This window comes from Centruroides vittatus, unplaced genomic scaffold (assembly GCF_030686945.1).
Source record: "Centruroides vittatus isolate TY-2023 unplaced genomic scaffold, ASM3068694v2 contig_223, whole genome shotgun sequence".
Taxonomy (NCBI): domain Eukaryota; kingdom Metazoa; phylum Arthropoda; class Arachnida; order Scorpiones; family Buthidae; genus Centruroides; species Centruroides vittatus.
The window spans coordinates 28,763-96,718 of NW_027121388.1; the positions used below are offsets into that span (position 1 = coordinate 28,763).

General features: G+C 32.6%; 4 protein-coding genes and 2 long non-coding RNA genes across 6 annotated transcripts; 3 read left to right on the forward strand and 3 right to left on the reverse strand.

Moving 5' to 3' along the window:
- Positions 1–9,572: 9,572 nt before the first annotated feature.
- LOC136970979 (uncharacterized) lies at positions 9,573–10,635 on the reverse strand. The gene is made up of 4 exons (XM_067265465.1): positions 10,087–10,635; positions 9,950–10,018; positions 9,802–9,891; positions 9,573–9,708 (listed from the first exon to the last, which is right to left on the reverse strand). The coding sequence occupies exons 1-4, from the start codon at positions 10,624–10,626 to the stop codon at positions 9,595–9,597; spliced, it is 813 nt and encodes a 270-aa protein (XP_067121566.1). The 5' UTR covers positions 10,627–10,635; the 3' UTR covers positions 9,573–9,594.
- Positions 10,636–16,355: 5,720 nt separating this feature from the next.
- On the forward strand, positions 16,356–17,551 carry LOC136970981 (uncharacterized). Its single transcript, XR_010880081.1, has 3 exons — positions 16,356–16,441; positions 17,145–17,289; positions 17,352–17,551. It is a non-coding gene; the product is annotated as an uncharacterized lncRNA (long non-coding RNA).
- Positions 17,552–17,554: 3 nt separating this feature from the next.
- Positions 17,555–18,180, forward strand: LOC136970980 (uncharacterized). The gene is made up of 3 exons (XR_010880080.1): positions 17,555–17,588; positions 17,651–17,846; positions 17,911–18,180. It is a non-coding gene; the product is annotated as an uncharacterized lncRNA (long non-coding RNA).
- A 5,026-nt stretch (positions 18,181–23,206) lies between these two features.
- LOC136970993 (disintegrin and metalloproteinase domain-containing protein 10-like) lies at positions 23,207–33,457 on the reverse strand. The gene is made up of 4 exons (XM_067265479.1): positions 33,438–33,457; positions 28,756–29,269; positions 24,894–25,548; positions 23,207–23,704 (listed from the first exon to the last, which is right to left on the reverse strand). Exons 3-4 carry the CDS (start codon positions 25,300–25,302, stop codon positions 23,295–23,297), a joined length of 819 nt encoding a protein of 272 aa, XP_067121580.1. The 5' UTR covers positions 25,303–25,548; positions 28,756–29,269; positions 33,438–33,457; the 3' UTR covers positions 23,207–23,294.
- On the reverse strand, positions 31,485–32,084 carry LOC136970982 (uncharacterized). The gene is made up of 4 exons (XM_067265467.1): positions 31,990–32,084; positions 31,853–31,921; positions 31,705–31,794; positions 31,485–31,612 (listed from the first exon to the last, which is right to left on the reverse strand). The coding sequence occupies exons 1-4, from the start codon at positions 32,050–32,052 to the stop codon at positions 31,499–31,501; spliced, it is 336 nt and encodes a 111-aa protein (XP_067121568.1). The 5' UTR covers positions 32,053–32,084; the 3' UTR covers positions 31,485–31,498.
- Positions 33,458–44,697: 11,240 nt separating the features above from the next.
- Positions 44,698–48,855, forward strand: LOC136970963 (uncharacterized). Its single transcript, XM_067265449.1, has one exon. The coding sequence runs from the start codon at positions 44,698–44,700 to the stop codon at positions 48,853–48,855; it is 4,158 nt and encodes a 1,385-aa protein (XP_067121550.1).
- The last annotated feature ends 19,101 nt before the right edge of the window (positions 48,856–67,956 follow it).

The following is a 67,956-nucleotide window of genomic DNA, read 5'->3' on the forward strand; positions in this document are numbered from 1 at the left end:
TGTTTTTAAATTATTACAAATACTAATACTAGATCGTATATTATCTACAGATTAAATATATATCACAATAACTTACGATATTTCCCAACTTTGTGACAAAAAATAATTCCAGCTTTTCAAATCCAGCCCTCTACTAACGTAGCTTACGAGATGAGAAAGGCTATCGCATTTCGATAATGCGCCGGGGACAAAACGGTTTCTCGCGGTGGCCGGCAGGGGCGCTGCTACACCCCTAATGCCTGAGCGTTGCAACGGGTAGCTTTTTAGTTCCTCGTATATATTAATGCTCCCATATGTTTATTCTGATTTATACGAGAGAAAATGTGCAACGGGATTACGTACTAAATGCATTTGCAATCCACTCGTTTATGGAGAATACAAATGAAAGGAAATATTACTCCCTTAAGAAAGTTACTTTATGAAACAATATCGTACCTGTCATCTGATGCTCCCGTTTTTTTATACTTAATCTTTGTAAAGTCTTGTCTACAAGGACTATATTAATTATGTAGTATATAGTCCTTAGTTGCTAGGAGCGTGTTCTGAATCACGTGACGTAACGCAATCGGTGTAAATATACCATGGTTGGAAAGTGAATAGGGGCGTGGTACTTTGTTGTCTGTTTTATTATTGCTGAATTAAAAAAAATATAAGTGAAACAAAAGGCATAGAGTTAATTTATTATAAACAAATGGATTTTTATTTTATATTTATATTTTTTTTTTATAAATTTATAAAAATTTTCAAGTGTCTTACATTTGATTTTAAATAGAAAAAAATCTTATTGCATGATGTAATAATTGATTTCAGTTACATGTCATATCACATAAAAGCTTTGTAGAAAAATAAGAGTAACTATGAATTTCTTCAGTAGTGAAATAATCTAAAAAAATTTCTCATTAATTAAAAATCAATAATTTAAGAAATCATATCTCAGGATTTAGAGTGCATGAAAAAAAAGAATAATTACTAATAAACAATAATTTTATAAATATTTCTGGAAGAGATTTTCACAAATAATTTTATCAGTAGACTTTTAGTAAATTCTCATAACATACCATGTAAGTGCATAAAAGATAAACATGTAGACTATATCATATATATATTCATTAGATGCAGTCTGAGTTAATAAATGTGTAAACTTTTTACTCACATTATAAAGTTTTAAAGCCAATAAAACAATTGGGTAGTTTCTACACTCGCATAACCTTTCTGCTCAGTGGCTTATTATGTAATGTCTTTACTGGCTGGAGTTTCTCGCTCATAGCTTTCCCAAAATTATCAAATAGAGGATTTACATATTTCTCTAAAATAACTCTAACAAAGTCTGATGAGTCACAATTCTTGCAGCAAAGTAAATTTTGAAAATGTGGAATTAATATTCTCACAATATCTTTTCTTATACCTTTCTGTTTTAAACATACATTCTTCAGTGCTTCAAAAACAAAATCAGAAATAATGTCTAAAACTCTCACTAGTTCAAAGCTAGGGTATTTTAAACCACCACGGTCTTGATGAAAAATTAGCCTCAAAACTGGAGAACAGCTTTTCGGTCTTGAAAGTTTTTGCAGACAGTCAAAGCAGCTTGTCGATTCCTCTGCCACTTTCACAATGTATCCTGCAATCATAGCCACTGCTGCATTTTTCATTGTGGGTTGAACACCTGAAGGAAAAAATAAAAATAAAATTCTATAAAATTGAAGACTTCTGTAGGAAACTGAAGTGTACAATACTTTTCACTTAGTTCTAAAGATGTGTCATTTACACAAGCAGATTTCATGTAATTAAAAGATAAAAAATAAACAGTAGCTTCCAAATGTTTATAGTTAAAACAAGGTAAAATAAGAAAAGGAATGGTACTAACCTTGTGGGTTATAAAACCTGGACAGAATTTTCATTACTTTGTCAGGCAATGCAATGTTGTTTTCTGAGCAAGAGCTATAAGCAATTTCTTTTGCTGGCAATGAAATTAGAGCTGTTGTGGTTGACAGTGGTGGTTCTCTTGCTTCCACATTAGCACTAATGGAAGCTTTAATCAAACCTGTTTTAAGTGTTGCTTCTATACCAAATATACTGGATCGTACATCCATCATGTCATTGTAGCCACCTAACTGGCGTACATGGCTGAATAGTGCCTCTATGTCATCACTTGAAAAGTTCCTGGAAAGGACATAATGGAAACCTTCCTGAAGAAGGTGGCGCACACAGAGGACAGTGGACACGGTTGTGAACCGCAGAGCGTGATATGTTTCATCACTAAATCTTTTTTCTTTCTCCAGTGAGGATTGAATTTGTTCAATATAGTGAAGAAAATCGTTTTGGAGCCACTGCAGTCTTTCATCATCTAAGGAATAGAAAGGACACTTGTTTTGATTTCTAGAATAGATGTACTGAGTTTGATTACAAATATCATGAAGTTCAAACCACTTCCTCATGATCTTCATGAAGTTAATCGTTTCCTGTAATCCTGCTTTATGAACCACGTTCTCAGGAGAAATATCAACCATCGTTTCCAGGGCGGCAATCAATTCAATTGAAAAAATTTGAACTGCTCGTAAAACGTTCATTTTTTCAAAGCTGGTTGGAAATAAATGTTTCCTAGTTAAGAATCGAACAGGTTTAATTAGTCCTGGTAATGTCTTCTGGTAGTCATACAAACGTTTGAGATGGTTTGCTGATATTTCATTGTCATTTACACTGAAGGTCTTGGTCAGAAATTGTGACCTCACATTCTTTATTACATGACACTGATCAAATGCCAGGAAGAGTTTACGGGTTTTGTCATTCGGATGGCTGATACATGGCCCGCATTCATCACCACTCAAAAGTTGGAACATCAAAGTGTTAACTGAATAGTTGTCAGTGACCACGCGCTGGACTATAAATCCTTCCTCTTCTACTGCTGTGATAACCTTAAGAGTTAAATTTTTAAGGTCAAATGCAGTTATGTTTGAAGTAAAGTAAAAGGCTACAGGTATCCGATAACGTGTTGTTAGGCCACGGAAAAGGAAGCACAGCAATTTATTTGCTAATTTGTCTTCAAGTCCTATCAGATTCATGTCTATATTTGGTTGGCCTAAAAATACATCCAATTTTCTATCATAAATTAATTTAGGTTTTATAGCCATCTCGTCAATGATAAGGGACCCCAACTTTTCAGAATCGGTCTTTAATCCTTTGAATTCTGCTGCAAGTCGACATTTAATCAGTGAAGTAACACCAATTTCTCCACTGGCATAACCAATGTATCTTTTCAAGGTTGCTGGATGAGGGATATGCAAAATACCAATTTGTCTCAAATACTTGTAGGCCTTGGAGGATTTCCTTTGCAGTAATGCACAAATCTTTACAGTGGTCTCTTCATAGTGCCCCTTTTTCTTACCATAACTGTTAACTTGTTCAATTAAAAAATTAGCTTTTAATGAATGCTTGAATGTAGCTTCAGATACAATTTCCTGAAATTTCTTTTCCAGAGGAGTTTTCCTTAATCTTTCTTTTAATAAACATTTTTGTGCTTCTACAGTTGATTTGAGCTTTGAAATTTGTTTTGTAAGCCTTGAACATTTCCTTTTTAAATTTCTCAGTGTAGTACTTGTTCTTTTACTTAGGAATGAGCAAACAGGAATGTGAACTTGAACACCAATGCTGGCTGTTCTGTTTTCATTTGCATCTTCATCCTTTTCATCACCATCCTCTTCCTGATCAATATTATTTTCCACACTAGTTAAATAACCAGTTGTAGACTGTGTACATCTCTTTTTAGGCAATTTTCTGGGTTCAGGCTTCTTTCTTTTTAATCTTTCTGGATACTCCTCAAAAACTGATGGCACAGAGCCAGGTAGAAGCCTTTTTCGTGTTGTGCTAACACTGTAATTTGTGGGGAGAAAATGTCGACTACAAACTCTAGATCTTTCGGAAGGAATCCAATAACTACCTTTTTTCTCACCCTCCCTTTTTATACTTAAGAGCCACTGTGTTTTCAACTGTGCTTCAGAGGGGAACTCATGGAAAGTAATACCTTTCATACGTCCACTGCTTTTACACAATGGCACGCAGCAATAAACCATGTTGTAAAAAGGATCGAAGTTTCTTTTACAATAAAAGAAATAATGCGGTATAAAAAATAACTATATGCTACGTTATTTCAAATTTTGATTTGACATATATACAGGTATGTCAGTCGAGAAAATAAATTACATTGTAAATTTAAAACATATCTATAAATTTGACAAATAATTAAAATTACAAATTTAGGTAATATACAAGTTTGACAAATCTACAGTTTCAACGAAAATTGACCAAGTTACAGAATGAGTGATCTAGTAAACAAGATCTGTAAAAATAGCAATATTTACAATTAAGATTATATAGTGATTGATATACAAAATAAGCAGATATACAGATGAGACATTTAAATTATTACAATATTAACACAATGATTTGTTTATATTTACAGGTAATCACTAAGAATACAGTAAATAATGGTTAATTTAATCGTGACAGATACACACTTTAGCCAGAGAATACTGCCTTAGCTAGTATACGTCTGTCTCGGAATAGGGGTGTTAAGACGCCACCTAGCGACAAAATTTAGCAACACTAAACGACCCTCTTTTCGAAGCGAAAAGTTGAGAATGCGATAGCCTTTCTCATCTCGTAAGCTACGATATTACTTACGGATTTCAATGTTAAAAGCAACAGGTTTACACAACTTAGTTCAGGGTACAAACTCTATGACAAAGGGTGCTAGTATAATTTTTTTTAAATAATTCGATTTTATCATTACTTTACATTAAATTCTAACAAATTAAATTTTATTAATGGAAGGAGACGATTTTTAATCTCTACAATAGTTATTTCACAAAATGAAGTGTACAATAGAGGGCGCTAGTGTGTATATAGAAAAAATAATTATTTTTGATAAAAATTTTTTAAATTTCTCATCAGAAGAGGTGTTTGTTCACAGATAAGTTAATAAAAAAATTAAAATGTATAATAACAATTTTTAAATTATGGGACTTAGAAGTCCCGTCAGGCTTTTCACCACATTAGGACTTACAAGTCCTTTTTTGTTTAATATAAAGAACTTTTTTAAGAGAAATTGACAGATTAAATTCATAATTACGTATTTGATAATTTTTACAATATAATAACGTTAAAATAATAAAATGAACTGCAATTTGACTTCAGAGTGTAATCCTCTTTATTTTTATAACCCAGTTTGTATCATTCATTTACATTAAAATCTATATTAATTTAATTTTATACCCCAGTTTGCATCGAATCTATACTACTTACATTGACACTGTTCTCAGTCTTGTCTCGGCAATAAAATTATTCTGAATGGTCCTACAAGCATGTTCCTATATTTTCGGACCTCTATTTATGTAAATATATGTGTAACGTACAGTTCGTGTGTCTGCAAACATTCATCTTTTTAGGGATCCGTATTGTCAATAGTTCAGAGCTTCGTCTGTCTTGGTGAAACATTTAAATAGTATTTGCTTTATAGTTTCAGTAACTTTTTATTAATAATAACATTTAATATTAGTTAAAATCATATTGATGCTTTAATTAAGTTAAAGTTACAAATGAAACGAACCAAAATTTCGAATAAAATGCTTTTAAAAATGAGATGGGAATTCGAAGTTTTTATAAGAGAAACTGCTTATTATATTTACTAATGACGATATCAGTCGTAAAATTTTATGAAGATTAGTTCTTTACGAAACATTTGAGTGCTAAATGTTAATCATTTTCAACATTATTTATTTTAGTGTAGCCTAATAGTTAAATTGGAAACATTTAGTTCAACTCTACACTAGCAGTCGGAAAGACAGTACTGCGAAAAAGTAGCGGAAATATTATTGGACAATGTAATGTTGATTATTGTTATAATTAATCAGTTTTTACGTAAATACATTTCTTATTTTTTAAAAAAACTTTTAATGAATTTACGTATTAGTAAGCAGGGAAAAGCCTGGAAGAAAAAGTCTACCCTGTATAGCTAATTATGTTCTTATGGATGTGCGAAAACATCAAATTTTTATTTGTATTTAGTGTAATTTTTTAAATATATTTCATTCTGAATTTTTAGAAATTTTTCAAAAACATTTCTTATTTGTTTAAATTCACTTGTAATGCCGATAAATATATCCGTTAATTTCTGCCTAACTAATTTCACTTAATGAGTTGACATTAGTAAGAGTCTCAAAGCGGTAATAAATGTATCATAAAATATATATAACAAGATTCAATTTATTTCTCTATGCTCACTTTTATTTTTCTAATAGAAATATTAGATTCTGGTGGTAGCCCTTACTACACAGGGGCCACCACCAGAATGCTGTCTTATCGATTTGCTGAACATCAACATTCTCTGGCGGTGAAAACGTATGATACCGAATTGTCCAAGATGTCTTACCGTATCGCCACATCCCGCCTTGGAACCGCTCTGTATTACTGAGGAGCAGCAGTGAAAAGAGCCTAGTGGAGTCACTCTTTATTTGTTTTCAAATCTCTAAGCACACGCGCGTACACACTGCGTGATATTTTTCAAAATGTTTTTAATTTTTAAATTTCTAAGTTTTGTGTTCCATTCGTTCCTGTACTTTAAATTTGTTCTGAAAAAGCATTCCAATTGAGTTATTGCCTGAAGACGACAATTGTAGGAATGTCGAAAGTTCTTTAACGCCATTTTGTGTCGATTTATTCTTCTGTTTTAAATATAAGATTAATACTGTATTCTAACGAGAATTATTTATTCTGACATTGTCAAAATGCCGGGCTGCACTTTTTAATCTTATGTTTTTAATTTATTTAATTTTAAATATATGTTCTTCGCCTGAAATTAATATCGGTTGCCTCTGTATATTATACTTTTCCTGTCAGCAGTGGAGTCCGGCCGGCCATCTATTTAACATTTTTCGGAAGAAACATTTGAATTAAAACAACGTGACATTCAATTTACATATAAAGTTGATATATAGTTAATACAGGACGCCTGCCTCTGTCGTTGACCTGACTAATGTTACACATATAAATAATCATAATTTAGCTTTTAATTAATATTGATTTTTATCTCACATCTGCATAAAAATTTCATGTTACAATTGAGTAAATGTTATGTAATTCGGCAATCAAATTGGTGAGTTATGTTTAATTGAAATTAAATTAGGCTAAAACAATTCAAGTCATTTTCAGAAATATGCCAGAAACTTATTGATTTTCGTTATTGACGAACAATAAATGCGTAAATGTTATTGCATATTCTATTTATATAGTATAATATTTTATAATATTATACAAATCCTGTATAATTGGTAATCCTGTTATCTTAGATATTTCGATATATAGAATATTTTAATTGTTAATTCGTTTCTGTAATCCAGACAAACACTTTGGTAGACGTATCTCACAGCAATTACTAATTAGCAAAATTATTTTTTATTTACAATTGAACTACATATGCATTTCGGGTTGGTATAATGTACTCCAACCCCTCCTCAGTGCTAGCTCAAATAAAACAAAGAAACTCTAAATAAGAACATGACAATGATATACCATAGAAAGTACAGCAAAAATAAAAACACTTACTTTTCACCATTATGTAAATTACAAAATTATGAAAATTAATAAATTCCAAAATATTTTTTTTAAAAACCCTACAAGTACTACAAGTGAAATTCACTTTTTTAATTCCGATTTCGACAGAGTTTAAAAACAGAGAAAGACCAGTAAATAACTTTCACTATTTCTTACTTTATTCTATCCATAAATATATCGCTTGTCAGCCTCTTCAGTGATCCACTGAAGAGGCTGACAAGCGAAATTTATTTAAATTTTCTTTTATAAATATCTTTTTCAAAATGCAAAGCTTTTATATTATTACGGTTAATTTTACAATTTAGCTATTTGTATGGTGGAACCATTGGGAATTACTGTACTTCAATCTGATGGCCGTTTCATGTTCTTTTACTCTAACTTCTAACATCCGCTTTGTTTCACCTATGTACGGTACATATAAGGATTCTGACAATAACACTCCAATCTGTATAAAACACCAGTTTTTTTAGGCAATCTATATTGTTATTACCAATCTTATTAAGAAATCTATAAATATTGTGTAAAATTTTATTGGTCAAAGATAAGCCAAGCAAATGTTGTAATTTTTAAGGCTACTACTACAATAATCAAAAATATCTTTAATATATAGAAATGTTTTATGTTTTTTTTCATTTTTGAACTTCGTATTATATCTGTTCTTTAAGTAACGTATAGAAGAATAGTTACACTATGCCTACGAATCTGAATTAGTTTTTATGTTTGAAGAAAAAACTACTTACTTTATATCTTGGACACTTTCTTATGAAATTGAAATATCCAAAATAAAAAATCTTAATTGTATGTATATAATAATATATTTTATTTAATATAAATTGATATGTATAAATGTTCAAAATATTGCTTTAATATACATAACTGTATAAACAAGTAGGCATTAACTTATACCTGTTCTTTTTGCTCCTGTCTTTAATGTCTTCTCTAACAAAAAACATTAGCTGCTTTAATATTTCTATCAGAACAATACCAAGAAGGTATTGAGTCTGTTCAAAATAAATAAATAAATATATATATAATATATATTTACAAAACATAAATGTCTATCAAATTGCAATCATATTATTATTATAGTATGGATTTACGGAATTTTAAAATAAGGCAACGAATAATATGAAGACTTTACTAAAGAAAAGTGTCTAAAGAGACGATTTTATTCGGAATGCCGTTTCTCTAATAACTCTATGTGGCCAGCTTATTGGTGATGTGCGAATTCTCGACCAGATTACAAACCTTTTAATCATTTGATAAATATCGCTATAGAGATCTGAACTATCTCTTTCAGCAAAAGTTGTTACTGTGTGTTTAACACGTACAACTTCTGCCAAGAAACTACACCATATTTTTGTGTTTTTTCGTAATATCGTAAGTTTTTGTTATATTCTGTTCCTATATTTTTACATGTATAAACACATTTCAGGAATTATCGTTTAATATCTGATTTATTCGAAAACACTGTCGATTTAAATCGTCTTATAAAAATCGTCATAAACACGTTCGTAAAGAATCTCTAATAATTCATAATGTGAATATTTTTGTCTTATTATTATCGTGTTATCGTTTTATGTTTTTACTGATGTTATTTTTATTTTTATGTATTTTCTTTTACGTAGTCCTATACCAGTAGTAAAGAAGTAAATCTTACTTTATATACTTGACATTTTTAACTGTAATTAATTGTGATAAATCAATAAATAAATAATATGCACTATATTAAAAGTAAGGCAAGTGTTTGCATTGCCACTTCCACTGCCTCACTGAAAAAAATCAATTTAAAAGCGTAGTTGTAAAATTAAATACTTAAAAACATATTACATGTATAACTAAGAATTAATTATAAAAAAATGATTCAAGCATTTGCAAACTATAATGCTTTATCTATACTCATCCATAGATTACATTTAATAAACATAATAATTGCAGAAAGACATTTTCATTTAAAGTACACAATTCTACAGATGTTTTTTTTGTTTTCTAATTCGTTTTTGTGAAATTAATTTCGTAAAACTGTGAACAGTTTTTTTCTTCATTCGAAATGCTTTTCAGCTTTTTAAAACCAGAGAAAACTGAATGTAACGTTTTTGCCATCTGAAAATTAAATTTAACTCAATTTATTTTTAATACAAACACAAAATTTGTAAACAATGACAAAACCGCAATTAATTAAGAAAATAATACAACCTTCAGGGGAATTCTCTTATCAATAATCAAAAATCTGCCTATTGAGAGACAGAGAGAGACTTTTCCAAATCTTTTCATGAAGTTCAAAATCTGAAATTATTGTCAATATCAGAAAAATATTTGTTTAAATGTCGTGTAAATCACATACCTTTAGCTTCCGATTCTCTCCAATGTCACATCCTGCAAATTGTCTGATATCTTGAAACGTATTTTCCATCTACAAGAGAAAAAGCAATTATAAACGATCAAAAGCATATGTCAATTGTGCACATAGAGTGTAATTACCGTAAATGCTAAAGAGCACAGCAGACAGCCAGCAATTATGCAAATACAAGTGAATAGGATCATCAATAGAAGTATTAATAATTTAATGAAATAATGAAGTTCTAAAAACAAAAATGCATAATATAAAAAACTTGTCAACCAAACGATTCCAAAGTAAAGAAATCCAAATACAAAATTATTTTTAGAATTAAACTGTTGAATGAAAATCCAAAGTTCTTCATGATGCATCATTAATTCGTTTAGCTTTTCTCGTAAATTATAATCGATTTCTTTTACTAAAAGCAGCTCTGTCGACAATTGCTCAAATTCTTTATACGAGATTAGCACTAACAATGCCGCTAATAATAAGGTATATCCGATTCCGCCAATAAGAAAACCTGCATTTAAGGTGGCGAATGTACTACAGAAGAGAGCTTCTCCATGAAATTTCTTCTTTTTTTCTATGTAAGGGTAGACAAAGACAGTGGTCGCAATTTGATACAAATCAATGGCTACTATTATAACCAAGGAAACGAGCAGAGTAACATGTTGTAATAACATGTTATTTTCGTTAATCATTTTTACTCGGAAGTATTTATTCCTTAATGGCATTTTTCAAATTCAATTTGTTGCATTTGATGAATTTGAAAACAATACAATAAACGATAAATAAAACAGAAAGTACTATTTTAAATAACATGGAATTTATTTCGAAAGCGTCATACCAACCAATGCATATCGCATATTCATTGATTACTGGGATTACTTGCCACGTCAGAATAATTGTATATACCCGTAAAGACAGTTCGATGAATCGAATATAGATATTCTTCAATTTTCTATTTTTGAAATTGTCTCTGTGCATTTGAGCATTTACAGTTACAAGTTTCAAATGCATCCACCCCAAATATGAGAGCGGTTGTCCAACAAGGGCTGATGAAACAGCTCAGACAAATCTCTTGTAAATTCGAACTCATGCTCAGTCTGTATTCGTGTCTCTGTTTTACAGAACAAAATGAAACTGATCTTAGAAACACTGGTTACGTAAACTCATTATCTCTGAAAATTTTTAGTGTCATTAATAATAATAATGGTGTATTCTAATTAAAACTTGAATGCGATAGTGAATAAAATAAATTAATTGGATATTGATTATGCATTTCCTTTATAAAGTTAACAATATTTCAACATACCATGGCAAACATAATTAGTTAAAACAACACAAAATCGTATCTTAAGTAGCTTTTAAGTACTTTTACATCAGGGTAAGTTATTTTGTTTACATTCTGAAATATGATTCAAAACTTTTGATGAGTATTTCTAAAGAATCTGCCATTTCAATGATATTTTAATGCATTGATTGGTATATCATATAACGAATATTTTGTCTTTACAAATTGTAAATTCCTTAGTAATTGATGATTTGTTAGCCGAGTCAACTAATTACGCGCTAGTATGCTCATGTTATTGGAGATTATATTAACATCAATCAAACGATAAAATTTTAGAAGTGCTATTGTATATATTTTGTAATCTTAGACATATAATGCATCATGTTCGCTATTGCACATTCATTATAAAATAATTTATTTTGATAAAGATATACTTATTCTACACTGATTGCAGATAAAATAAGAAATGTCTTTAAAAGTACAACTAACACGTGTACCTGCATTACAGACAGTTAAATTTGCACATTAGAGTCTGAATATGTAAAAACACATGAGCTGTTCCAATCTCCTCAAATACAAACATTTCTAAACAGGCAGAAGCGAAGGAAAGTGAATGCATCATGCAGTCGATAATGTTAAGTCTCAACTTCCTAACAAAAGAAAAGAATAATGTTATTTTGTAGCAAGAAAAAAATCAACACAAGAAAAAACAAAAAAAATAGAAACGAGTCTTATGTTAGTAGAGTTGTGTGCAAGAAAAAAATAAAGGAAAGAACAGATTGAAGCAAGAATTATGTTAAAAGTTATGAAATAAATCGCAATGGTTAGTACAGCAGTAAAAATCCACGTACATAATAAAACAAAATCAGAAATAAGCGAAGTTTTTCACTAATTTCTAATTACGAATTAAGAACCTTCGAAGATCAAGTATTACTAATAGAAAATGACATAATAAAACCTTCTGAAGTGTTTTTAATAATGTTTTTAAAGATAAATTCGATTGGATAATCCAACAAACACACTTGTACAATTTAACACATAAGAATTCCTGAAGGACTTTTATGGAAAAAGACGGTTTTCTTTAAATGTAACATGACATAAACTACACATGTTCAGTCTATTTGTCAGCCGCGAACTCACGACCCGTGTTCAATAGTTTTACATACTTGGTAAATATCAATGACGAAAGTAGAAATAGAACGAAAAAATGTATAATAAACAGATAATATAAAACAGTAGATTAAGAACGAAATCAGATATGACATAGTACTAGTAGAAGTACAGTACAGTACATTGGACAATATCTCATTTATTTATTCTTATCATAATTACGTAGAGTCTGAAGTGAATGTCGAAACACAACCCTTCAAAAAACAATAATAATTACAGCATGACATAACTAGTAAATACAGTTAAGAATGCATTGGTTTCTGTTTAAGCTGTAAACATATCCATTATACGAGTTTTTCGTTATTATTTATGTTCGCGATAATAACCACGAAGAAAAGAAGCTTAATATTTAACTGATAATTCAATGTATATGAACAGCATAAATATCGTGTCACGAGTAATTGTAATACGCTACCCGTGCGAATCACGGATTTGTTTCACTACCCAAGCTGCATAAACTTGCTTTCACTGCCGTGATCGCTGATAACAAGACCCAACGTCGTGATGAGACTGAGTGCCATTTATCTAGGCACAGCGCATTTTTGGATGTTAAAAATTCAAATAATTTTTGTTCTTTGTTCGGTCAGGAATCTGTTTCAAAATTTCTTTATAGTTCTGGACCTCCTCATACTTTATTTAATATCTTCCTCATATAAAAACATGGCGTGACAGTAAACTAAACGTGTATTAAATACTGTACATCGTTATAACGATATTATGAATCTAAGTAATTTCTAAACTTTTAGCATGTACGTTCATTTGCTGCCAGTTTAATTGCTGCGGAACTAATAGTTTTGGTTGCTGCCAGTTTAATTTCCATGAGTAACCCTTAAATACAGGACGGTTTTTCGAATTTTATGGAATGTAAGTTTTACCGAATGGCGGTTTCCTTGAAGAAGTTCTTTGCATTTTGTAGACGTTGCTACAAAACACAAAGAAAAAATATCAAAACTTTACACATTTTTCCATACAAACTTTGAAAATTTAAAAACACAAATGTTGCGAATGATACAATAAAGCGAAATGAACATTAAAACGTTTGGAGAACGAATTTCTGTCATACAAACGTAGATTCAGTAGAATTTCTCTTATTTTCCAACAGGACAACTAATATATCACAAGATACGAACAAGTGGTTTAAATAATAAACAGAATGGCCAGTTCGTTCTTCTGATTGCCCTATAGAAAACATTTAAGAGATTTTGGTTGGCCGGATTTATGACCAACTTCGTCCGTATGCCGACGTTAAACACTTAAAACAAGCAATTGTCACTGCGTGAATTCTCGCTTTAGAACATCGACCATAAAAAACCTTGTTGATAGTATGCCAAATCGCATTTTCGATGTTATTAGTAAAGGAAGTGCGCAAATAAATCATGGAATTAAACTATATTGTGGTATTTAATGCTTTTTGCATTAATTTACAAGTCCATTCTCTACTTTTATGGTGCTTAAAATCAATTTTTTTCACAATTTCTGCTGTTCGCTGCGATATAGGAAACTATGAGTTACGACAAATTGTGTTTTCATAAATTCGAAACAATAGAAGAAAGGTAGCTTCATCATATGTGTAATTCCTAACTTTCGTATAGTGAATTTGCAGAAGTTCTATACTTTTGTGGAGCAACTTAAGAAGCCGATCGAAGATAGAGAGGGATTTCTGTTTCCCGCTTTATTAAAACCCGCGCAGGGCGATTATTTTATTTTATTTTTTTTTTGTGTTCGGTAATGAAGTTCGGTATGAGATTAATCAAAATTTTGTGGCGCTAATGTGCATTTTCATACGACCAGGTGTGCGAGTTAGGAAGAACTCGAACTTGACAAGTAATGTTGGTCACTTGTGGAGTAAGATTCTTTTCAACTCTTGGTGGAACTCTGAAGCAGTCATCTCCACGTGGTGAGTTCCGGGTTTGACGTTCGTCTGGAAATCATGAACGGCAGGCGAAGAGCTGCTTGTTCCATTTTTATCCATTCGGCCGCTGTTGCGCAGCTTTCTTATGCCTTTGACGTTGGAAACCTGAAGTGTACTGGTGTTTCGTTGAAAAAGTAGAGTACAAAATCAAATTTAAATTTATTATAAACTGCTGATGAGTAATTTACGATTCTTTCTCCGGTGATTCATTAATTCTAAAACTGAGATATTTTTTCTAAATACATTGTATTATATTAACTCCGGCATTTTCACGGGGTAGATACTGACCCTTTAGGGGTCGATGAAAGTTTGCGGGGATTACTAAGACTTTGCAAATATTTAAAATTTACACTTTATCTTACTCTTAAATAAATGTCTTTTTATAATTATATATAATATAATATTGTATAATATATACAGTACATAACATTGAATGGGTCAACAAAAAAGTACATTTTTTAAAATGGGACAGTGCACGAAAAAGATTATTAAACCTTATATTAATTGGTTTAACTTTTCATTTTTATTGCCTTCTAGGCAACTTGAACCTAATCTTTCACCTTACTTTGTCGGCTTCTTTTGTATATAACACGGTAAAGCATTGGAATCGTATCAACGTTGACCTTCCGAGATTCTTGCCAATTTCGACTATTTCAACTTAGGAAAGTCGAAAAGATGTTCTTACAATTAGTTGCGTAATTTTCCCGCTGTGTTATGCAATGTTAATTTAAAAACAACATTTGTGTTTCGTGCCATCTTTTATGAGATTTTGTTGTGAAAACAATGTTTTTATATTATTAATTATTATAAGATGACAAAAACCTTAATAGGATAGTGATTGGTTTTATAAAAATAATCGTAAATGCTAATAACGCGTAATCGCTGTTTTGCATATTGTATGTGTGTCCGGTTTGCAATCTGTCTAATCCCTCAGTCATCCTCCCGAACAAGTAGGCTCACGATCACTCGCGATCATTAATGGAAAAAATTCAACTTGCGGGTAGCGGAAAATTTAGCAGGAATTACGTATTTATAGTGAAAATTTCGCAACTTTTTTTCAGTAATTTATTCCATAAACATAGATATTATATGTACATTTTACCAATTTATTTGAAAAGTTTTATTGCAGACCATTGAGATTCATTTAAAACTCGACATTCCTTTCAATTCGTTGTCCTAATACGTATTCGAGTAACCAAAAAGAATAGATTTTTAGACATGGGCAGTAACAAGTATGCGACACCGGTTAAAACTCAATGTTTTTATTTTGTGTTACTTAATCAAAATGATTTTTATTATACAGTGTAAAACGTTATAATTATTTACGTCTTAGGGAGTACGCCATCAAAAAAGTTTCCAGATCAAATTGCACTAACCTATTGAATGCTTCCATATTTCATAAATGTCACATGAAAAATAGGTTGTAAACATTGTTCTAGCTTTTTAAAATATTGTTTTATACTTTTGTAATTGGAGCAACCTTAATTTTAAAGTGGGGATAAGTTTTATAAAAAAAAAAACAAATTGAAAATGCTATTAACTGGAAAGATATATGCGGATGCATGTGGCATGCGAGTGAAGATGTTGGCCACTATTTCATTTAATATCTCAGGATATATTAAAGATGATTACACGAAATTTGGTAAGGTAAATTGATTATGAGGAGCATTGATAATGATAAAGATCGAGGAGTTGAGGAAATAGTGGGCGATCTCGAAAGTGATCTGACTTAACGAATGTTTAGACGAAGAATAAAATGAAAAATCAAGCTTTTACATTTCACTGACTTAAATTTACAAACAATCTCACAACGACGTAATGTATTTTCTTGTTTAGTTCAATTTTATTGTCACATAATATTGCTGATGGCTTTTAAGTATGCCGGTAAATAATAATAAGAAAAACGATGGCATTTCGAAAAGAAGATATTCTTGAGGAGGCAAGTAATTAAAAACTAACATTTTTCATTCTTATATTAATAACTATTTTATATTTAAAAAATGAAACTGTACAGGATGAACAAGTAATTCAAATTACTGAAGAAACCATTAGAAGCAATTCGAAAGATCAAAGAAAACGTACTCAAAATTTTGAAAAGGAGCAATTAACTGAAGGCCGCAATGTAAGCATTGATAAAAATTTCATGGAGATCATAACCTAAATTTTACAACATATATTAGATTTTCGCTAATTCGAACTAACGGGTCCCTACTGTGCAGGGTTATCGAATGTTTTTGTATTATTACAAAATTCGGTACAAAATCTGTGATATAAATGTTGCAGACATTGCTGTACACTTTATTGCCAGGGCACACTCCTGTATGCTTCAGATATCATTTATCTGTTTAAAGAACATACAGTGCATGAGTATACTACTTTAACAATTAATAGCTGGATGACCGTCAATGTTAACATTGTACACCCATACTATAGATGAGAAAGTGCGGTATCGAATTCGGATAGTCGAAAAATCCTAGGAATTTTTTAGGAGTGGTTTACTTCCGATATATCAGTCCCCCGTCCTTCATCAGCTATTTATCTATTTATGGGAATGGCCAAAATCATGTACAAGAGGAGAATGTCTTAGTGCCCATAGAAAGGAAAATAATAAAAATAAAAACTATTTTTTGTAATTGAGAGTCATGTGCCTCACCAATGAGCAATGATTAAAGCCTTAATGCTATCCATAGTTTGCTGATGTTTCATATATGCAGTAAAATTTCATAAAAATTTAAAAAGTGCATTTATTTTCTAATTCACCTTACATTTTAATTATAATTAATAATAAATTAATAAAAATATAATGCAAATAATCACTTATTAAGGAGGAAGTAGTTGAAAAAGAAACTACATTTCAGAAACCCGAAGCAATTACTTCAATTAAAAACGATGCTGAATTTTCTGAAAAAGCTAAACACAAAAAGACGAACGGAAAAAAGAAGCGAGAGTTTCATAATATAATTCTTTTAGGTAAATTAAAAAATTGGTGGATAAATGTATCTTTATAAAAGAATTTAATTCATTAACGCCAGGATGTCAGGAATCGCTTCTTCCTCAAGATCTAAAACAGCAAATCGAATCAGATAAAATGTTCGAAGTTATGAAAGCTGTAAATAAAATTATGTTTAAGATTGGTATGTTTAATAACAAAGAATGCATTACAAATTATATCTACAGCCTTAAATAATAATTTCATTATCGTTTCATTTCAGTGTCGTACTTAACAATTGTGGCATTCATCGTAATTCCATTCTTGATGGTTTCATTCGGTATGCAAATTCAGTGTATGAGATCATAGTTTTGTTTACACCCATTTCTGCGGTTGTTTCAGGTGTAACGTACTTAACAGCAATGTCCAGCTCAGAATAACGTGCCAATATTTTTGATAATTGGGGGTATGGGAATTTTCGTCGAGACCATACTCTTTGCCACTATTCGATTTGTAGAAAATTTTAAAAACAGAAAGACATATTTGGAGATTCCTCTTATAACACTATTGATATTTCTGTTGTCTTGGTTTATATTAGGTAAAATTATTAAATACAATACTTAATTTTGCTTTTATCGTTTCTAAGTCAATAATTATTTCAGGTTGCGTGTGGGTGTACGAAATGTATCCACCCGTTTACGACGATAAATACGATCAGCAATATTGCAACAAGAAACTTTATCTATTTACATTTTGGATGATTAATTCGGTGTTTATTTCGGCGATTGTTTACATCGGTTTAGTTTGCTTTGTCACTACTATTTTAATAATATTTCTTCATAAAAAAGAAATTATTTCATAGTTTGCTACCGATTTTCCCCATTTTGTCTCTAACCACTTAGAACTATGTTTAAAATTTATAATATTCTTCAATTAAACACATTATTTTGAATGATTAGTAAAATTTTTTTGTTGACATTAAAACGACTTTTATTAAAGTTCTATTTGCATACTAATTTAAGAAGTCAAAGAATTGCTTTGAACGGTTAGTGTGAACAATGTTAAACCGATGGTTCTTCATCTGAATACAATAAAAATTTTGAGGTAAGATACGTCTTTATCTCTTAAACAAATGTTTAACTAATTTACTTAAGCGTTGAAGAACACATTGTACAAATTTTAGAGATGTGGACAGCATAAACACGCGGTCTTAACATTATAATTTTAATGGAGCCAGAAGCCAGTTACTCGTAGAAGTTACTTTCTGGAAGCACTTCCTAGGCATATCATTAAACCTATTTAAACCTAAGGACCGAGTAAAATTGTCCGAAAAATATTCTACGGATCCCTAGTAAATATCGGTTTTTAAAAAAGTTTATGTGGGTATTATCTATTTTTGGGACATACTGTATTGGTACGATTAATCTATATTCTATAAATAAGACTGTTTGTTTATTTGTTCGCTATCACTCCTAAACCGTTTGACTGAATTGCTACGAAATTCAACAGTTACGTTCAGCTATTTTTCCAAAATTAGATAATGACTCAATCCCATCCCAAAATTTTAATTGGATTTTTTTATATCGATAAACATCTGTTTATATCGGATTTGATGGGTTACATGTAGCGCCATCTATTGGCAAAATTTTTTAAAAATAATAAACTGACTATAATTCCTATGAAAAAAAGATAATATATTAAGAAAAACAAATATTACAGTATACTCACTTACTTACTGCAACATAAAAGTAATAATATAACACGTCTTCTTTTTGAGGAGGTTAGATGCTTATTACATGGCTTTTGCTCCGGTGGACAGCAGCGGCCTTAATGAATGCGAGGCCCAGGCGGCAGATCTTTGTGAGGCTCTTGTCCTTTGTGCAAAGTATGTGAATTGAAAATAAATATTTCTGATGATTGACGAGAAATGCAAAAGTTATAAATAAATAAATTTAGAGTATTAAAACTTTATATTAGAAGATTTATAAAAGTTAACAGTCATAAAGACGACAAATTAGTAATGATAAAATTCAAAAAAAATGCTGGTTCTTTTTCTGTAAGTATGGATGTTAGTGCCTGTGCGGGAGGGCACCATTTTGTTTACCCTGTTTGAAGCTTAATAACTCCTGTGCTTTTCGTCGAAGATATCTAAAATTTTGCAGAGAGGTTTCTGTATTAGGGAAATTGATGCTATTAAATTTTGGCTATTAAATATCGAGGGGTTGGGGAGAATGACAGAGTCATGTGTCATATTGAGTAAGATTAGAGTTTGCGAAGTCCCAGACAGACTTCGAATCCCTGATTAAACGTACAAAACACTTTATTTATTTAAAAACCATTTTGTTATAAAAAAATTTACGAAATAGATCTGTCCGTTATAGCTCGAAATAAGCAATACGGTCGACCCCGTGAGGTCACGAGTTTTCGCGAACTAACGGGTTAAAATGTTCAGAATATCAATGGGAATGTTTCAGTTTTAACTCAGACGCTTGTAGACATGACAAAATATAGAAATAAACGAGAAAATGTAGTATTCTTTTATACGAAAACCAATTGGAAGATTGAGAAAGAAATTCTTAACTAAACAAATTTAGAGTTTTGAGAGAAATCCTTTAAACTCTGCCTTCTTCTTATCAGCAAATTTTACACGTTAATGACGATTTTACTTGTTATTGACATTTACAACTTTTTATAAAACTCATCGTAGTCTGAAAATTAAGTTTTTTGTCATCTTATAATAATTAAAAACATAAAAATTTTTAAAAAATAAAATATCATAAGAGATGGCGCCACTAAAATTTTAAATGCAGGGAAAGTTAGTCAACTCGTTGCTACAGTTTTTATAACTGGCAGACAAAAATTTCACCTTGTTCAAAGAAAATTAGCAACTGGAACGAAATAAATTAATTCTGTATTAAAAAAATTTGGATTTAGTAACCAATAAATTTTTCATTTTAATTAATTAATTTAAATATCAAATTTTTTATTAAATTTTGAAGAATTATCTTAATAATTATGTTGGTAAAATCAAAGATTGTGGCCTTAACTCTCGGAGGCACACGATTTTAAAGAAAAAAAAACCCTATGTTTAACAGAACTTTTTTAATATAAAAATATGAAAAAAATACATAAAATTTCAATTATATAACATAAAAGATTACTCAAAGAAAGTAACTTCAACTTTTCGAGGTGGGTTATAATATATCCCGCTATGCATAAAGAGTTAAGCAAACAGTTTTATGGGACAGTTTTTAACCAGCCTAATTTTAAAAAGTTAGTCTGTCACATTAAGAAATTGTCGACAGTTCTGATATATTTATCTCATAATAATCTCACACAAATTCTTTATAGGATTTATGTCCGGACCTAATGCAATCTAATCCAAAATTAGAAATTATTTTTAATTTTTTGGCAAATACTCTCGATGATTGAGAAACGTTAACTAAAACATTATGCTGTTGAAATATGTAATTACTCGTACAAATTTTGGTGGCACATGGCAGTAAATGAATTTGTAGCATATTCTGATAGTCAACAGAGTTCAACCTGCTACTTAATTCTGCATAAGGGTTTTTACCATTTAATTCAATGCCATCTGAAACCATTAATGATCTTCCATCTGGAATTCTTTTGCAGCAGTAGTTTTCTTTTGTAGATCGTGCCAACAAAATTTAAACCTACCCGGCTGTCTTAATCAATCTTTTGTCACTGAAAATAACTTTGGTACATCTTTGTTCCAAGTTATGGTATTTTTGGCCCATGTTATCCTATCCTCTTTGTCCTATCCTATTTGTCGTTTGTCGATCTTCTCTTCGTTTTTTTGAGTTTTTATTTTCCAGATTACAATAAGATGCGATGAACAGTTGATTTTAATATAAAAATTTTTTTTTTGCCTTACAGAGTATTGGTTTCTCGGTACCTTGTATGCTTTTGTTGTCGAACAGTACTTTTGTTTATCGTTCAGAATTTGATTTTCTTGTCGAGATTTCTTTCCGTTGCCAAAATTGTAATCTCCGAACTATTTTAGTTTGGGAAATGTCTTCAAGCGTCTATTTTGATTATTTCATAGTCATTTAAGTCACATTTGTTTAGTTTTAGTAATTTATAACTTCAGAAGTGTTTAGCGTTGGACACATGGAATACGTGTTAATGCAAAAGGAACACACATCTCTGAATAAATTTTGTACAAAATAATAGCTGTTTTTAGAAGCCTCCTTTTAATATGAACTATGTGCAGGTAGAATGGACTACAGTGGATATCACCAACTGTGGTTCACATTACCTTCACTTTGAAGTTTTTTGACATTGCTGCTTTTTATACCGAAACTAATGTATAATATACTAATAAAAATGCTCCTGTAATATCATTGGATATTCATCGTTTTTGCACCTTGCATTACGACGTTGATTCAATTTCAGCAGTTTGGACACGCAGCTAATATGGACAACATGGTGGTCCATATTAGCTGCGTGTACTCTACATCGAAAGTACAAAATGTTTTAATATATTTCATTTTCTGACTCTGTCTCTGGTCGAGTTCCGGTTTAGCAAGTTTACAATTTGTGTATAAACTGACTTAAACCAAAGTTTAGTTAACATTAAAGAATAAAACTTCCTGAGTAATCCGGGCAAGCAACCTCAGAATTTGTTAGGAATGATCTGTCCAGAATATGCTAGGCCCCTCTCTCCTCACCCAGTCGTCCCATTGTGGACAACAAAACCTACAATTAGTAAGATAAAATGGCCTTTTTAGTGTCTATAGCGCGGTAAGAGTTTAAGAAAAAACTCAATTTATAAATTTATTTTTTAATTGTTCCTTTTAAATTGCTTTCGACACTCTCCTTCAGAAATACTGTTTAACTAAGCTAGATATTTATAGAAATCATTTAATTTTATAAATCAGATTATAGTAAAATCTCGAATATAAATTATATACAGTAGAAACTTGGTACTCTGGCCGTTCGATTATCCGACACTAGTCGACATTCGAATATTAGCAGCACTGTACACAAATCGTAGATAAGCTTTTCATTAGTTTAAAGGCTAGTTTCCACTAAATTTGAACAAATTTTCACTAACCGTAAAATGATATAAATCCCGAACATAAGCCAAACTTGAAGGTCTGTTAAACTCTTTGTCTTAGGTTGCACGAAAAAACTAGTATTTTTAATCTAATAATATATAAATTAACGGATAAGCAAGCCTATAGCGTAATCCATTTCAAATGAAAAGGATTATGTCATTGGCTTGATTAGCTTAGCTCTATTAAAACCACTTTATACAATGAGTTCTTTGACTTGATAGAATGATTTCTAATTAAAGAATGTAAAAATGCCTATTTTCGTAATAATAAATCAAAAATTAATTAAGTTTTACTGGCGTTATTTTAGATTCAGTTTTCTCTGTTTTTTTATTAATACAGTATTTCTATACCTGGTAATAAATATAATACGAACTTACAACAACATTGATCTTCAAATGGCGGCCATTTCTTCGAAAACGTTTCTTCTTGAAATGCATACAAAATGACCAAATCAACAAACATTTCTTATGTTTTCGTCAGCAGCCGTTATGCATTTAACAATATTTGTATTGATATTAATTGAAAACAATTTAAAATGATTTTAATTTATTAATATTTCACAGATACATTATCATGAAGTTTTCAATTTCTTTTTATTCGAGAATGTATTACTTCCAATCAGGCTTTATTTATTTTTGCTTACGAGTGAAGAATATTGCCCACGCAGTAAACAAAAGATACGACAATGCAAAGACAATATACCAAATTAAATAATTTTTTTTTCTATTTTACAGATTCCATTGCTGCAAAATTAAATTAAATTATTACAGAGAATGTAAATAGATATATTCCATTAAATACTTACCTTACACAATTCCGTATCCTTTATTACGATGTGTGCCTATTTTCTTAATATAGAACTGATTTTCTGAGGGGAAAATTTTTAATTCTTTAGCTGTTTTACATGTACTTGTCTCTGTTTTGCAGCAGATGTGAGATTTTTCTTCGAGCGATAGACATTATCAAGGTTGTAACTCGTAAAGTTCACAAACACTACTGACGCAGTAACCCTTCTGACAAGTTCGCGATGTCCAAAAACAAGGCGTTCCATCAGTTTCTAAAATTCCAAGACAAAATGGTGAAGTTCCATCGCAGACAGTAGTTGCATTAAAGCAGAAAACGTTACTATAACATGGCTTTCCTTCGGTTACTTGAGGAAATTTACAGGACTTGTTGCAGCATTCTGCTGACTGGAATGGACAGTCAATGTTTCTTTCGTGTTTAACAGTGCACTGATTGGGAGAATTTTTAGGAATACAACACTGTTCGTGTTGTGTGCAGTTGTCTGTTGTGTGATCGCAATCACACGCTTCACCTTCTTCAATAATTCCATTTCCACACGACGATAACTTAATTCTTTTCAAGCATTTGGCTACCAATGGAAAATAAAACTAAAATCAATAAAATGTTTATTATAATTAAATTATATCTTTAAACAATATGAAACACTTCTGATCTTTTGAATAATTATTAAACAGAATACAAGTAGCGTGACTATAATTTTGAAAACCTCCACGCAAGACTTGCCGATTCGCTTAACAGACTATGCAAATCGAATTTTTTCAACAATCTTCTGTCACATATAAACACATAAATATAGAAAAATATTACGCCAGTAGAATATCTTCCTTCAGTTACTATTGCCAAAGTTAAATTTTCTGGTAGACTGAATTTCTTAACAACTATACACACTCAAAACACCTTGTAAAATTGCAACCGTAATTATTACTAGATTCACAATCTAGTTTTACAAGGTGTTTTGAGTGTGTATAGCTTTTGCCAAAGATGAAACAATATTACTTTTTTATAATGTGAACTTTTATAAATGTGACTTAAAGTAATTTAAACTTTTAATTTGACAAAATGAAGTTATTTTACTCTGAAAATTTTGATAATACATTCTTTTACTGTTTAGCATCAAGTGATATACTTTCTCGTCATTTTCCAGATTAGAGTTTATTTTAGGTTTCTCTTTTACAGCAAAATTCGTAAATATACCTTGTCCTTAAAATACAGATAAATAGACTGTTTGTATAACCACAAAAAGTATTTTAAAATCAGTTAATTGCAACCTTAGTTTAATTTTAAAAATCATGTAAAATCATTCAATACCTCACTAACTAATAAAATTGAAAATTTTGAGTTTTTTTTACATTACATAAGAATGCCAATCACCAATAGCTAAGTGGATAAATATGTCAAATTAGTAGTTGATTAAAGAGTTAAGGCAATGCAATATAGGGAATCAGCTATAGGGGAGCTCTCTTAGAAGTGGAGATGTTCTACTGGATATTGGCCTCTATTTATTTATTCGACACATGAAAAAAACTAGAAAATTTCACTTAACTATTATTGACAAGGCGCAAACCAGTGACTACGAATGTTCAATGGTTTTATGTTTAATCTACTCGGCTACTGGTAACTTTGTTCTTTATGTTATATTACTTTAGATTAGTGCCAGTCTTAATATACTGACAATTTTCGATGTAATCAAAATAATTGACTAAACTTAAGTTTTATTCTATATACTTACATGTTCAGAATTAAATACGCAGTATTACCTTTTAGTTTAATTGATTTCTGTATTGCTTTTAAACAACAATTTGAAAATCTCGAATTATTTTCGCTTTGAAAAGGAACATCTTCATGCATGATATATTCCTTTGATTCTCCAAGATTGCATTCTTTTAAATCTATAGGATCGTGTTTACAGCCAAACGCATGGCCCAACAAATGGACAAAATTTGCAGCAACTTCAAACCTTGGTATTGTAAAATTTCTTTCTAAATTAGTAATAAATCCTACATTACTACGTATTAAAGTATCATCATCGTCCTCGGAGCAAATTCCTCCTGTTTTGCTCACTCTTCCACTAGAACAGCCCGAATCTTTCCAAAAGTCTCTACGGGTGAAACATATCAACATGCAAGACGTGTGTCTATATTGAGATATATGTTCCAAAAATTCCATTTCGTTATTCGTTCAGTGTTCAGTAGATAACCGGGTTCATCATTACTTCTAAATATGGTAATTTTATGTATATTGAATCCGATGCCATCCGGTTTACCGTCTTGATCAATGTCCGAGTTCAGAAATACATACTGTGCAAACATGGTGTAGAACTGAACTTCTGCAACTGTTCTATTTACGTTAAATTCCATATATTCGAAGTACGTATGATCTTCTAAGATTTCTAATGAACAACTTCTTTCTTGTCTGTGAAAACAACAAAAAATTGTTTATTAATAAGAGTTAAAGTTATAGCTATTACTATTCAAATTATTTCTACGGGAAATTAATTATTATGAGAATAGTTCCTACGGGAAACTAGTACTAATTTAGATGTTACAAACGTAGAAAAACACCCGGAAAGCGTGAAATGGCCAGCCCGTTGGCAAGATGCGAATCAGTGTTCATTGAGTTGTATTCACTCGGCCTCTTAAAACCTAATAATTTGTAACTAATAATAAATGTTTATTGTATATTTGCTCCATTTACAACCAAACTAACAGACGGCCGAATGCAGAGATAAATAAGGTCTCCGGAAGCGCTTTGGGAGACCCGGCATCGAGATAGGACCAGTATCTGTCGAGAAAACTTTTATGGGTTCTCTTTCTCGGATCTGTCACACCTATTACCACCCGGTCCCTGTTGTTATGGAACTGACCGAATCCACGGTAGAAATGGATAAGGCAGTTGCGTAAATAAAAATTTCAATCCCTTAAGAAAGATATGGTATAAAACATCCAATACTTAATTAAGATTAGTCTTTCCACGTTCATAACGGTAAAATTTTTTATTATAAGTATATTTACTAATGAACAAAAAATAACAAACGTTGTATAAATATTTTACAAAAAATTTATAAACAAAATAAAAGTCTTTAAAGACAAAAAACCAATTTCAGCAATTATATTTTAAATTAATCTAATGCTTTCGGCTAGCTGAACCATAAGAATGCCGTTTGTTTATCAGCAGCTTGGAAGCACCTTCTCAATGCAGTGAACAATGATATCAATGACTAAAACAAATATCTGATTTACGCATTTATTTACTTTATTTTTATTTTTAAGTTTATTTATTTAATTATTTTATTTCGTATACTTTGGGCAGTGTTGTACACATTTACTTGTATTCTGAATTTAGCAATTTTGTGTATTTAAATAAATCTTGTTTACAATATAATATTTAAATTTTACAAAATTCTAATCAAAACTGTTCGATCCTGACGATGTCTGCACACACGCGGAATGCGTTAGATGAATTAAAAAAATAATTGTTATAATAGATTTTTTTTGTCTTTAAATATTTACAATAATCCAGTTCAAGTTCAATATATGAGATAAAAAGTCATTGGTTGTAGCAAACAAAGTATCAACTATAAATGTATATATATAATCGAGACGAGTTCATAATAATAATAATAATAATAATCAGTGCAGAACCCAAACTGTTAGGAGTTGAAAGTTGAAATTTGGTACACAGTCAGGGTACCAAATTTAAGTACCAAAGTGTTAAGAAACAATAGAGAACAAGAGGATGCGAGGTGCAAGATTTACGGGCTCTGGAAAAAACAAAAAAATGAGTAATATGTTACAACACATTCGATTTTCAAATTTAAACAGATTAGATCGGTTTTTCTCGACCTTTCTTCATTAGAACAGTCGGTGAATATTGAACAATATTAGAACATTCGAGTTTCAAATTCGGCCTTTCTTTAGAAATACAGTCAAACCTGTTTTTATGCGGGGGATAGGGACCGCATGAAATAAAATGCATAAAAGAAATCGCGCGAAACTTCACGAGTGGCTATAAAAAATAGTTTTCGCAACACAATTTAAAAAATATTTTTTTATGCGGAGAATAGGGACCGCATAAAAAAGTCTCACGTAAAAAATAACTCGAAACCGTACGAAATAACTAGGAATTGCTTTTTTAACTCCTTGGGCCTTTTTCTGCAACACCTAATGGGGAAAAAAATCCTCTAAGAATTTTAATTTTTCTATTAATTAATTATTTTTACTTAAATACGAATCTAACATTAAAAGTTAAAAATAATCGTTAAATAATGATTTTATTTGATAAATATAGCTGCAGGAAGTGTTATTTCATTTAACAAGGCGTGAAATTTCACACCTGCAGTCTAAAGCTGGAGGGGAGCTAACTTACCGCATCTGTTCAAATATAACATAATGTTTATGGTTTTTATGCTATTAAAATAAGAGGGGACCGAAATAAACGTAAGAAAAAAAATTTTACTGAATAAAAAATGAAAAAACCTGCTGATGTCATAGAAAACAACCAATAGAGTTTTTAAAAATTTTACAGGAGTCAATTATGTTCCAATTTGATTGAAATTTTCATATACCGCACAAAAAAATCGCACAAAAACAAATCGCACAGAAAAAGACCGCACAAAAACAGGTTTGACTGTCGTTAGATGAATTAAAAAAATAATTGTTATAATAGATTTTTTTTGTCTTTAAATATTTATAATAATCCAGTTCAAGTTCAATATATGAGTTAAAAAGTCATTGGTTGTAGCAAAAATAGTAACAACGATAAATTAAATTATAAAAATAATATCAAAAATCGCGTAAGATTTACAGCTTGTAGTTTAATTAAAGTATCAGAAAAGAAAACCACTGACTGAGTGAACGTGAAGCGACGTACAGGTACAATTATACGAAGTTCATTCGTTTGTATATTGTAAATCTGAATGTGATAAGTTCTCGGAAGTTTAGTTCTGTTGGACAACCTGGAGCAATCAGAACTGATGAATAATTATTTGTATTTCGTATTCATCTTATATACTTTTATGATGTTAAATTTAAGTCGAATTTACTATTAATGTTGCTTTTTTATTAACATCTTAATGTGTAATAAAACACGTACAATAATCTGCACCGAGAAAATAAGGAACACCTACCGAATTGACGATGAATTCCATCTAAAAATTCCATCTATCCACAAATAATACTAAAATGAGAAAGAATATTGGGTTAAATATAATTCGCGCGAATGATCTCATTAAACAATATATTGTTTAGCATTATATTATTTGGAAAACTGCAATCAGACTACGCTATTTTTTCAAAACTGCAGACTACAGAATTTTCTAGAAAAACAGTAAAACCATTTCACAAACGAAACAGCTTAACAAATTTATTATTAGTATTGTTTGTGTAATATTTTATTATACTACTGTATAGTGTTATCACTTTGCACTAATTGTATATTTAGTACAGCATGTTTGTACTGTTCCATAGTAACAGTGTTTAAGACCTAATCAAGATCCCCTTATTTATACGAATCCTTAGACATCGCTCAGTTAATATAGTTTAGCCAATAGGATAAAGTCTCTCTTAGTGTTCACCGAGGAAATAAACAAATATTAAAATTTATGTAAAATTCCCAACTCACATCACTTTAAAAGAGAAACTTTTATTGCACGAAGCTTTGTCATCTTGCGTAAAGTATTTCTTGCTTTTGGGTGCATGCTTAATCTTATCACAGAAACCTTTGCCATCTTTATACTTGGAGTTATAAATTACTTGTTTCAGGTCATAGAAAATGGTATCGTTTGCTCCTTTAAACTGTTGGTGAAATTTTGCTGGTTCACTAAAGTGAGTCTTCAGTGAAGTTTGATATCTTCCGACGAAATGATTTTCGTATAAATATCCAATCGCATTAGCTTTACTTTTTTTAAATAGCCAATATATAATGTGGCATCTGGTAAGTTCCTTATATAAAGTTTTTTCCTCTTGCTACCTCTGAAGTTATATACCTTCGTTGCAGCAGAAAAAACTGGATTATCTTCGTACAAACATACATGGAATGAAATATCAATTTCATCTAACATTATCTCAAGAGGAATAGCATCTTTCTTACTAACGAAAATTGTGGTTAAGAAGAGATTTTCATCGATTTCATACACCTTGAGACAAAACTAAATGAAAGCTTATTAAAATATATCTTAGAATACATGACATACGAGATGCATTCATTTTCTATAAATTCGAATCAATTACTCTAAACCGTTACATAAAGAATTTCGTATGACGAATCTTAAAATTTAAAATTACTAACCTTTGTAAATAGACATGTTTTTGTTCTGTAATTCGGGTTCGATTTCTCATGTTTTTCTCTTAAATAACAATAGAGATTGGCTACTGTTGATGATTCGAACTATAAATCGCGAATCTATATATATAATCGAGACGAGTTGATAATAATAATAATAATAATAGTAATAATAATCAGCGCACAGCCCAAACGGTCAGGGGTTGAAAGTTGAAATTTAGTACACAGTTAGGGTACGTCACGAGAACGCACGCTAAGAAGGAATTTTTCGAAATACCTTCTCACGGGGGAGAGGGAGGATTAAGGCTTAACACTTTCATCAACAATGAAAGTGTCAAGTAACAATGGAAGTGTCAATTATCAATGGAAGTGTGAAGTGAAAATAAAAGTGTTAAGTAACAATGAAAATGTCAACAATGGAAGTGTTACGTAACAATAAAATTATCAAAGAAAGCGACGTGCAAGACGCAGTTGCAGTTTTTTTCGTTTTTGCGGGAAATCGAACAAATTTTTAGATTGATCTAAAAATTCTGTAATTAATCTGGAAACAGGGGTGACCCAATTCTTGAATTCTGTGAAAAGGGAAAGATTGACTGTAACGTAATAACCTTAATTTTCGCTAAAACAGTTAGGAGTTGAAAGATAAAACTTGGTACACAGTTAAAGTACCAAATTTGAGTACGAAAGTGTTAAGTAACGATGATAGTGTGAAGTAACAATGGAGAAGAAGAGATAGCGACGTGCGAGATTTACGGGCTCTGGGAAAAAAAAAAAAAAAAAATGAGTAATATGTTAAAACACATTCGATTTTCAAATTTAAACGGATTAGTGCGGTTTTTCTCCACCTTTCTCCTTTAGAACGTTCGATGTAATCGAACGAAATAACCAGAACACGTCGTGAAAATCGAACAATATTAGAACATTCGAGTTTCAAATTCGACCTTTCTTTAGAAATACTTAGTTCTTTGATGAAATTACTTTTTTCTTTTGCGACTATAACGTAATTATCTTAATCTTTCGCTATCGTTACTTTTCTCCGAGCAACGCCGGGCCTACCTGCTAGCATATATATATTTATAAAACTTAAGTGTCTATCAGATTGCAATCATATTATTATTATAGTATGAATTTACGGAATTTTAAGATGAGGCAACGAATAATATGGAGACTTTACTTAAAAAAAGTATCTAAAAAGACGACAATTTTCTTATGAGTGACGTTTCTCTAATAACTCTGTGTGGTAGAGCTTATTGGTGATATGCAAATCCTCGACCAGATTTCATGGCTTTTAATTATTTGAGAAATAACACTATAGGGATCTAAACCATCTGTTTCAGCAAGAGTTGTTACTATGTTATACTGCCAAGAAACTACACCATATTTTTGTGTTTTTTCGTAATATCCTAAGTTATTGCTATATTCCGTTCCCATATCTTTACATGTATAAACACATTACAGGAATTATCCTTTAATGTCTGATTGATTCGAAAACAGTGTCGATTTAAATCGTCTTATAAACATCGTTATAAACACGTTCGTAAAGGATCTTTAATAACTCATAATGTGAATATTTTTGTCTTATTATTATCGTGTTATCTTTTTATGTTTTTACTGATGTTATTTGTATTTTTACGTATTTCTTTTACGTAGTCCTATACCGGTAGTAAGGATGAAAATCTTGCATTATATACTTGACATTTTTAACTGTAATTAATTGTGATAAATCAATAAATAAATAATATGCACTATATTAAAAGTAAGGCAAGTGTTTGCATTGGCACTTCCACTGCCTCAATGAAAAAATAAATTTGAAAGCGTACTTTTAAAATTAAATACTTTAAACTATATTACAAGTATAACTAATAATGCATTAAAATAATAATGGCAGTTTTAATACTTTCAATAATGTTTTAAAGTAATAGCGATTTGTTTACCGATATTTTCGAAAAAAAATGATTCAAGCATTTGCAAACTATAATGCTTTATCTATACTCATCCATAGATTACATTTAACAAACATAATAACTGCAGAAAGACATTTTCATTTAAAGTACACAATTCTACAGATGTTTTTTTTTGTTTTCTAATTCGTTTTTGTGAAATTAATTTCATAAAACTGTGAACAGTTTTTTTCTTCATTCGAAATGCTTTTCAGCTTTTTAAAACCAGAGAAAACTGAATGTAACGTTTTTGCCATCTGAAAATTAAATTTAACTCAATTTATTTTCAATACAAACACAAAATTTGTAAACAATGACAAAACCGCAATTAATTAAAAAATAATACAACCTTCAGGGGAATTCTCTTATCAATAATCAAAAATCTGCCTATTGAGAGACAGAGAGAGACTTTTCCAAATCTTTTCATGAAGTTCAAAATCTGAAATTATTGTCAATTTCAGAAAAATATTTGTTTAAATGTCGCGTAAATCACATACCTTTAGCTTCCGATTTTCTCCAATGTCACATCCTGCAAATTGTCTGATATCTTGAAATGTATTCTCCATCTACAAGAGAAAAAGCAATTATAAACGATTAAAAGCATATGTCAATTGTGCACATAGAGTGTAATTACCGTAAATGCTAAAGAGCACAGCAGACAGCCAGCAATTATGCAAATACAAGTGAATAGGATCATCAATAAAAGTATTAATAATTTAATGAAATAATGAAGTTCTAAAAACAAAAATGCATAATATAAAAAACTTGTCGACCAAATGATTCCAAAGTAAACAAATCCAGATAATAAATTATTTTTAGAATTAAACTGTTGAATGAAAATCCAAAGTTCTTCATGATGCATCATTAATTCGTTTAGCTTTTCTCGTAAATTATAATCGATTTCTTTTACTAAAAGCAGCTCTGTCGACAATTGCTCAAATTCTTTATACGAGATTAGCACTAACAATGCCGCTAATAATAAGGTATATCCGATTCCGCCAATAAGAAAACCTGCATTTAAGGTGGCGAATGTACTACAGAAGAGAGCTTCTCCATGAAATTTCTTCTTTTTTTCTATGTAAGGGTAGACAAAGACAGTGGTCGCAATTTGATACAAATCGATGGCTACTATTATAAGCAAGCAAACGAGCAGAGTAACATGTTGTAATAACATGTTATTTTCGTTAATCATTTTTACTCGGAAGTATTTATTTCTTAATGGCATTTTCAAATTCAATTTGTTGCATTTCATGAATTTGAAAGCAATACAATAAACGATAAATGTAACAGAAAGTACTATTTTAAATAACATGGAATTTATTTCGAAAGCGTCATACAAACCAATGCATATCGCATATTCATTGATTACTGGGATTACTTGCCACGTCAGAATAATTGTATGTACCCGTAAAGACAGTTCGATAAATCGAATATAGATATTCTTCAATTTTCTATTTTGAAATTGTCTGTGTGTATTTGAGCATTTACAGTTACAAGTTTCAACTGCATCCACCCCAAATATAAGAGCGGTTGTCCAACAAGGGCTGATGAAACAGCTCAGACAAATCTCTTGTAAATTCGAACTCATGCTCAGTTTTTATTCGCGTCTATGTTTTACAGAACAAAATGAAACTGATCTTCGAAACACTGGTTACGTAAACTCATTATCTCTAAAAATTTTTAAAGCGCCATTAATAATACAAATAAAACTTTAATGCGATCGTGAATAAAGTAAATTAATTAGCTATTAGGTATGCATTTTTTTATGAAGTTAAGAATACATCAACAAACCATTGCAAACATAATTAGTTATAAGAATACAAAATCATGTCTTAAGTGGCTTTTAAGTACTTTTACATCACGGTAAGTTATTATGTTTACATTCTGAAATATTCAAAACATTTTATAAGTATTTCTAAAGAATCTGCCATTTTAATGATATGTTAATGCATTGATCGGTATATCAGATAATGGAAAGTTTGTCTTCACCAATTTTAAATTCCTTACTAATAGATGATTTGTTAGCTGAGTCAACCCATCACGCGCTATATACTCATGTTATACTTCATCGATTTCATAAACCTGCGTTGCGCTAGACAATACTAAATGGAAGTTTTTTAAAATTTATCTTAGAATACATGACATACGAGATGCACTCATTTCTCGATAAATTCGAATGAATTATTGTAAACCGTTACATGAAGAATTTCGAATGACGTATTTTAAAATTTAAAATTACTAACCTGCGTAAAAAGACATGTTTTCGTCTTCTGATTCGGGTTCGATTTCTGATGCTTTTTTCATAAATAAGAATAGAGATTGGCTATTGTGGATGATTCGAACTATAACTCGCGAATAAACTTATAATTCGAGGAAAATATTTCTGAACATAAATGCTAAATAAGAAAATATAAATTACTAACATTGCTATCAGGTAGTACTATCTTATTTATTGAAACTTTGTACTAGAATAGATCATCTGCGTGATCGTTTTAAAACATATTATTACACAAATAACTTTAAATTAAGCATTCGTAATAGGCAAATTTAGAACTATTCATTTTAAATATAGTTTCTATCTGCATGTAAAGACTTTATGTGTTTTTAAAGAAGTTTTTTAATACAACAATGAATAAAAGTTACAGGAAATGCCACGTTACAGTTACGAGACACGTGATAAGTTTGATGTAAAGAAGGTTTTTTTTGTACAGCTGATGATTGGCAGAAGCACACTTGTTGAAAGCTGGAAACTCCTAAATTAACATATTACCAATTCTATACCTTCTATACTTTTCCAGCAGCGTTTATTGAAAACAAACGTTTTCGACCCCGTTTAGAGGTGTGCTTCCGGTTAGAAAACGTATATATTACAAAATTCAATACACGAACTGAGTTCTAATGGCTAAAGTCGTTCTTCTCGCTTATTGGGTTATCCACTAAAAACTTTTAAGCTTTGCATAACGTGTCCTTCTCCTTCAAATTAATGCTTTAACTCTTTCTGGAGGCTTGGAGGATTCCAAACGCTTCCTTCGATCTTAATTTGTTCCATCTATTCAGACGTTTTCATCTATCTAAGTTCATTTTCGAGATTAAGCAAAGACAGCGGACAGACGACAGTGGGAATTTATAGGTCTACAATTTTTTAAATTGCAGCCCAATTAATGTGTTATGGTCATGTAATTCAAGACAAGTAAATATTTCATCTACGTATTATTATATTTTAAATTACAGATAATGTAAAACCCTGCAGCCATTTAAGAAATGTAGAAACAAATGCAAATAAATAAGTAAAATTGTATAAATGTAATTAATATAACGATATTTTTATGAAAATTTAGTTGTAATCTTATTAATAGCTGCTTCTTTTCCATACTTTAATACACTTTGGCATGCTTGTTGCATTCTTAAACATATTTGAGTATATTTCCTTGCATATTACGTAGTTTATTCGTGCATATAAATCCGACGTTTAATAATTATCAATATTTAAAATTCCAGGAATGAAAGAACAGTCTTGTGGTAATTGATAATTTGTTGTTTATGTAATAGAAAATTGATAACAGTCAATTATCTAAGAATGCTCTAATTAACCTATGACTCACAGTGTACTGTACGAAATAATGCATTGTTATCTATTAATTTTTGCTTCCATTAGTTCATTCTGAAGAATTGGCTCACAAATGTAGCAGTGTTGCCACGATATATTTGAAATGTTAAAGCTTAACAAGCAACAGCGAAGGACGTTATTTATATAAGGTTGCTCGGGGACTTTATTTAATATCGTTAGGCCCATATAATTCAAAAAACAAAATAACAATAAGTTTTAGCAGAATAGATTTTAGTTAATACAACTCACGACCTACTTATCTATTTCAGACATTTCGTACTGTTTCGAGTTTTTAAAATGGCTGATGTTCGTAGATACAGAATATGTCTTAGTTGTCTGTTGAGCCTCACATATTCACTGCAATAATCTAGGGGTGAAAGTTTTTCGCCGCATGCTCCTGCCTATAGTTTCATTCCGAATCTAACTTGCTGCAGTAGTTTTTCGTGAGCTTTGTGGAATTTGTATTCTGGGGACATTCTTTCTTAATTTTATTTATGACAATGCTTTTTGTAGCTGAATACATGCCTTGCTTTGGCTGGTATTCATTAGCGGATTATAATATCTTCGTCAGAATCTGCTTTACCATAATATATTTGGCTACGTCACTTTTTCTGTTAATAAACGCGAGAAAGCGAATCCGATTATCATATTAATGACAACCGAATATTTGCGAATTGAAGAACTACATAATTTAATTCACAATATTGCTATCATCATGCTCATAATTCTGTTATGTTTTAGTTGTGGATTATCAATTTTTAATATTAGTAATATCTATCCAGCTTTTGATACGAATAACGAACATGATTCAATGAATCTCTTCTGCATTATAATTCGGCGTTTCAACAAACTTTATTATTGAAGGATTAATTCATGTCTTATTCGTCCTGTCATTTTTATATTTAGTTGTGAAGAAAGGATTTCAAAACATTTCAAATCATTTAATTTCACTAGATAAGAACAATTCAAATTTAAGTTTCAAAATAGAAGAGATAATGTTACAACATGCCGAATTTTGGAGATTCGTCAATCAGATTAACACAAAGTTTAGTCTATTATCTGTAATATTGTGTTTCTCACTTCTAGTAGAAACTAGTCTCTTGTATTATGTATTTATCTTCACTGATTTCAACTTGATAATCAGATTTATTATTTTAGTACTTGTTATTTTAGTTTTAATCGTGTGCCTTTTACTGGATTACGCATTTTCAACACTTACATCCACGGTATTATATTAATTTCTTTCGAAGCCATCGCTAAATTACTTTAATCACGTTTAACTCTTCTTGATATTTTTCAAATGCAGACCTAGTTTTAAGATATTCGAAGATTTTCTGAATGCGATTTGTAGCTTGAACAGAAATTAAAAGTGAGTAACCATTTAAAGTTTTGATTAATAATGCGATGTTTTTAAAAACATTTTCTTCTTTCGGATGCTAAACTTTATGAAGAGATTTGGAAAAATGTTATTATGTATATCAATTAGAGACTACTTCAATGTTTTTCGAAAAAAGTTCCCAGTTAAGGTACTTTTGTAACATTTTTATCTGAAATTTCGTATACAATCGTTATTTTATGTACTTAGAATGATTATTTTAGATGGCCACAGCTCTTTACTCTATATTTTTGTTACTACTATAACTGAGATCGTCAACTACATTTTAAAATCTTTTCTATGGGAAACCGTAACATTATTGTGTTATATTCTCCATAAACCGAATTCGACGTCGTGGTGAGTCTTCTCCGGTTATTAAATAGAAATAATTTGATCAGTCATAACTGGATTTTTTGGATAATCGCTGAAACCTGAAGAATGTCGAATTCGGCTTATAGAGGATATAACACATAAAGCTTGAAAAACTTTTCCATTCAGATGTTTATTGTTAAAACTGACAAAAATTCTTCATAAATGATTTCACTTTATGATCACATTAATTTCAATATTTTTAAAATCTGTAACGTTATTTACTAAAATAAAAGTTTATTTTAACCCTTTATTATTGAGGGTGTTTGTTGTTGTACTATTGTTGTACGATTATTGTACTATTGCTAATGGTGTGTACATAATTTAATTATTTTCGATCGATTTACATTACTGCAGACTCCCGATAAGGAAGATTTCTTAACTCCTAAATTTTTTACTCTATTTCGAATTATTATGGAAATGGATATCAGAAAGTCGATGACCGGTTTTAAGCTTTCGCTCGACATGAAATACGAAAGTTTAACAATATTTCGCGCTTAAACGATATTATTGTTAAACGTGAATTGACCAAACAAATTGCGGATCTAAATTCGTTATTTTTTGAATGTCCATTTTTGTTTTTTAAATTTATCAATGTTACGGGTGAAAATTGTGGTTACCAACTAACTGAGTTATTGGCCAATCATATGTGTGATATTGTATGTCCTTATTTGAAACCAATCATTGATATTTTATTAATTTCGTTATACTAAATTTCAACCTGCATCTTCACAATTTCATGGCTTATAGATAGTATTGAGCTGGCGGTCGAATGACCAAGCGGTTAAGACATCAAGAGGTTCGATTTAGAGAACCAGAAACGAATTCGGGCAGGAGTTTTTTCATTTATTGTATAAATGTTTCTATCCATTTCGCTTTCCTAATTGTCTGGTCGAACCTACGGTTACCTTTACAGTACTCCTAATACACACAGGAGAAACATTAAAAAAACAATTAAAAAATAGTAACTAGGTAATGAGTGCAATGACCATTATTTGTATGTGTGACCGAATTCGAAATTACTTGATAGAATGTTAACGAGTGTTTGACGGAGATGTTTAATTCTCACTTTTCGGATGAAAGAATGATATAAAGTTAAACAGCGATATCGCAAAATAATTTATTTAATTAAGTAATGTTTCCCAGAGACGATTTTAATTTCTTGATGTCAAAAAGATTAAATCGATGTCCATCTCTTTTGCGGTTGAAAGGTGTAGAATTATTACCCGGAGACAAAAATGATCAGATTGGAATGTGATGACAGTATTGTCGATCAATTGAAGTGCGGAATAGGGGAGAGAACCGTTAAAAACTCGAGTCTGAAGAACACGAGGTTCTTTCCCAAAAAACAAGAGGTTCTCGAGGATGATCACCAGATGAGAACTTTTATAAAGTTTAAGTACTTTATAAAAAGTTCTTATCTCGTGATCCGTCTTCTCTAGCCATCAGATTTCCATCAGAAATAATGCTCTTGTCGTTAAAATTTCTTGTGTTGTTTTTTCTGACTGTTGAAAAAACATTTCATATGTTTCCAAGTTCTCTCATAATTTCAAATTAAACCGGACGAATCGAGCTCCGGACCGTCGAGGGACTGAACATCAAGTATGATTAGCGACATTTGGATTTTCTGCGGGTTCTATTTAGATCAATATTAAGATCTGTCTTTCCTAGGAGACTCACTTGATAAGAAGGATTTATTACTTAATCATTACACTTACACCTACATACATTTCCAATCACACTATTCCCAATCTAAAATGCATTTCGGGCTTTACAATGGCCCCTCTTCAGTTAGACATTTTGATAATTTAAACAAAAGTGTATAACAATTTATTAAAATTAGATCAAATATAAAACAGGACAGTTTTTAAAACAAAAATTGTTAAAACATCACTTTTAAGCTTGTTATAATCATAAATTTAATATTCCTCTTTTACATCACTATACCAAATAAACACTTTACTAAATCTAAGTTAATTTATATATATCTTTATATTATAAAATTATCTTACTTATATTGATGTATCATTTGCTTCTACAGCACTGCGGGCATTCAGAGCGCAATTTTCAGAATGTCGTGTGTTTTTCTCCCACATCATACCAGCGTACAATATATGTTTTGTAAAATATTAATGCTCTAAACTTTCTTTAAAATTTTATAGCATAATTCACTTCGTATCACGAATTTTACAACGCTGCATAGAACTAATGATGTATCATAAATATTAACATTATTGTAAATAGAATCTATTAAATAAAGCTTTGATTTTATGTCATTCAAATGTTTATATGATTTAATCAATAAATTTAATTTACCATTAAAGTATATTGAAACTTTCTAAATTATAAAGATAAATCATTACAATCCGCCGCAATGTGATCATTTAAAATTAAACATGTTAAATACCTTAATTGAACTTTCGGAACACTACGTCAATAAGAGGTAATGACTACGGTGGTAATTTTTCTTAGTCCCCATATTACGATGGTCCTCGTGAAGGCTTGGAACATTTTGCATTAGAGTTTGAGGCATTCAAAGAAAACCATACTCTCAACTGGATAAAGAATAATAACACGTTATTCGTTTATGTTTTATTCCGCCATAAAATCACCGGATTTGAACCGAATTATTGTTTTTGTATACTAGACTAGTGTGGCAGAACTGATTATCTTTATTTGAAAAAAAAATTGCCAGGGGGAATTTACATTTACAAAAAATATATTTCTTGATATACTATACATACAAGATGAGTCCATATGAATCTGTTCTTTCACACGCTATTGAGGCAATAACTATTCCTCGGCGGAGTCCAGCTTTCATTGTAGGCTACTCGTTCGTCACTAAATGCAAAAACGTATAGTCTATCAAGAAATATATTTTTTGTAAATGATTATCTTTATTTTTAAAGTTTTCATTTTACTTTTGACAGCTTTTAAAAGTGTCGACCCTTGAGAGATGGCTACTTCTCAATTGCAGTGCGAGTTAATTCTTACGAGAGCCTTTTCGCAAGGATTAACTCGCACTACGATTTGTCTGTTATATCTCCCTTTTTCGTCATCCGTTTTGTAATTGCCTTCATCAAAATCATGATAGACATTAAAAAGGCCCTTTTGACGTTGCAGAATTAAAGGTAAAACGTATGTGTTGGCAGAAAATGAACATTGTGACACAAAAAAAGACAAGAGCAAACTCTCTAGACTATTTTATCGGGAACTTCCCATTATCATTACTGAGTAAGACATACTTTTGCTTCTACTTAATAAACTTCAACATAATGTGGAGATCTAAACAGGATCCGAACGTCTCTTTTAATGTGTTTAAAAAATAATGTAAGTTCCAAGTACGAATATGCGGTCGGTATTCAGTGTTAAGTTACATGTCGAAGATCGACCTTTTTCTCTTCCCGAATTGGTCGAGTTACACATAGAAACAGAAAGGAAACCAATCAGGAAGCGAGAAGAATTAATCAAACCTATCAAAATCGGATACGAACTCTATAAGAGCCCCACCCGTGACCGAGTGGATAAATACACTTAACATCTGTCGTGGGTACGCGTGTTGCCAACAGGATTTTCACGTGGAGTTTTCCGTGTTTTCTTTACGTCAATGCCGCGTAAATGAGAGCCAGTTCTTATAAAAGGCCTTCCGGAAAGTATTATTAACATGAAGAAAACCCGGAGAACTCCACGTGGCCAGCTCGTTGGCCAGCCGCGAATCTGTGTTTAGTGCTTTTATCCACTCGGCCACTGTCAGAAAATGAAATTTGTTAATGAATTTTGATACAGCGCGATTATATCACATTTAAAAACATAAGAATGAAATTAAAGTAACTTTTAAGAGCATATATTTTAAGTTAAATAACTTAAAAATTTCATTATAAATTTCAGCCTGGTATTGTGACGATATCACAATAAATATTTGCTCATTAATTTTGTATTTTCAATTTTTTCAGTTGTTCTATACAATAATTTTAAAATATTAATCCGTGCAATCATATCGAGAAACGGTCTTTTTTGCTTCTATTAAGCATCAATATTTCCTGAATATAATGGCGGAATCATTATCTTTGTCAGTCAATTAACCAAAATGCAGTAATTAAAGTTTCATGTGAAAGCACATCAATTGGAGTGTAGTGGCATCACTCCCTTAATTAGTGGATTGTTAGATAATTGATTTTGATTGATTTACTACTAGCTCGTGAAAATTGCCATAATAAATATTATGAAATAGATGAGATAGTTTATTACCGGCATTTAAGATATCGATAATATGGCAAATTACTAATTTATGATGTCATACTACTAATTCTTGAGAAGCAATTTGAAAAAATTGTAGATCTATTAATTTTCACTGTCGTCTGTCTCTGTATGTTTTCTTAATCTCTAGAAATAAATTACATATATGAAAGGCTATACAGGAGTTAGAAATACTAGGACAGCAAGTCCCGATTAACTATATATAAACTTCCGATTTTCATCGGAAATCACATTATTTCCTGAAAGATGTTAGATGGCCGGCACGACTCTATTATTTAAAAAAAAAGTATGATGTACAGGGGCAAGTCCCTACTAATTTCAGGTGGAGAACATATATTTTAAATTAAATAAATTAAAAATATGATTAGAAATTACAGCCCGTTATTATAACAATGTTACAATAAATAATTGTTCGTTTCATTATTGTGAGAATCTGGGACAGATACTTTATGCTTAATTGATAAGAGTTAAAAATTTGACAAACAGGAAGCATTTTTGTTTGTAGTCGTGAGTCAAAGAGGAACTTTCCATTTAGAAGAAAGTTCCCAAGGAGAGATGTTGACTTTCATATCAACTCGCAGGGCCGATTATCGAATGTTAGCCGCCTGTGTGCTACAGAATGTTCGACGCTCCTTTTAATGCTGATCGCGAGTAAATTCATAACTTAATGCAACCCATTAAAGTCTACCGGTGTGACTTATGACAGTTTCCTGTAGTTGAGAGGAATAAAAAACAATTTTATTGCTCCGTGTTCCAGACGATACATTGGAGAACAGAAGACGTCCGTATGTCACCAGTTCTTTTTAAAAAAATGTTTGTATTTTTTAACTGGATGTATTCTTGTGTTTATAAAGGGCTTTTTGGCGGTCAGTAGCCAAAAAAGAAAGGTCAGTCACCAAGTATGTATCGTCTGGAACAGAACTAATAAATGGTGGTTTCTTTTTCGGGAAGGACTATGTATTCAAATAATTAATTATAATTATCTCCATCGGACGAAAATCTACAAAAATATAATTCATTTTAAATTTATTTATATTATTTATTGTGAGGATGAGAAGTTCTTCTTCATGAGTGATCTGCCAAAAAGGAATGCCTTCCTGGAAGACTTTCTATGGAAAACGCCTTTTGTTTAGGAATTCGACATGTCAAAAAATACAAAATATTCTACTTGGACAGTCCGTTGGAAGAGTGTTATTAATCCACAACAAACTACCAGCATTCTGTGTTTCGCCATTCGGCCATTGGTGGGCTCGAAAATTACGACAAAATCGAATCGTTTTCACGTAATTAATGTTCGGAATCAGAAAGAACTAAAATAGTTCTGTAAAATGGTTTAAAGAAGTATTGTAATTGTAAAGAAGAAAAGATGTTTCTTTAATTCAAAATTACGTCAAGTATACAAGATGGTTATGGCGTCACCCTATCGCTTCCGGTAGAGCCGGCGCATAAATATGTAAACCATGTTGTTCACTGCACGACTGCACCAGTTGTGGTGGTTAACTGCACGAATGGTGCTAAACTGACTTTAAAATACTAACAATAAGAATAAACGTCACGGGAACTGCTACTCATAAAACATTAGAGGGCAAAAACATGAAAATCAGAAGTTTAGTAATAATTTTCTAGTGATGTTTTGATACAACTAGTTTTTATTATATTCATAAATGCACAGGGTGTCCCAAAAGATTCTATACATACAAAGGCGAAATGAGACTTTATTTACAAAACATTAAAATGTTAGCGTTAAGATCTGTGTCAGTGCATTGACTGAGTAAGGCAACGGAACACATAGGTGATCAGCCAATGGGATAACTTCTAGGCAGGACTTCCTGTGTGGAAACTGAATTCTGTTTAGGTGTTAGACATATGGACAAACCAAACCCAGACACAATGCATCGCGGCCAGTCCATTCCTCAGGCACGAATCAATCACCAACTACCAGAGTTCAATAGTTTTATTTATTCGGCCACTGGCAGGTTTGATTTGTGTCACTGTATGGAGACTTTTGGGACACCCTATAGTATTCATAAACGTTATAGTTAAAAACATTTATTTTCTGTAATAATAATACGACATTTAATAATAATTTTAAGGAAATCTGGTCTCCAAATTCGTACATTGGTATGTATGCATCAAATATAACAATGGCGCGCATTATCTATCAACAGGATCATGGCAGTTACATGATTGACAAGTTGTTCTCAAGTAAATTTTGTTTTTATTTATTTATTTTTTATTGCAAGTTTAGTTAGGAAACATTGAACCCAGTAAACCAAGTAAACCAACGACTCTTGAGAAAGGTTAAGATATTTTAATTATTTAAATGTAAAAGTATCGAAAAATAATTATTAAATAAAACGTGCTCAATATCAAAAAATATTTTAAATCCTTTTTTTATCCTACAAATAATAACGATTTCATGGTAATGTGAGATCCACGGTGTAAAGGTCGCCTTTGGCGGCCTGAGTCAAAGAAATCGCCCGACTGAGATAATTGCTCCCACCTGGAGCCGGGGCCATAAACGGCCGGAAGGATCAAAGGTGGAGCGTCCCCACTTAAGGGTCAATGTGTTGGCCACGTGCCGGCCAGCTTGAGAAAACAAGAATAAATAAAGCACGGACGCAAATGTGAGCTACGTCGGCGGGAGATAGGGCGGACGTCTTGGAAGGCTCTAAGAAGGGGAAGGAAGTGATTGGTCGCAGGAGGCAGTGCCAGAATCCCTTAAATTGGAAGGGTGGCAAAAAAGCGAGGAGAAAGGGCGAGGGACCTGGTACGTGGCGGTCTCTAACAACAGGCAGACCTTTGAGGCGGATAGAGAGAGTGTTCTCCTCTTGGAAAGTCCTCTGGAGAAAGGTTGTTGTAGAGACGGACGGCCACGAGGTTAAGCCATCTCCGGAAGAGTGACTCGTGTTCCCAGGCCAGCTAAGTCGACGTGCTGCATCACAGCTTCGATACTGTAGTGTACGTAATGCTATTACATAGTGTATATCTTTGTAAATATTTGTAAATAAACTGTATATAACTAATTATCGAGTGTGGAGGTGTGACTTTCAACGGACCATCAAACGGACAATCTCGAGGCGTAAAGAACGACTCGGGACGGAACATTTGTAAAGATCACGTGACGAGTAAGAAGGATCTTCACTGGCGCAGTCTTCGACAGGATTTTCTTGCAAATCTTCAGGAGATTCTCGCAAGACGACAGGAAAGTACTGAGCCCACATTCGAGATTTGGATACTTACGGAAGGAAGAGTAGCCGGAAATCAAGGCGGAACAGAACTCAACATTGGTAAGTTGTTCTTGATTATTTGTATTCAGAATGCCGGGACGCGGAAGGACTCAAGGGTCAAAAAGGGGTATGCCATGTTCTGAGGATCAGGGAGGTCGGGCTGATCTTAGTCAATCCCAGGAAATGGATACGGAGCCGGAAAGGGAAATTTTGGACTCCGAGGTCGAGGTTACGGACAACCAGAATGAAATAGAGGGGCGTGAGTCTGACGAGTTAGAGAAATTACGCTTGCAGATTAGACTAGCCGAGATAGAAACTAAAAACAAGGAGAATTGAAAGGGATATTAGAAAGAGCGAAAAAGGAAATGGAAATGCGAAATTAGACTAGCCGAAATAGAGTTAGAGAGAGATCGTCTACGAAGTGATTCTAGGACTAGTAATAACTCTGAGCTGGGAGGTAACTTGGATAGCCTAGCTAGAAAAATCAGATGGGCTTTACCTAAAATGCCAGACAAGGAGGCGGAAGTACCATCGTGGTTTCGGGCCGTAGAGGTAGTGTTACAAACGTACGATGTGCCGGAAGAACTTCAGGGGCAGCTAGTTTTAACGGTGCTATCGGAGAAATGTAAAACGGCGTTAAATAGGCTTACGGCAGACGAGATCAGGGATTACCAAACCTTAAAACAATTCCTACTAGACGAGCTGAGACTGTCTGCCGCTGAGTACCTCAAAGAGTTCACTTCCGCTGAAAAGGGAAGCAAAGAAACGTGGCCCCAATTTGCAGCTAGAATGGAGGATCTGTATCGGTATTATCTGAATAGTAGAGGCGTAGATTCTTTTGGGCAGCTAACAAAATTAGTGGTCTCGGATCACCTTAAGACTAAGTTAGATGCCGACACTAAGCGTTACGTTTTATTGCAAGAAGGTAAAGGCTGGCTCCCACCGGAAGAGATAGCCAGATACGCCGACAAGCATGAAGAGGCCGTAGGAAAGGGAGATTTCAGGCGTAGGTTCGAGAGGGGTAAAGGGATACCGTACCACGACCGGTATGCGGAAGCGAAGACCACCAATAAAACGGCGGATGCGACCGCGACCAACAAGGAATCTGAGGCGAGGGAAGCCAAAATCAAATGCTTCACTTGTGGTTTAATGGGACATTTCAGCAAGAACTGCCCGCGAAGGCGTAATAAAGAGGAAAGGATAAAGCCCAGGGCGACGCGAGTAGTTAATGTAGACGAAAGCACGAAGTCTACCGGCCAGCTAGTAGCGAGAGTGAACATCGACGAGGACGCGATCAGGGGAAACCAACCTGCTAGCGCTAACAAAAATATCGTACTTAGTTGTCAGGATCGTCAGTTTTCGGCGATAGTAGACACCGGGGCAGAAATAACCGTAATTAGGAAAGCCTTGATACCGGATTACATGTCCCGTGCGGCCGGGAAGATAAGGCTGATCGGTGCGTTCGGACAGCAGGTAACTGCGGCCTTGGTGACCATCCCTATTAGTTTAAAAAGGCAGCCGGACAGAAGAGAGGTTGATCACACCCCTGTTTTGATAACTTGTGCCTTAACTGACGAGCTTAGTGGCACCACGGATGCATTAATCTCCGCAGCCGATTATTGTTCTCTAGAGGAAGCCAAACGAGCAGAGACGAGCGAGCAGCTACGGTCGGTCGTGAATGAGGTCACTGTAGCAGATGATCCGGGCCCCGTAACAGATAGGGAGGACAGTGGCGAGAGCCCGGACGTGAATGACGAAAGCAAACGGTCACTCCACGAGGCGCAGGTCAGGGACGAGACACTCAAGGGCAGCTGGGATTTAGCTAGAAAGGGAAAGAACGGGTACGTCATAGAGGGTGGTCTACTATATCACATGGATCAATGGTATGGCAGAAGAATGAAACAAGTGGTCCTACCGCTAGGACGTAGGGAGCGGGTACTAAAGTTAGCACACCAATCCCCCTGGGGAGGACACTTGGGCAGTCGCAAGACGGCCAATAGAATTAGAGAGGCATTTTTCTGGCCGAACATGACGGCGGATGTAAAGAGATATTGCCAGGCTTGCCATAGATGCCAGGTGCGTGCCCCCTATCGGAAGGATGACCGTACACCAATTAGTCCCCTCACTAGGCCGAGTAGAGCGTTTCAGGTAGTAAACTTAGACGTAATCGGTCCGATCGACCCACCGTCGGCTAGGGGACACAAATATGCCCTCTGCCTCATAGATTTGTGCACTAGGTGGCCAGAGGTGGAGTGCATTCGTTCGTTGTCGGCAAAGACAACATGTAACGTATTATTACAAGTGTTCTCGCGAACTGGGTTCCCGGATCTAGTGTGTAGTGACCAAGGCACCAATTTCACGGCACAACTCACTCGTGAGATGCTGAGACGAATGGGCGTATCGATCCGATTTTCAACTCCCGAGCATCCTCAAAGCAACGGTGCAGTTGAGCGATGGAACAAGACCTTCAAAAATATGCTAGCGCACGTGATAGCAGAGAACAATAGGGATTGGGATAGGATAGTTCCCTTTTTGCTGTGGGCGTACCGGGAAGTGCCGAACGAGACCACAGGTATATCTCCATTCGAATTGTTATACGGCAGAGCCCCGACCGGTCCCTTATCCGTCTTGAGAAATATATGGGCAGGGGAAGCTAGTCCGCCTGATAGTTTGAACGCTAACATCAGGGAGTATCTAGATAAATTGACTGAAAGAATCAAAGTGGTGCACAACTATGCTGATAAAACCGCAGCCTTACAACAACAGACCTACGCGAGCCACTATAACCTGCGTACTAGACGAAAGGAATTTGCGGTAGGAGACTCTGTTCTAGTTTTAAAGGCGCTTTGTAACCGCAAAACCGACGACAGATGGGAGGGACCGGGCGTCATTGAGGAAAAGGTACGCAATGGGAGCTATAGGGTGAAAATGGAGAACGGGGCGACGAAATGGGTGCATGTCGATAAACTGAAGCGGTATGTACGGGGAATACGCTCGGTCGGGGTCATTTTTGAAGGGGATGACAGTTTTGGCGAAGTTATAACGGCCCCAACTACGTCCAGAGTGATCGAACCCCAGTCCGAAGGAAGAGAGGCAAGCCTAGATTCGTGCACCCAGCTGACCCGCAGGGAAAAGATAGAGTTAGAGAACGTCCTGAAGGACTACCGGGGGCTATTCGATGCTAAGCCGGGGAAGACGGCTGCTGGATGTCATAGTATTACCTTGAAGGAAGGATGGCAACCGAGGCGCCTAATGCCGTATAGAATACCTCTAGCTTTAAAATCCAAGGTGGACGAGATAATTGACGAATTACTCGAAGCCGGATTGATTAAAAGTAGTTCCTCGGAATTTGCTCATCCGATTGTTTGCGTTGCGAAGAAAGAGGGGGGAATTCGTCTTTGCGTAGATTACAGATATTTAAACGCGGGCACCGTGGCGGACAGATATCCCATGGCGCATCCGACCGAGCTTATCTATCAGATTGCCCAGTCTCGTTATATAACTTCATTAGATTTGAGTAGAGGGTATTGGCAGGTACCTCTCGACCCAAGCTGTCGGCACATGACCGCCTTTGTGACACACAGGGGACAATTCGCTTGGGAGGTAATGCCGTTCGGACTAAAGAACGCATCTGCCACTTTCCAGCGCATTATGGATAAGGTTTTAGCTCCCCATAAGGCTTACGCAATGTCCTATATTGACGACATTGCCATCTTTTCCAATGGTTGGCGCGAACATTTAGAACACTTAAGGAGCGTCCTAGAGTCGTTACAAGACAATGGGTTTACGGTGAACGTCGCTAAATGTCAGTTCGCGCAGCCCCACATCAAATACTTGGGACATATTGTTGGGTCAGGTCATCATAACCCTGATCCGGATAGGGTTAAGGCAATCACTGAATTAGAAGCACCTAAGACGAAAAAGCAGATGCGGAGCTTCTTAGGGATCTGCGGTTATTACCGTGACTACATCGAGGGCTTTGCCAATGTGACGGCACCATTAACCAATTTATTGAACCGCCGATCTCCTAATGTCATATATTGGGACCCTGTGGCCACACGGGCCTTTTGCGCTATCAAGGAGCGGTTAGGGAAGGTCCCATTTTTGCACGCACCGGACCCGGAAAGCCCGTATGTGTTATTTACCGATGCGTCGGAGCACGCGGTCGGCGCGTGTTTAGCTCAGATGTCACCCGAGAATAAGGAGAGACCCGTGGCCTTTGCGAGCAGGAAACTACGCGGGTCAGAACTACGTTGGGCCACGATAGAAAAGGAGGCGTTTGCAGTAGTATGGGCATTAAAGAAATTCCACTATTGGGTATATGGGAATGCAGTTAAGGTGATAACCGACCATAACCCTCTAAGGTATCTAACGTTAAGCACTCCTCATAGTGCAAAGTTGGCACGTTGGGCGTTGGCATTGCAAAATTACAACGTCGAGATCGAGCACAGGAAGGGGAAGAATCACACAAATGCGGACGCCCTCTCCAGACTGGAGGTCAGGAGCAATCCGGAACCCCCAGATCGTACAGACAAGGCAGTTATGTCGGTATTAAGTCCTTCGGATAGATGTAATCAGTATCTACCAGGCGATTCTGAATGCAATGTGACGGGACAATTTGCCGAAGATGTTATTGACTGTGTAAAATATCTTTTTCTGTAAAATATTAAATACTGTATATTGTTAGTATAGTTTATTATTTGTAGTAACTTGATCCTTGTAATAAGAAAGGAGGAAGTGTAGTGTAACAAAATAATTTGTACGGTAAAGATTGCTGTGTGTCGCGGTAGTATTGTTTATGTCAAACAGGCTTTTGTTGAAGCGCAGTTTGAACCTTGTCGGTGGGAGGTGTAAAGGTCGCCTTTGGTGGCCTGTGTCAAAGAAACCGCCCGACTGAGGTAATTGCTCCCACCTGGGGTCGGGGCCATAAACGGCCGGAAGGATCAAAGGTGGAGCGTCTCCACTTAAGGGACAATGTGTTGGCCACGTGCCGGCCAGCTTGAGAAAACAAGAATAAATAAAGCACGGACGCAAATGTGAGCTACGTCGGCGGGAGATAGGGCGGACGTCTTGGAAGGCTCTAAGAAGGGGAAGGAAGTGATTGGTCGCAGGAGGCAGTGCCAGAATCCCTTAAATTGGAAGGGTGGCAAAAAAGCGAGGAGAAAGGGCGAGGGACCTGGTACGTGGCGGTCTCTAACAACAGGCAGACCTTTGAGGCGGATAGAGAGAGTGTTCTCCTCTTGGAAAGTCCTCTGGAGAAAGGTTGTTGTAGAGACGGACGGCCACGAGGTTAAGCCATCTCCGGAAGAGTGACTCGTGTTCCCAGGCCAGCTAAGTCGACGTGCTGCATCACAGCTTCGATACTGTAGTGTACGTAATGCTATTACATAGTGTATATCTTTGTAAATATTTGTAAATAAACTGTATATAACTAATTATCGAGTGTGGAGGTGTGACTTTCAACGGACCATCAAACGGACAATCTCGAGGCGTAAAGAACGACTCGGGACGGAACATTTGTAAAGATCACGTGACGAGTAAGAAGGATCTTCACTCACGGTTTAAAAAGTTTAATTTTTTATGAGATTAATTATTAAAACAAAATATTCTAGAATTTAATAGAAAAAAACCGTTTAAAAATTTAATATAATAATTCGAAATTTTTATCAAAGTTACACATCAAAGAGAACAAGGTACAAAATGTTTCCTTTGTTGACAATCAGTTCCTGAGAGAGATTTTTATCTCCCATGACTAAAAAGGTAACTAAATCCGAAAGACACATCAAACACACCCAGTCAGATGATCCTTAAGCTCGATCTTCTTTGGAAGAGATCTGGAGAAAGTAAAAGGTACAAATGGGGAGTGCGCGCCAACTCGGGGCACCTCAGCAGATCTCTATAGAAGATGGCCATAGGAAGGCTCCTTAGTAGATCTCCATACGTAGGTAGCCACATGTAATTGCGCAGCACTTTGAAGACAGAATTGGCCATAAGTAAAACCTCTCCGATAACGACAAAAGGAAACGAAGACAAGAACCGCTTCATGCTATGAAGGTAGTATATTGTTAGATTGATGTAACTCTCTCTCGCGTATAGATATTTAATTTCTCGCGCATTGGTTAACTAAGATTAGGATAGGTAGATTGATCTCTCTCCTATAGAATAGGCCTAGTATATATATCATTTTAATCTGTTAATTTGTAATTTTATATCAATTTGTTTTATTAAATTGTATTGTTATTTGTTTAAATATGGTCTCATTCATTATCAATGCGCTCCCACTCGCTAAACCTTAAACACTCGTAGCTTAGTACGGTCGTCGTCACTCGGACGTCACAGATATCTATAAATTGAAGTAAACGCGAGTTAGGGCGCGTATTTTAATTACCCTAGCTGGTGTCAGGAAAAACAAACATTACAGGGGATCTTACGAAACGCTGTTCTTTAACGTCTTAGAAAAACATCCCTTTTGACAAACCGAGGGCTTACCGAAAGATCAGCTGCTGATTAAGTGGTATAGGAATCTTAACTGTTTCCTATACCCCGGCTAGACCCTCACAGTAATTTATAAGGGGGGAAGAGGTTCATTGGACCAACTCCGCCAGCAAAACACATCGTACGAGAAAGAATATAAAAATATAAAAACGAATATCGAAGTATAAAAACAAATATCAAATCTACTAAAAAATGAGACGAAAGTTATCTGTAAATTCACATATTTTTTAGGAGGAAAAAAGTGAGAAACTAGTAAAAACATTTAAATGATCACTACCGATGATCAAGAGTTAGAAGTTCCATTATTACCATTGAGTTTACTTTAAAAAATATGAAGGCTTATTAGCTACCTTCTTACTCTTAAACATAATTCTCGGTTGTAGATACGTACAGTAGACCTACGTACTGTACTGTACATAAATCACGTAGACGTTATATGAGCAAATAAATAAAGCAATTCCAATAATAATTTCCATTCCATTTAACATTCCAGTGAATGCTATTTGGAACATTCCAACTTTGAAATATTTAATTTTGTTTGAAATTGTGATTGACCTTTAATTATTTTTTGAGCCATAAATATGTAAATATTGCACAGAGAAAATTAATATACAAATTTATTATTATTAATAAGTCACTTCTAGGAAATGAAATTGCAATTAAAGCATTAGAAGAAAATAATTTATTAAAAGTCTGTTATGAAACTTGCCTGTTTATTTCATTTTCATTAGAAAAGTAAACGCAGGCTATTTTTATTCTCTTTACATAACATTATATATTGAGGAGAATACCAGGTCCAGCTATTCATACGTACAGTACATTTAATCTATGAATCGATATGAATGTACACGTGTGCTTCACAATATACAAGTAGTTTGCCTTTATATTTGGACGATAATGCTGCACTCTGTTATGAAATCTTGTGTATACACAATAAAAGGCACTCGATCAACAAAACGAAATTGTTGTATTTCAAATATAATTCAAGGAAAGTGGCGAGACCACGTTATATTTCTTGTTATTCTTGATGGATTGATAGAATAAAACAACACACGGACGATCTATCAACGAGAGTGGCTCTCAGGAATACTTTCTAAACAAAGTGACCTATATTTAGGAGTCAGACAGGACAAGAAAACTCCGAAAACACGTGGTCAGCTCGTTTCTGAGGCGCGAATCTGCGACTAATTTTCAGTGGTTTCATCCAATCGACCATTAGTGGGCCAAATCAAATACTTATTTTAGTTTATTTAATCAGCAGTTTAACACGGAAAAGTATGAAGAAATATACAAGACTGAGCAAGTATTTTCATGAACAAATATGTTTAAATTGCATCTTCCGACCATGCTTAGATACAGCGATGATTTATGGTTGGGAATTCTTTCAGCAATGTAAATGCAGAAATCTTCCCACACCGCTTCAAAAACTATTAAAAAGTTGTTATTCGTATTTTGTTGAATATATTTATTGGCAACATTTCCTACTGGTATTACTTATGGCGGTTCCTTATTTAGCAGAGTATGTTCCGTGTTATTCTTGGTTTTTATTAGTGGAAAACGACATCTTTACTAGAATTTGTATCTTAATTTTTATTTTTATTGTCACGTCCACTTTTAGCATTTTAAAAAGGTTTAAAGTAAATCCTACGATAAAATTAAGAACAGCAGAATATCTTAATGTAAAACAGATACGAACCTTGGTTCACTATTCTACATTATTTACTTTATCAATAATTATAGTTGCAATACTTGTATTCCAATTTATCAACGTTATGTTCCTATACAGGGCAACAGAAAGTGCACAGAATTATAAATACGAAGCCCTTATTTGCAGTGTAGAAGTTGGGATTTCCATTAGCTTCATGATAGGAGGACTATCTCATTTTGCATTATTTACTTTCCTTTTGGCTGTCATTATAATGAAAGGATTTCAGAGAGTAGCAGAAGATTTGTTCTTATTAAAGAAGAGCAATCGCAATATTCACATGGAACTCGAAGAAATAATGCTACAACATGCCGAAATATGGGAATTCACTAATCAGATAAACACCACTCTTAATCTTGAGTATTGCATATTATACGCCGGTCTTATATCAGAGACGAGTCTCGTATATTACGTTTTTTTCTTTACCGAAATGAATTTGACACTTCGAATCGTCTTCTTCCTTCTGGTTATTTCTGCTTCATTGATATGCATTATAGTTGGTTTCCTAGCATCTATATTAACAGCGACGGTAAGTCTATCAACTTTTAAGTAATATTATCCACAAATTCATTTATGTATCTTTATATTATTGAATCTTTCTATATCTTTGTGAAAGCATTTCTAAAGAATCATAAATTCTTTCAGATGCAAAACACCTTCCAAGACATCAGAAGATTCGCAGAGTGTGAATTGACTGTGGAACGGAAGTTAAAAGTTAGTGTTTTTCTACCTATTCCTGTAATTTTTATACTTTTCTTTCGTTAACTTTTTCTCTCTTGGGGGACTATGAGGGCGTTTAATTCATACCAATCGTGAGTTCGAACAGGCATAACATAGGGTACATTTCACAAATGAAAAATTCCTGTGGTTCGTCCGAATTCGAACCCCAGTACTACAGATCATTAGGCTGACGTCTTATATACTTTGGCATCAAACTGTCTTATTTCTAAACTATCAAATACTAAATCAAAGTTTATAATATTTTAAAATATTTATAATTTCCTTTTCAGATTTTAAACTTTATGAAACGATTCGGAAAGATATCTTTATGTTTGTCAATAAGAAATTATTTCTTTATCACAAAAAAGTTTCCAATAAAGGTTTCAAGCATTTTTTATTAAATATAAGTGTATTTTTTCATGTAAACATTTAAGTTAAGATATATTATTATTTTTCAGATGGCCAGCGCACTGAATTCTGTATTTTCAAGCCTTACGAACATTCGCAAATACAGGACGTCGTAATTGAAATTGATGACATTTAAGTAAATACATAAATTACTGAATTTAAGTAGAGCAATATACCAGTCAATATTTAGCTTATGTTGTACATGGAGTCTTCAATAAAATAGACATAAACGAAATCATTTTAATGTTACGTAAACTCGGGTGGTTAAATAGGGCAACGATAACACATTCGCTGTAGGGCAAAAGGAATGCCGAGTGTAAACATTTTTCATGGGAAATGTTGCTAATTCAGGTGTTATACACCTGAGTTAGTTATAACACACCAACAACTCTACTAAATCATTGAGCTATAATTTGAAATAAATAACTATAAGTTACAAATGAATTTGGTACTAGAGAAATGAGTTAGACGCAATCTCGAGTATTAAAATTATCAATTATAATTAAATAATTTAAATTAAACTGGAAGAAAAGAATCGAAGATTTTCTATGTTCGTATTCTAAAAAAATATCATCTTATCAAATAATAGCAGAATCCCACTTTTACAAACAGCATTGAATAGATTAGCATTATGCGCAATGTACACGTGTTACGCATAGACCTAAATTAGTGATGCAACGAATATTCGGTTACTATTCGATATTCGGCGTATTTTTCGCTATTCGGCCGAATACCGAATATCTAGAAACAAAAGTTAGAAATAACAAAAACAAGTAAATTACTCATTTTGGTATTTAGATTTAATGTTATCGAGTTAGTGTGATTTGTTTATATTTATTTATAACTTATAACCTGCACAAAATAAAAAAAGCAAACTAATATTAGTCACATGTATTCACAATTTATAGTTACAAAAATCAGCACACGTACACATCTATTCGTTCGAGAATCGTCGCACATCTGAGAGACTGACCCTGCCTATCCTTCTTTTTAAGCGCTCGTCTTTGCTCGTCCCTTTCTCTTTCCTCTATCGCTCTAGTCCACGTATGCCTATGCATACATCATAATGTGCGCGCACGATACTTTCCATTCGTCACTTTTCCGTCGTAGATTTACCATTTTACAATTACGTTACTCATAGTCCGGTGATAACGGATAAAAGAAACAGAAAGAACGTCCGTCTAAGTCACAGTTATGATTTCACAGATTCGAGACAGCTTGGTAGCCCGAACGGCCCCAGGCTTAGTGCCCCTGCACGCTAAGTGACTTTCATTACAAGCATTTAGCTTTCCGAAGTCTATGAGAACAATTATTTGGCATTGACGGCCGCGAATTTCTTGCCAATAAGCTGCCTCGACTTGTTCGATTGTTATCAATTTAATTTCATATTTATTTTCACATTTTCTCTTCGCGATCCTTCTCTGTTGTTTTTCCGTTATTTACACATGTAGGTCATTTCATTGTTATCCACATTTGATATCATCACTTATCACATACTGCTATGACGCTCTTGTCTGTCCGCTACAACTGTCAAGAGTTAAATATTAGAAATTAGGAAAAAATAGAAATATTAGAAATAAGAATTGTTGATTGCTTTATAAGGTGATACATAACTTTTAAATTTTGTATAAATTAACTTAATAGAATTGTTATTTTAGTTTATTTTATTGCTTTAGAGCAAAACATCTGATGTACACTTGTATATATGTAGTTAATATACAAAATTGTAGTTATGTTTTTGTGTAGACAATTTTAGTAAATTGTAAATTACAGTCGAATCGCCAATAAACCGCCAATAAATAGCAATTAATTTTTTCAGTATGTAAAACAGAAATGCCAGTGGCCGTTGCTGAGAGGTTTTACTGTATAATGAAAATTAATAATTTCAGTATATTTACTGAAGTACTGAAGATAAAATCTTAACAGATATGTTAGTAGTAATATACAGTCATGTAAAATCAAATAATTAGTACTAACTGTATTAAAATTGTGTAATAAATGTAGGAAAATCTATGCAATTTTTGAATTATTATTTACTTAATAATAGCACATTTTTAGTTTTTGCAGTCAACGTTTATCATTTTAAACAATTTAATTCTCTTTATAATAAAATATTTTTGGTATTTTTACGTTTTGTTAGTATTACGGATAACATGTGTAGAGGATATCATTTCTTATTTTTCACATTTCCTACCCAAATTTCACTATTAATATGAAAAATTGTCTGTTCTTAAACGAGCAGAAGTATCGATGTCTTTTGGGCCCTTGGCATTTTTATCACAAAATTATACCGAAACTGCTGCTGCGGGGTTCGTATATTGGAGCACTTGGGACACGTGCCCATCCGTTTTCGTCTCGGTTGCCCATTTTCTTATCTCCAAGACATCCCAAAACTTGATTTATGCAACTTCGTCGTATGCTGACCAAAACCTTCATTAATTGTTTTTAAGGCCAAGCTAGCCGGGAGTGAACTTGCGCCACTTTGCGAAAGCGCTATCCGACGTTAAATCGTAGTTTGAAGCTCTTTGCTTAATATATGATACTCTATTTTTTATCTTGTGTCTACCGATTTTATAGTCTTCGGGCGCTGTTGCAGGTACCCTTTCTAACTCTATTTTAAGTTGCAGAATAATGATGACATGTATTATAAAAACGATTTTATTACAGGTAAACAAAGCACACGGTAACTTCAAAATAAAACATTCAATATGTACGCCCGAACTATGTGTATACAACTCGGATGTTCAGATAAACATGAAACCATAATTTTTTAATTAAATAATTATAAGAATACTGACAATTGTATACATAAACTATGAACATATAAGACACTCAACTAACTGATATGTAAATGCTCTGCTTATCTGCTTTCGAATTTCTTAAGGTTATTGAAACAAAATATTATGGCTTAATCTAAATTTGAGTATTGGAAATGTTGATAAATTATTTAATACCATCCTGCATTGTTTGTTCACAAATGTATTCAAAATAGAGCACAATGATTTAAAAAGTCAGTCACTGTGCATTGACGAAAAATAATAGGATCACGAAAAATCATAGAATATTAGGGCAGCACGGATGGGATGTATACGGCAAAGGCGCGTAATGTGTTATGCACCATTGCCAATTCATTTCTACGATTCTGCTTACATGTTTTATTTTTAATATATTACTAAATTATTTGACTTTCCTTTTGAATTTTTATGTAAACATTTTCTGCATTGCTATTATAAATCCATAGCATACAGTAAAATTGGGTGAAATTCAGCCGAATTTTTCAAAAAAAAGGAATCAAAACTAATGCACATTGTATTAGATTTAATATATTAAATAGTAATAATAGCAACTTAACAGTATCATACGCTTGTAATAGAATAGTTTTAATTCTTTTAGAAATTGCTGTATAAAATCAGTTTCTTGTTATTTTTAAAATATACGTTTATATTATTTGTGGTGCATTTACCATCTCTCGGAGTGCATTAGGTCGTCTTGATTCACAGTTTGAAAATCAGTGTTATAAATATGTAAATTATTGCAATGGTTTTTTATTCACACATACCATTCGATATATGTTATAAGTCTTAGTCAAAAACATGATTTGCTTTAAAATTAAAGTCGAGACATAAAAACTTTACTACACACCTTTTTTTACTACATTAATTCCACATTTCTGTCTAGCATTTGTAAAGCAGCATAATGGCGCAGTGAAAAAATCTTTTCATGAATTTTGTAAACTTTTGCGAGCTTTAAAAAAAATAACATAAATGATGAGGTTTAAACCTCATTATTTATGTTATATTTTTTTAAAAACTTCTTTTTCTGAAAACTCAAAAGATAAATAAAAATAAATAAATAAATTATAAATAGATAAATATGTGTAGAGCTGGAGATGTTGTGATTAAGAGCAAGGCTAATATTTATTTAATGAATTTCTGTCAACGGCACTGTATTGATTTATCGGTTTCCGAAATTTAATTGTCACTACAGTCGCTTGTTATACCACAAACAATAAAGTTTTTTTTATAAACATAATATAAAATGCTAGTAATGCCATTAGTAAGTTTTTACAAAAAATGGGGTAGGGGTTCCTATGGAGTAGGAAAAAATATTTTATTTTTCGGTCAACATCAATTATATTAAACAAGCAAAATTAGAACAAAAATTTTATTATAATACTGAAATATTGCCACTATTACTTAGTTGTGAGCAATGCGGTCCGAAAATGATTTCTGATGTTTTACTACCATTTTCTATTATTCGTGGTATCTAATTAATATTAAAAGTTTGGAACTTTTAAAGGATGTTTTCGCTGATAATAGAGGTTGTTGGAAGCAGACTAGCATAGATTAAAAATGCTATAAACTAACTGCAGGAAGAGAAAGGCAGACAAAGATAAGAATGGATCGTACAAAATAGTTAGAAAAACACGTTAATAGCTCTAAACATCATTTCCTAAAACAACAGTTTATCTAACGATGTCTGATGAGCCGTATCATCACGTTTTTCTCCGATGCTATTTCAATGGAGAACCGAAGTAAAACATGAAAATTAAATATATAAAAAAATAATAATAACACGAAAATATAAAATTGAAGATGCCGTTCCTTATTATCGAACTGCCGAAAGTAGTAGAGAGTTAATAAGAAAATATGTTGGAAACATCGGATTTGTAAAACCAGCATTTTTAGTTTGAAAAAGACTTTGATGATGGTGAAGAAGTAACTGCTAAGATCCTAAAAGAAGTATATTAAAGATATTTTGCAAGAATTCAAAATCAATGTAAGTTGAGATGCCTTAGTCAGTGCCAATGAGCTAATGCTAGAAAAAATGTCACATTTTATACGCGAAATGTCTAATTTGTTAACAAGAATTATAATTAATATCATCAATTTTTGTTGCCATAAAAATAGGGAATTCTTGTTTGTCTTATGTGTAGACTTAACATTTAAACTCGGAATTTTTTCCTACTTACTACTACATATTCTGAAACTAGACTGCAAGTTAAAGGGAAAATGCATGACTCCTATAATTTTCGGACTAATAATCATATGTACTACAAAAACAGATGAAGTTGATAATTATTTTTTTCAAACTTTGAAATGATATGAACCAAGACTAAAAAATCTTTGTGCTTATGGCAGCGGTAATGAAGAAGCATGATCAGCTACCACGGCGAAAATAACTGAATAGTGTAAAGCAGCCAGATAATAGGTATTTGCGCATGTGGTTTACAGAGCAGCAACCTCAGCTGGTGGAAGCAACACACCAAAATAGCGTATAACACTTTCAACGATTCTTTCCCTCAGTCACTGGCAGGGAGCTGTCTAAGAGTAGCGTGCCGTGACATTTGATGATAGGGAAGCTGTGTTTCTGTAAGAAGCCGACATCCAGAGGCAATCAGTTAATTGTACGTCAGTGATGGTCTAAGGTCTATTCGTACGTGGGTGGTGGCGGAAAAGACAAAATAAACGGTTTTTGTCAGATACTTGTTGTCTTTAAGATAAATTAAATAAAAACTGTGCACAAAATAGTTTGCTTTAGGACAAACTATTTTGTATATAGTTTATGTTTATTTTATGTTTGGATATCCGAGCGTCGATGTGGTTCTTTGATCGTCGGGTGAAGGTGGTCGCGGGACAGTGGCGTTGACAAGTCTGTAAGGCACGGGGAGACTTCGTCCGTTGGCGTCGGAGACATGGTCTAAGTTCGAAGTGGCACAATAGACGAGAAATTTTTTCTTTTGTTTTTTTTTTGCGCTTTGACATATGGCGTTTTGGTTATTCGGAAACGTTAACCTAGTGCGAGATGTCCTCGATTGTTGAAGATTATATCAATCTCCGTTCTTTCTTTCGTCCATTTTGATTGGTCGTTCTCCCTAAATTACGCTTTCCGAGTGGTTGGTCTCTCGTTACTACACGTAACAAACTCTTACCTGGAGCGCGAGAAAAGTCAAAATCGAAGATGAATTCGATCTTCCACCGATCATAGGACGACTTCCTTCCGCGATTTATAGTTTCTGCCTCGCAGTTTGATATAAACAATGGGTGTCCGACTACAAACGACTTTTACCCATGTTTTTTTTTTATACTAATAAATTTTTTTCTAAATTAACGCGTTTTTCGTGACGGTTTAGACCTGTCCGGAACCTCACATTTCCATAAAAATTTTATACAAATACTGGAAATTACTAAAATAAACAATTTATGTATTTTAGTTTTAAAATATAAATAATACATACATAATACAAATTGATACGATACAAACAATGGTAGGAAAACTTTTTTTTTAATTTTTTATAAACTAACTCTATTCGGCGATTTTTTCTGCAGAGTCGTTAATTACTTTATCATAAAAGTCGCTGGTCGTCGACTCCATCAACGTATTTGAAAGTTCTCTTTCTATCGAAAGCAACGCTAGCGACGACAATCTTTCCTCTGACCGAGTGTTTCTCGCCAATGTATGAACTTGATTCGTGGTCAAAAAACTGCGCTGAACAGAAACCACTGGTAGATGGTACCGTGAAAATTAATGATATTCTTTTACTACATCTTTGTTTGGGTCATCATTAATTATAATACTTTTATGTCCAAGAGTTACTTGTCAATATAGTCCAGACAAGAATATAAATATTGCGATTCGCTAGGTAATTTAGATAAATCAAAAATTTCTAATAAAATTATACTTAATTTAAAGAATTAAAACACGCTTGGAAAAATTGTATTTCATAATATTAATATTATTAACATCTAAAAGTGATAAAAATTCTAAAGTTTTTGTCTGAAAATCTAACAATATAATTACAGTATAATTAAAAAAAATTATAACTAAATATAACTTTGCAAAAAAACGTACATAAAAATAACATTGAATACTGTTTACTTTTCAAATCTTAAACAATTCACTTAGACAGCTCCCTGCCAGTGACTGAGGGAAAGAATCGTTGAAAGTGTTATACGATGTTTTGGTGTGTTGGCTTCCACCAGCTGAGGTTGCTGCTCTGTAAAGCGCATGCGCCAATGCCTATTATCTGGCTGCTTTACACTATTCAGTTATTTTCTCCGTGGAAGCTGACCCGGTTTCGACAATACAGCGCTTCCATTCCGCCACTGATATTCGAATATACAATAGCAATCTTATCGTTTTCATCACATGTAGTAGAAATTTGTAATAAGATACATAATGCGGTTATAATAAAATATTAATTTTAATTAATTCAAAGTACGTTAAAGTATGAAAATAATAGCTCAATATGAACTTATATTTTAGAAAATACAAGGGAAGCGGCGCTTTCACCGCTTCCAATGACGGCACGCCACTGCTTATTAATGACTGCATAGTAGTAATTGTTTTATTAAAAATTTTTAAAACACTTTATCTATTGTAATATAAGTATTAAAAGTTTTGAAGATGATGGTTATTTATACCGAAGCATCGTAAATAATTATAAATTCACAAGAAAATATTTCATGATGTAAAAAACTGTTCTTTCAGTTTAAATATTTAAAAACAACGAAATAGAAAATTTCGTAATATTTAAAAAATATATAATTTTAAATAAAATTATAAGTTTAATATTTTGTATTGCTAATTTCTCAGTTTTAAAGCCACATTTTCATAGTGGTGTCTGACACATCACAAAGGTGAGGTTGTTCGAAAATTAGTCCTTAGTGCTTCAATTAATGCTTCTTCATTATCGCTGCCATAAGCACAAAGATTTTTTAGTCTTGCTTCATATCATTTCAAAGTTTGAAAAAATAATTATAAACTTCATCTGTTTTTGAAGTACATATAATTATTACACCGAAAATTATAGGAGCATGCATTATCCCTTTAACTTGCAGTCTAGTTTCAGAATATGTAGCCGTATATAGGAAAAAATTCCGAGTTTAAACGTTAAGTCTACACGTAAGACAAACAAGAATTCCCTATTTTTATGGCAACAAAAATTGATGATATCAATTATAATTCTTGTTAACAAATTAGACATTTCGCGTATAAAATGTGACATTTTTTCTAGCATTAGCTCATTGGCACTGACTAAGACATCTCAACTTACATTGATTTTGAATTCTTGCAAAATATCTTTAATATACTTCTTTTGGGATTTTAGCAGTTACTTCTTCACCATCAACAAAGTCTTTTTCCAAATTAAAAATGCTCGTTTTACAAATTCGATCTTTCCAACATATTTTCTTATTAACTCTCTAGTACTTTCGGCAGTTCGATAATAAGGAACGGCATCTTCAATTTTATATTTTCGTGTCATTATTATTTTTTTATATATTTAATTTTTATGTTTTACTTCGGTTCTCCATTGAAATAGCATCGGAGAAAAACGTGATGATACGGCTCATCAGATATTGTTAGCTAAACTGTTGTTTTAAGAAATGATGTTTAAGAGCTATTAACGTGTTTTTCTATCTATTTTGTACGATCCATTCTTATCTTTGTCTGCCTTTCTCTTCCTGCAGTTATTTTATAGCATTTTTAATCCATGCTAGTTTGCTTCCAACAACCTCTATTATCAGCGAAAACATCCTTTAAAAGTTCCAAACTTTTAATATTAATTAGATACCACGAATAATAGAAAATGGTGGTAAAACATCAGAAATCATTTTCGGACCGCATTGCTCACAACTAAGTAATAGTGGCAATATTTCAGTATTATAATAAAATTTTTGTTCTAATTTTGCTTGTTTAATATAATTAATCTTGACCGAAAAATAAAATGTTTTCTCCTACTCCATAGGGAACCCGTAACCTATTTTTTGAGAAAACTTACTAAGGCATTACTAACATTTCATATTATGTTTATAAAACAAAACTTTTATTGTTTGTGGTATAACAAGCGACTGTAGTGACAATTAAATTTCGGAAACCGATAAATAATACAGTGCTGTTGACAGAATTTCATTCAATAAATATTAGCCTTGCTCTAAATGACAACATCTCCAGCTCTACACATATTTATCTATTTATAATTTATTTATTTATTTTTATTTATGCTTTGAGTTTTTAGGAAAAGCCGTTTTTAAAAAATAAAACATTAATAATGAGGTTAAAGCTCTCCCAAACTCGCAAAAGTTTACAAAATTCATGAAAAGATTTTTTCACTGCGCCATTATGCTGCTTTAGAAATGCTGGACAGAAATGTGGAATTAATGTAGTAAAAAATAAAAATCGTAAGTTTTTATATCTCGACTTTAATTTTAAAACAAATCATGCTTTTGAATAAGACTTATAACATATATCGAATGGTATGCGTGAATAAAACACCATTGCAATAATTTACATATTTATAACACTGATTTTCAAACTGTGAATCAAGATGCACTGATGCACCCCGAGAGATGGCTAAATGCACCACGAATAATATGAACGTATATTTTAAAAATAAGAAGAAACTGATTTTATACAGCGATTTCTAAAAGAATTAAAACTATTCTATTACAAGTGTATGATACTGTTAAGTTGCTATTATTACTATTTAATATATTAAATCTAATACAATGTGCATTAGTTTTGATTCCTTTTTTTTTGAAAAATTCGGCTGAATTTCACCCAATTTTACTGTATGCTATGGATTTATAATAGCAATGCAGAAAATGTTTACAGAAAAATTAAAGAGGAAAGTCAAATAATTTAGTAATTTATTAAAAATAAAACATGTAAGCAGAGTCGATAGAAATGAATTGGCAATGGTGCATAACACATTACGCGCCTTTGCCGATATACATCCCATCCGTGCTGCCCTAATATTCTATGATTTTTCGTGATCCTATGATTTTTCGTCAATGCACAGTGACTGCCCTTTTAAATCATTGTGCTCTATTTTGAATACATTTGTGAACAAACAATGCAGGATGGTATTAAATAATTTATCAACATTTCCAATACTCAAATTTAGATTAAGCCATAATATTTTGTTTCAATAACCTTAAGAAATTTGAAAGCAGATAAGCAGAGCATTTACATATCAGTTAGTTGAGTGTCTTATATGTTCATAGTTTATGTATACAATGGTCAGTATTATTATAATTATTTAATTAAAAATTTATGTTCTCTGGACCCTTATTTTGTTGATTTTTTTATTTTTAATTATTGTAGGAATTGGTATGATGAACTTTTGGACCATGAACTTTGTGCAGGTGAGCTTAATGATGCTCTGAGGAGGTATAAGCCAAATAAAGCGCCAGGTTTTGACGGGATCCCGATGGAATTTTGGAATTTTGAGACTCTGAGACCACATATTTTGTGTCTTTTTTCAAAGATTTTTGATACTGGGATAATACCGGAGTCTTGGAAGACGAGTATTCTAATTCCGATTTTTAAGAATGGTAGGAAGGATGTTCCTGGTAATTATAGAGGTATATGGCTATCATCTTGTGTTTCGAAATTGTTTTGTATTATTTTGTATAGAAGAATGATTAGGTGGTTAGAAGTTAATAATATATTGCATGAGAATCAGGCAGGATTCCGAGCTAGTTATTCCACATTGGATAATATTTTTGTCTTGTACACGGTTATTCAGAAAACTTTTTTACGGAAACGGAGGAAGGTGTATGCTTTTTTTGTGGATTTATCTTCTGCGTTTGACAGAGTTTGTAGGAACTTGCTGTGGTCTAAGATGTTGCGTTATGGTTTCAGTTATAAATTTATATCTTTACTTGTTGCTTTGTATGAAAATTCCTCGTTTATGGTAAGAGATGGTGGGAACTGTTCGCCATTAATGTTTTCTAAGACTGGTGTTAAGCAGGGCTGTATTTTGAGTCCAATCTTGTTTGGTATTTTTTTGAACGATCTCTTTGGTTTTATTAATTCTTCTGGTGATGGTATAGAAATAGATGGTTTCCAAATTAAAATACTAGCTTATGCAGACGATATTGTAATTTTATCTGACTTTTGTGATTGGACTTCAAAGATTGATTGATAAATTCGCAATTTATTTAGATGAAAATGGTTTGAAATTGAATTTGAATAAGTCCAAGATTGTTGTTTTTCGAAGAGGAGGTAAGAGTGCGAGGGCAGATAAATGGTGGTTTAAGGGTTCTCCAATTCAAGTTGTCTCTAATTACAAATATTTGGGTGTTACATTTTCGTCTAATGGTTTATTCCATACGCATTACACTAATAAGAGAACTCATGCCAGATTATTGATGAATAAAATCATTCAGTTGGGGAGATCTGCCAAATTACGTAATCTGAGAGATTATTTACGTCTATTGAAAACTGTGGTATTGCCCTCTTTGTTATATGCTTCAGAGATTTGGGGTTTTAATCTGACTAATGGTGATGGTATACAGACTGAATTTATTAAAAACTTATTTTATTTACCTCGTTGTACACCAGGTTATTTAATTATGATGGAATGTGCTTTGACCCCTATAAAACTTATAATATTTAGTAGGATAAGAAATTGGATTAATAGAATTTCTAAGCTCGATGATCATCGTCTGAGTAAGGTTTGTCTGAAATTTATACTTAACAAAAAGTCTATAGATTGGACACGTTATCTTATAGATACATGCAATAATCATGGTATTAATTTTATTAATGATGATTTGGATCTAATGGACTGGTCTCTTCTCCTTGTAAACATTTTTGATAATTTTTTATATAATATAAATGAAAAAATAAATAAAAGTGTATATAATTGTTGGTATAAGAATTTGAATGTTACGTTTTTTGATAATTCTTTATATAATCAAGATGTTTCCCTTAATATTTTGTGTTTATTTATACAGGCTAGGTGTAATTCGTTAAACTTTTTAAATAATTACTCGAGAGAATTGTGTAACTTTTGTGTTGAGAAAGAAATTGTGGATGCCTGGCATATTTTGGCTAAATGTGGGCGTCTTAAAGTGTTACGTAAAGAAATCTTTGGTTGCGAAGTTCTTACCAGAGAATTTCCTTAAAATTTTATCGAAACCTTGTTATAAATTTAATGTATTTTGTTTTCTAAGAAAATCTGTTAAAATTTTGTTTTAGGGGGCGTGATTCCTCTACTATAAATTTAGCCTTGTTGTTAGTGCTGTTTGGGAGCATCTGTCAGTGCTGTGTCTTCGATACTAATTTTTTTTCTATTTATAGGTAAGCAATTTGCCATTTTGGTTTCTATTTTTTGGTATTTTGTAATATATTGACAGATGCTCCCGATCTTTAAACTTTATATAAAATTTACAAAATCAAATACAGTAATTAAATAATTTATTTTACAACTGAATTGTTATTTATCATTGTATAATTTTGTTTGATTATGTTTATTGTATGTAAGTGTTTTGTTTGGGAGTTGGTTTTGCTCCCCGCATCAAGGAATAAAAATCCAGTATGCGTAATAAATAAATAAATAAATAAATAAAAAATAAATAAATAATTTTAAAACACATCATGCTTTTGAATAAGACTTATAACATATATCGAATGGTATGCGTGAATAAAACACCATTGCAATAATTTACATATTTATAACACTGATTTTCAAACTGTGAATCAAGATGCACTGATGCACCCCGAGAGATGGCTAAATGCTCCACGAATAATATGAACGTATATTTTAAAAATAAGAAGAAACTGATTTTATACAGCGATTTCTAAAAGAATTAAAACCATTCTATTACAAGTGTATGATACTGTTAAGTTGCTATTATTACTATTTAATATATTAAATCTAATACAATGTGCATTAGTTTTGATTCCTTTTTTTTTGAAAAATTCGGCTGAATTTCACCCAATTTTACTGCATGCTATGGATTTATAATAGCAATGCATAAAATGTTTACAGAAAAATTGGAGAGGAAAGTCAAATAATTTTAGAATTTATTAAAAAGACAACATGTAAGCAGAGGCATAGAAATGAATTGGCAATGGCACATAACACATTTGCGCCTTTGCCATATACATCCCATCCGTGCTGCCCTAATATGATTTTATGATTTTTCGTCAATGCACAGTGACTGCCCTTTTAAATCATTGTGCTCTATTTTGAATACATTTGTGAACAAACAATGCAGGATGGTATTAAATAATTTATCAACATTTCCAATACTCAAATTTAGATTAAGCCATAATATTTTGTTTCAATAACCTTAAGAAATTCGAAAGCAGATAAGCAGAGCATTTACATATCAGTTAGTTGAGTGTCTTATATGTTCATAGTTTATGTATACAATTGTCAGTATTCTTATAATTATTTAATTAAAAAATTATGGTTTCATGTTTATCTGAACATCCGAGTTGTATACACATAGTTCGGGCGTACATATTGAATGTTTTATTTTGAAGTTACCGTGTGCTTTGTTTACCTGTAATAAAATCTTTTTTATAATAAATGTCATCATTATTCTGCGTTTTAAAATAAAGAATTAAAAACGGGCACCAGCAACAGCGCCCGAAGACTATAAAATCGGGGGACACAAGATAAAATATAGAGTATCATATATTAAGCAAAGAGCTTCAAACTACGATTTAACGTCGGATAGCGCTTCCGCAAAGCAGCACTGGTTGCACTCCCAGCTAGCTTGGCTTTAAAAACGATGAATGAGGTTTTGGTCAGCATACGACGAAGTTGCATAAATCAAGTTTTGGGACGTCTTGGAGATTAGAAAATGCGCAACCGAGACAAAAGCGGATGAGCACGTGCCCGAAATGGTGTAATATACGAACCCCGCAGCAGCAGTTTCGGTATAATTTTGTGATAAAAATGCCAAGGGCCCAAAAGACATCGATACTTCTGCTCGTTTAAGAACAGACAATTTTTCATATTAATAGTGAAATTTGGGTAGGAAATGTGAAAAATAAGAAATGATATCCTCTACACATGTTCGTAATACTAACAAAACGTAAAAATACCAAAAATATTTTATTATAAAGAGAATTAAATTGTTTAGAATGATAAACGTTGACTGCAAAAACTAAAAATGTGCTATTATTAGGTAAATAATAATTAAAAAATTGCATAGATTTTCCTACATTTATTACACAATTTTAATACAGTTAGTACTAATTATTTGATTTTACATGACTGTATATTACTACTAACATATCTGTTGAAGTTTTATCTTCAGTACTTCAGTAAATATACTGAATTATTAATTTTCATTATACAGGAAAACCTCTCAGCAACGGCCACTGGCATTTCTGTTTTACATACTGAAAAAATTAATTGCTATTTATTGGCGGTTTATTGGAGATTCGACTGTAATTTACAATTTACTAAAATTGTCTACACAAAAACATAATTACAATTTTGTATATTAACTACATATATACAAGTGTACATCAGATGTTTTGCTCTAAAGCAATAAAATAAACTAAAATAACAATTCTAATTAAGGTAATTTATACAAAGGTGATACATTTATAAGGTGATACATTTAAATGTTATGTATAACCTTATAAAGCAATCAACAATTCTTATTTCTAATATTTCTATTTTT

What these genes read in the sequence shown, in the direction of transcription:
- LOC136970979 (XM_067265465.1), bottom strand. Translation starts at nt 10,626, where the DNA reads ATGTTATTACAACATGTTACTCTGCTCGTTTCCTTGGTTATAATAGTA. An exon ending in GAGAGAATCGGAAGCTAAAG is followed by an intron (nt 9,892 to 9,949) that starts GTATGTGATTTA and finishes CAATAATTTCAG; the next exon opens with ATTTTGAACTTCATGAAAAG. An exon ending in ATAAGAGAATTCCCCTGAAG is followed by an intron (nt 9,709 to 9,801) that starts GTTGTATTATTT and finishes TTTAATTTTCAG; the next exon opens with ATGGCAAAAACGTTACATTC.
- LOC136970993 (XM_067265479.1), bottom strand. Translation starts at nt 25,302, where the DNA reads ATGGAATTTTTGGAACATATATCTCAATATAGACACACGTCTTGCATG. An exon ending in GAAATCAATTAAACTAAAAG is followed by an intron (nt 23,705 to 24,893) that starts GTAATACTGCGT and finishes TTCCATTGGTAG; the next exon opens with CCAAATGCTTGAAAAGAATT.
- LOC136970982 (XM_067265467.1), bottom strand. Translation starts at nt 32,052, where the DNA reads ATGATCCTATTCACTTGTATTTGCATAATTGCTGGCTGTCTGCTGTGC. An exon ending in TGTGCTCTTTAGCATTTACG is followed by an intron (nt 31,922 to 31,989) that starts GTAATTACACTC and finishes TTTCTCTTGTAG; the next exon opens with ATGGAGAATACATTTCAAGA. An exon ending in ATAAGAGAATTCCCCTGAAG is followed by an intron (nt 31,613 to 31,704) that starts GTTGTATTATTT and finishes TTTAATTTTCAG; the next exon opens with ATGGCAAAAACGTTACATTC.
- LOC136970963 (XM_067265449.1), top strand. Translation starts at nt 44,698, where the DNA reads ATGCCAGACAAGGAGGCGGAAGTACCATCGTGGTTTCGGGCCGTAGAG.